Raw genomic sequence first — 61,589 nt, 5'->3', positions numbered from 1 at the left:
TCCGGTCCTCCGGCCCCTCCCCCACCCTCTCCGCGCCCCTCCGGGTACCTCGCTCCATGCTGCCCAGCCCGGCCTGGCTACCTTACTTTCCCTCCGCTCCTCTCCTCCCCGCTCCTCTCGCGCGCCCCCAGGGCTAGCATCCCTCTGGGCTCTCGGCGTTCTTCCCTCCGTCTCCCCACGGCTTCCTTCCATAACCTCCCCAGGCGCGGTCCCTCTCCATCATCTCTCCATCAGCCTCTCTCTCTCCCCCGTCGCTCTCCCCTCCTCTCCAGTCCCTCACCCGCCACCTCCAGGCCATCCGCCTCACTCTGCCTTCTTCTGCGCCCCCGCGCCCCTGTCTCCATTTGTGGAGCAGCCCTCTTCTAAGAATCCTCAGCAGCCTCAGTCCCCAGTCTTTCTCTGCACGCACCCCCCACCCCCGCCTCCATCTGGCTTGGGTGTTTTGCCCCCATCTCTTTCCCTCGCTGTTGCCTTTTTCTGTCATTCGTGCCTCCCACGGTTTGCTTTGTTCACGTGCATTTTCCCTCTGGGGCGGGGGCGGGATGCGCCTCGGGGAGGGACTGGGTTCCACGCCTGGAGGGAATGGGGACGGGTCGGCTCTTGAAGGTTGGGGTGTTAGAGCCGGTGGACGCGGGGAGGAGGTGGAGGTCTAAAGGGATCGCGAGGGGTCAGGAGCCAGCTCCCAGCTGGGTGGAGCCGGCCCTGGGAGGATCCCCGGGACTGGACAGCACCTGTCAGCTGGGGGTGGGTGGGGGGCGGGACCGGCGCTTTATTTACCTTTGACCGGGGGAGGCGCCTCCTAATTTGTTTACCCCCGTCAACCTTTGCCTTGCTACCACCCCCTGGTCCCCCACCCCCTGCACACTCCACTTACCTCTCCCTAACCCTCCAATTTTTCACATTTCAACTCCCCATTTCTCCCGCCTACACGCCCCGGTGACCTCAGGCTGAGAGAATAATTTGTATTATTATTACAAACAAACTCACCCTCAGAAAGCCTGATTTCTCTGAGACCTGGTTTATTTCCATGGATACCCTCCTCCTCCTCTGCCTTCACCTCTTCTCCGGGTTCTCTCCCTCCCCCTCCCTGCCCCCCACGCTCTGACTCAGCTCTCCCTCTTTTACAAAGGCCACCTCTCCCCTCCCCTCTCTCCCACTTTTCCTGCCCTATCTCCCTCCTCGGCGATTGTTTTCTGTCTGCCCCATTCCAGCTCTCTCCACTCAGAAGTCCATCTTTCCTCTTCCCCCCAAGCCATAGCCTCTGGTCTGACCCATCTCACCACTCCCCTGCAGCCCCAGGGAATAGCGGCACACTTTGGAGGGGTCCTACCTCCCTTGGAACCCTTAACCAGGAGCCTTGCCTTTTGCATCGGCTATGTTGTTGCATGCTGAATGCCTCCTCAGCCCCAAGACCCCATACAATTTACCCCTTCTCAAGAGCGGACCCCTAACCTGAAATTCAGAATCACAAAACTTCATGTATAGCAAGGATCTATAAGGTCAGATGGTTTACAGCCATCCGACTTTAGTCCACAACTATCCAAGTGTTCTTCCCCAAGCCTTCCAGGAGGCACCTCAATCTCAATCTCCCTTCACTATGAGCTCTGGCCTCATTTTAGCAATTACCATTCTTCTCCCCCCCAAACCCTCAAACCCTTCCCAGCATCTTTTGTCTTCTCTTTGACTTGAATTCGTGTTCTTTTAGTTCCTATTTTTAAAAGTCCCCTTCGCTCCTCTGGTGGTCCCCTCCACTCCTCTTGAATCCATCACTTATCTCCCAACAGTCAGGTAGCATTATTCCATCCCAGGCTTTGCTTTCCTTGCTCTCCCTGTTTCTGGGTGAACACACCCAACTCCCTCCTCTCCCCTCCAAATCCTTCCTGTGGGACAAGTTCACCAACTCCTACAGAGGGTCCCTTACATTCCTAACACTTCCCAAATAATAAAGCCCGCACATAGAGACGCTAACCCCTAGAAAAGCCCCACCCTTATTTGTAGAAACATAATAGGTGAAAAGCGCACCTCCCAGTGTACTCCTGCATAGAAACCCTCCACGATCCCTCAGGACAGGATGGACACCAGTTTTCCTGCTAAAACCCAACCACTGACCCTTCCATTTAAACAACAACAATAAGCGAGGCCATACACCAGTTTTTCTGAGTTTGCTATTCTTCGTTGAGGTTAAACTGAATATTTTGGCTCAGTATTATGATTTCTTTTACCAAAAATGTGGGCAGAGTAGGGATGTAAAAGGGTTGGGCAATGGGAAGAAGGAGTGGTAGCTAAGGGTCTGGAAGGGTCTGGAGAGGCAGCCTCAATGTGTGGCTTCGGCATCTGAGACCAGGAGGGACTTTTGGGTTGGGCGCAGGGGAGTGAGGTGGAGCAACTAACCCTCTGGCCACTTCAGGGAATGAGGTGATTGCAGTGGATTGGAAGGGACTGAAGGATGTGGACCAAATCAACATGGACAGCACCAGCTCACTGCACGGAAGCAGCCTCCACCGGCCATCCACGGAGGTGAGGCCTGTGCCCAGCTGCCCCTCACCAAAGCACCTCTAAAAGACCCCGGAACCGTCCCTAACAAAGCCTCCCAGTTGCCTGACCCTTGAAATCCACTCTAAAGTCCAAGTGAACATCCCAAACACTCCTTTAAACTGACACTTGGGAAGAACATTTCTACAAAGTCCTCAAAAGACAAGCCAAATGTTCCACACCAACACCCTAATTTCCTATGCTAATCTCAGGAAAGCCCTCCCTTCTTCACATACTTCTGGAAGTCCCTCGGAGGAAAGGGGTGGGGTTCCTTGCATTCATGGAAGTGCTTGGGATACCCACTCCCTTTTCTCTCTCCTCACAGCAAACCCGAACTGATTTCTCCTGGGATGGCATCAATGTGAGTGCAGCTTCCCCCAGCCTCCCCCAGCCCCACCTAACTGGTCTTCCTTCTATTCTCCTATAACACAGTGCTCCCTCACTCCAGCAAGCCCTCCCATGCTCTGCCTACACCCCAACTTTTCAAGGGTGGTTGAAAGATATGCCTCCTTGGGACTCCTGGGTCTCATGGTTTTCCCAATCATCTGCCCTAGCTCAAATCCTTCATCCAGGAACTTTTCCCTGCATATAGAGCACCCCCAGGCCCTCTCATTCCTCCTCCCCTCCTCCCACATTCCCCATTCCAGCTCTCCATGGAGGACACCACTTCCATTCTTCCGAAGCTTAAGCGAAACTCTAACGCCTATGGCATTGGGGCCCTGGCCAAGTCATCATTCTCAGGTGAGATTCCCTACCTAGGGATGCATTCAGACAGGAGATACTCACAGGCTCCTGGTGTCAGTCTCCCTGCTCCTTCTGGCCTGACCGGCACCCTCATCTTCCTATCTCTGACCTATTTGTCCTTTCTGTCAAACCTCTCCTATCCTCTAGGCTGCCCTCATATATGGGGATCTAGGGGAGCCTGTCCCCCATGGGATGGAGCCCCCTGAGACTGGGGTGAGGATAATGGGGAGGCCCTGTTATGGGTATTGTGTGATATTCTGGAGGATGGGGGGAATGTCTGGCCCCTTAGGGATTTCAAGAAGCATGAAGGACCATGTGACGAAGCCCACAGCCATGGGGCAAGGCCGGGTGGCCCACATGATTGAGTGGCAGGGCTGGGGGAAGGCACCAGTCATTCAGCCACAACACAGCCACGAGGCAGTGCGCAGGGATGCCGATGCCTACTCCGACCTCAGCGATGGCGAGAAGGAGGCACGTTTCCTTGCAGGTACTTGTTCCCCCAAACCCTCAAGAGGCACATCTTGTGATGGCCAGAGACTGACCCTTCAACCCCACCCCCTGTGACAAGATTGATTCTATCCATAGGATGACCATCAGACTTAATTTCAAGTACTTTGAGTTGTTAACTCTGATAAGTGCCCTCAAACTTATTTTTATTATCATCTCAGAAGTTGAGGAGAATTAACGTGGGACTGTGGGTTCTGATGCCATCTCTCCTTCAGGGTGGACTATCCAACCCCTGGACTTCCTCAGTACCAGGGGGAAAAGGCAGGGGCTGTTGGCTTCAAAAAACTCTGTTCTCCTGTTTCTTGAAAAAGAAAGGAAAGTTGGAGATCTTTACTAGCCTTAGCCCATCAGCACATTGCAGTCATGGAGTCACATATGTGGCTCATTACTTGTGACAACCACTAGAAGGTCAAGGGACCTGGGTGAGGAGAGAGTGGTTTACAGAAGAAGTTTCCTTCCAGGAAAGTAGTGTAGGTATGAGACAAGCCTGTAGTGCACCTACAATGGTGGCTGAGCCCTAGTGGCAGGTCTCAGTAAGATCCCTAGGGAGAATGATAGATCTGGAAGAGAAGGGAGGTATCTTTGTATTGGTGTGGGTGTGGTGGAAGAAATATCAGTGAGGGGGGAGGCAAACATGTAAGGGACAGGGCATGGTGTAGAGCAGCTAGCAATGTAGGCTTCAACTTACTCATGGAAGTTGACTAGAATAGGGACCCCCAAGTCTATCCATCTTCACTGTTCTATCCTCCCTCCCTTCTCCTTCCAATTCCTTGAACTATCAACTTGGTGGCCCTATAATCCCATGGTGCTCTCTTGGAGATTCTCTGTTAATCTTGAGGCACCACCCCACCCCACCCCCAACCTGAATATCTAGATTCCTCTGTCCTTGACTGCCTAATACCAGCTACCACTCCTAAAAACGTCCAAAAAATAAACTTCTGGAAATCCCAAATTTCAATCCCTTAGGATATCTCACCAGAAGACCCCCAACTCTTTCCCTTAGGAATCCTAAATCTGACCTTTTGGGAAGTCCCCCATGATTTTGCTTTGTTTCAGGGCATGTACAAAGGCTGTGCTGTCCAATATAGTAGCCACTGGCCACATGTAGCTATTGAGAACTTGAAATGTGGCTAGTCCGAGTGGAAAATGCTGAAAGTGTAAAATATCAACTAGATTTCAAAGACTTTCTATGAATAAAAGAATGTAAAATATCTCACTAATTTTTATATGGATTAGATGTTGAAATGATCATCTTTCATACATATTAGGTTACCTAACATATAGTAGTAAAATTAATTTCATCTGTTTCTTTTACTTTAATAGGGCTACTAGAAAATTTCAAATCATGCGAAGGGTTTGCATTGTATTTCTATTGAACAGTGCTGCTCTAATGTCCCCTTCCCCATGCATGTGTCTAAGGGTTCTCAGAAATATCTCGTGCTAACCACATTTCTTCTCCCAGGCGTCATGGAACAGTTTGCCATTTCTGAGGCCACACTCATGGCCTGGTCTTCCATGGATGGTGAGGACATGAGTGTCAACTCTGCCCAGGAGCCATTGGGCTGCAACTACAGTGACAACTACCAGGAGCTGATGGAGAGTCAAGGTGAGGGATGGTTTCAGAATCCAACCCCTGAGGCTTAAGGGGCCTCCCCAACTATCTATGCTACTTCTGTACATCTCTGTGCTTCTAAGACTTTCTGTTCATCCTAGCTTTCTATTCCCCTCCTTCTCACCCTCAATTGTCTCACCCTCAATTATCTGTGCTGTTGTTACTGCCTTTGATAGTCTATGCCCCCACCGACCTTCATGATTCTCTTTACAGATGCCCTCACTCAAGCCCCCATGGATGGATGGCCTCACTCCTATGTGTCCCAGGGCATGTACTGTCTGGGATCATCGGATGCCTGGGAAGCAAGCGACCAGTCCCTCATTGCCTCTCCAGCCACAGGATCTTATCTTGGCCCTGCATTTGATGACTCACAGCCAAGCTTACATGAAATGGGGCCTTCCCAACCTGCTTCCGGATACTCTGCTCAGGAGCCTCCACCTTTGCTGGGGGGAGAAACTGACTGGGCTCCAGGTATGGGTGGGGTGGACCTGGCAAGGGGCCCTGCAGAGGAGGAGAAGAGGCCCTTGGCCCCCGAGGAGGAAGAAGATGCGGGATGTAGGGACCTGGAATCACTTTCCCCACGAGAAGACCCCGAGATGGCCACTGCTCTCAGCCGAAAGGTATCTGACGTCACATCCTCAGGTGTGCAGTCCTTTGATGAGGAGGAGGGTGAGGCCAACAACTAGCTTCTTCCCACTCTACACACTATCTTCCACTCCCACCTGAGGGGCCTGGCTGCAACAATACCCTCCCTTCCCCCAGCAGTACAGCTGAAACCCGGGCAGAAGACCAGGAGGAACCCAGGAGCTGCCAGTTCTCGCCAGGAAAATGGAGGGCCGGGATAGGATTCCATCCAGGCTTGTGCTGTAGAAACCACAGGTCTGGGGACTGAGGCCCAGGCAACTAGATGGCTGTGAACTGGGTTTGGCTGCGGGCTTCTGGGTCTGTGATGATGAAGCTCCAGTTTGTATCCTGGAGACAGGAGCCATCAACTAGATCTCTGTTTTTCACTCCCTGACTTCGTCATTCAGAAGCCTTGAGAGTGGCTGTCTGAATGCCTCCTTTCTCATGTCACTTTTGCTTTTTCCGACTCTGTGTTTTCTCTGGCTGTGGTCCCAGCTTGACCCTACTATGAAGAACAGACCTGCTGGACGTGACTCAATGAGTGTAGGGGAAGCCACGTCTCCTTAGAGAATGGAGAAGCTGCCTTCAGTGGGTAGCTTGGCTTCTGAGACCAGGAGTCACAGAGGAAGCGGACATGGCAGCTGGGGTGCACAGGGCACAAACAGGATTCTTTATATAAGGCCCACCCAGAGACCAGAGAGTCATTGATGGGACCAACAACAAACATGGCCACCTATTCTGGGATCTTGAATATCCCGTGACTGAAAGGTGGGTCCTAAGGGTCTAGGAAAGGACCCAGTGAGCTGGCTGCTCCAGCTCTTGCTTCCTTTGTCTGCCTTCTTCCATCCCCTGCTCCAGGAGCCCTGCCCAGAGGGGGTGACAGAATGCAGGTGTCCTGCCAGGTGGGGAAGCATGAGGGCTGTGCCTCCCTCCCTCCACCCCCAAATTCTCTGGAGCTGTTTACACTTTTCTCTTTGCCTTTTCTACATTTTTATAACTTCTTGGGGACTCAGGTTGAGTGGGGTGGAGGGAGGAGTCTGGTGCTGTCAGGCCCCCGCCCAGTGTGTTGTCGGCTGAGAATCAGTGTGGGCACTCGGCTCCTTTTTTTCCTTCTTCAGTTCCTCCCAGGCAGCCTCCCTTCCCAGGCCTCCTGCGGAGAGTGGAATCAGAGTCTTCTTCCTTTTAGGACGGGTTTATAGTGAGGCAGAAGCCCCTGAACCGGCTAGTCCTTCCACACCCAGTTCCCATTCTGGTGGGGACTTCTGTCCACAGCACACAAAGCCCCACACTTCTGTATGCGATCCTGATAGCAGGGCCAGGCTGGAGCTAAGGCATGGCAGCTGAGGAGCACACCATGGGACCCCATTCCCTAGCCCCTGGCAGAGGGAAAAGTTAAGATGGCCATTGCCTACCTTTTGTCTCCTCTTCTAAGACTCCAGCTCCGAGGCCTTTGTCCTACTTTGTCAGAGGTCCTATTCTGTCCTCTACTAGGAAGGGGGCTCGGTCACTCTCACAGACCCTGGGCACAAACGAGCCCACCCCCCATCCCCAGATGTCTATTTCTTTGGAATGAGGAGGTTAAGAGTTTGTGTCCATCTATGACCCCACCCCTCATCAAGTTCACACTTTCATAGGCATAATGGTCCTGCAATGCAACCAAGGCTGGGGTCCCATGTCTTCAGGGGAGGGGAGGTCAATTCTTGGAGGAAACATAAGTAGGCCTGGTGAACACAGATGGGTGAAGAGTTATTTACCTCATCTAAAGCTGTGGCTTGTGTCTGATCATGTGACCTAACTCCGGAGGCACCAGGACCTCCTGTCCGGGAGCTTTGGGCAGTAATATTGTGGCCTCACCCTGCACTCCTGTCACAGGTCTTGGGGTTTGCATGCTTGAGGTTCCCTCCTTTCAGGGGGCCCTTGATACCTCACCTTGTGCAACCTGCTCTCTGGATGAATCATCTTTTTCTCTTAGTTTCATCCTCTTCTTGCCCCCTGTTCTGTCCCCAGACTGCAGTGGGCATCCACTCCAGTGAGTGGGTGCATTCATTACAGTTCCTTTTTGCTCAGGGCCCTGGGAGTTAGGGAAGGTAGAGGAAAGCATCCCTCTTTCCTCCCTCCCTACCTTAGGAAGCCTTCTTTTGGTCCCTGCTGAAAGATGACTGAATGGTCGAGGAATCTAGCTTATTTGACTCCAGCAGGGCTCCACATCCCCGGTGCTGGCAGCTGGCACATGCGCAGGCAGACCAGGGGTCAGCCGGGAGTCTGCATTTGCAAGAAGCTTCCCTACCACTTTGAAGGAGAAGACCCAGGGAGCTGGCCTTGGACCCTCTTAGGACTCTTCTGGAAGGAGGAACTGCCTCTTTGGTGCTGGGGGCAGGGTGCATGGGGTTTGCTTATAGCCTATTTGGGGGGAGGGGAGGGGCATGTGCTGGAAGAGGCTATTGGGGGTGAGGGAGGGTTGCTTTTCCTCCGGGGTTCAAGGCTGTGCAGCACGATTTCCAACAGTCCTGGAACAGGGCTGTTTTTATATTATTGTGAATGAAACTGCTCTTGCTAAATGATTTTCTTTTGGTGGGGGTGCACTTTTATTTTCAGTTTCTGGGAAACCCAAATCTTCCATTCCTCCCCTTCTACCTCCCCCCTCCTCCCCTTCCTTCTTATCCTTGTGTTAAGGAGGGGATCTTGGTGAATGTGTTTATGACCTTTTCCCTGCCCACCTATACAGCCCATGCTCGTCTTCCAGGTCTGGGGAGTATCCATTTTTGTGGTCAGTCTTAGCATGTTTTCTTAATGTGACACCCCTCCCCCCCAGGCCTAAGAGAGATTCTATGACATATATTACAGAGAGAATTATATATAAATATATATGAATATTATAGATTATATACACATGGGCATTGGGCTCCAGTGCCCACTGCCAGCCCCCTCCCCAGGCTACACTACAGCCTCTCTCTTGGCCTGGGGAGGGGGAAGGGATGTAACGCTGGAGAGGGCTCCAGGCTGTGTTCAATGGCACTAAACAGAATGTGGTGGCATCCTCTGGCTATGAGTGTCTTATTTGGGGGATGAAGGAGACTGGGCCAGGGGAGGTGAAGGAGGAGAATGTCACATTGGAAAGGGGACACAACTCAAGGGCATCAAGGGGGGAGGGGAAAAGCTTGGAGTGTGGGTGCAAGGGTTTTTGGATGCTCAGAGCCCCTGGGACCACTGGCAGAAAAGGCAGGCTCTTGGCAAGCTCCCTGTTGCTGATTTGGGGAGGATATGGTTCTGATCCTCCAAGTGTGGAAGCACTGAAGAGGTCGGCCATCTTGACATTGAAACCCCAGCTCTCCACCCCAAGAAGAACACAGAGAACTCGTCTAAGGGCTGGTGTCTGAGTGACCAACTGAAGGGTTCTTGGCAGGAGAGGTCCCAGCCAGAGCAGTTTGAGGGCAGAGCTAACCCTTGGGAAGGACAGATCAATGACCACAGTGGGAAGAAAGGGGATGGATTTTTCTAGGAAGCGACCTGGAAATGGGGTAAGGAAGCTGTGATGTGAGATAGGGAGGATTTCTGATGGAGGGTGTTTGATGGGGCAGCATGACCATTTGGCTGAAGGTGCCTGCCCCTTCCACATAGAGCCTTTTGTGACGTTTTCTCTTCCAGGCTTCTCCCCCTGATAGTCTCTTTATCCACATTTCACTGTGTAAATCCGGTACAAAGAAGGGGGGGATGGGATTGGCCTTTCACTGTCCCAGTACTGGCCTTGCGTGGGGACAGAGAGTGGCAGTCAGATGGAGTCTGGAGGCAAATCTCAGGGAGTGGGGAGACCATGGGGTGGGGAACTTGAAAGAAGGAGCTGTGGATGGTCTGAATGCTAGTCACTGTCCAAATTCTGACCCCTCCTCTAGACTATCATTGTCACATTTTAAAATTCCCAGGAGGGTCAGGATATTGGCCTGATCTCCCCAACTTAAGGACATACGGTCTCCCCCACAAATCCACCCTCAGGCCTGGGCCTCCTGACAGACAGACTGATGAGGCAGCCCTGGGGTGTGGTCAAAGGATCAGTTCATCCTCATCCTCCTCATCGGTGGATCGCAGGCTGGGGCCCTGCAAGATGTCAGCCAGATCCTCTTCCAGCCCAGGACTGTCCACCAGCTCCAGCTCCTCCAGCTCACCTTCCGCCTTGGCTGGAGCCAGGGAAAGTGGGGGCTCTGGGGAGGGAGGCAGCTCAGGGGTGTCTGGGGAGGTAGGGATCACATCCTTTGGCTCAGTGGCCCCAGTTCCATCCTCAGGCAGATTCCAGGCCTCCGAGGGAAGGAGCTGGCTCCCAGGAGTCATTCGAGTTGAAGTTGTGCTCCGGAAGCTGGCCAGGGGAGGGCGGAGATGCACCCCCGACTTGGTGTGCCCCTCAATGGCCTTCTGCAGCTGGGAACAGAGGGAAAGGGAAAGAGGGTACAGAATTGGGAAGAGAAAGAAGATGGGGCAGTGTGAGTGGAACAGACACAACAGAAGAATAGATATGATAAAAGGAAGAAGGAATGGGAAAGCGGTAGAGTGGCAAGAAAGATAGACCACATGGAAAGATCAAAGAAGACAGAAAAAAGGAAGAGAAAGGGGTATGGCCAGCAGAGCCCCTGCAGAGCAGTGAATCTGAAGCCCCTAACCAAGATGTCCTTTGGCTCCTTCCTAGTGACCTTCAGGCCCCCTTCAACTACATCCTATCTCTTCCTTCTTTCCATGGCCCTCCCCATAGAGCACCCCTATGAAACCATGTCTTGTGCCCTGAACCCCAATCCCAAACCCATGCCAGCTATGAAAGATCACAAGGGCTATATCTGGGGTCAACAACTATGTCTCCTTCAGATCTTTATAGTCCTCTCTACCTGTACCCCTTGATTGCTGAAACCTCTCTCCCTCCTCCAATCTCTGCATGAGAAATAGAGAGGGAAATGGGGGAGGGGGTTAAAATCATCCCTCCCCCACCCCCACATCCTGCACCCAGCCATTCCTCCTGCTGCTCAAATAGGACGCATTGCTGTTACCTCTTCCAATGCCAGCACACCCCGGAGCTTCCCCATACTGGTCACATAGGCAAGGTGGAGGCCAAGAAGCGAGAACAGTGTGTGAATCTGCATAGAAAAAGCAGCAGGTCAGCGCACAGTGAGCCCCACACCTCCCCTGCCCTCCCAGCAGCCCTGAGTGGTGGGCAAGGACTAGCCTTGTGCAGGGACGTCTGTTCCACCAGCTGGAAAGGGGACTGGTCAATACAGCAGCAATCAAAGCAGACAGGCTGGCTCAACTGCTCCTGTTCCCAGGCCTCAATCTGTGGAGCAGAGCAGAGTAGTCAATACCTCAGGTACAAGGCTTAGACCCCAAGCAGCCCTACCAGCTGGGAATCCTGAAATATGCAACTGAAATATGCAATGAACTAGCACAGACTTTCCAGACCACTAAACCCCTCCCTTCTTCCCAGGGTAGAACACCAGGCTCCAAATCAACCTTCAGCCTCAGGCACTAGCACCCCACACTCTTCTTCACCACCACCACTCAAGTGCCCCAAACACCTACTATTTTCAAGCTATCTTTTCCGTCTTTCCCCTCCGCCCGTGAAACCTGACTGCTTGCCATTCCTCACACAGGTCTTCTGGCTTCTGCGCTGGTCGAGCTGCATTTCCCTTATCTGCCCACCCTGCACCCACTCTGTACTCTTGCCACTCCCAGGCCAATGTGTTTTGCCCCTTTTTCAATTCCTGCAGCACTCTGCTGTTCTCTCCTTTTCAGAAAAGGCATGGACCGTGCTCACTCTTGTATTGGCATTTGTCTCACCTCTGCCCACTGGACACGAACTCCTGGAGAGTGTTACTGGTATGGATGGGTGCCTGTTGTGAAGACACTGGCACATTTTCCTTTTACACAGTTAGTGTGCCAGATATTTGTTGGGTTTGAAGAGCTGTGCTGGGTCACATGGTGCTTAGTGGACTTGAGCAAAGCCATCTTTTTTGTTTGTTTTGTTTATGACAGAAGCATTAAAACAGGAAGGACAACCCTCTTGATTTAGACACGATGCTCCAGTCCTCAAGCTTCTAAAGAATCCAGGAAGGCTCTGGCTTTCATAAACGAATCTAAAATTTTCTGAAACTCTCCTCTTCTCTTACTGAAGGTTCACATGGGGACTGACCGGCTCTCACAGCACAGGATGGAGACCACTTAGCAGGTATGTCATGGAGCCGATTTATTCATGACAGGCAGCCACCTTGCCAACCCTGGACCTTTCCATGATCGTTTCTGGCCTCCCTTAGTTCCATTTCTGCCTTCCCTTAAGGAACAACAATAACAGGACCTGTATCAAGCACTTTCTCTGTGCTGGACATTACTCCAACTGCACAGAGGTGAGCTGGGCTTCTGACCTTGACTGCTGGTAGTGTTCCAGGTACCCCCAGCTCTTGTCCGAGGGGAGGAGTATGTCTGTTCTTGAGTCTGAACTTGAAAAAGCTAAGCCTCAGTTACAAACAGGAGCTCTAACTGTGTGTACTAACAATGTAGCAGAATTAAGTCATAGCAGGGGCTTCTGGAGACCTATAATTGAATTCTTTCAATATTCCCGCGGGTATCATCTTGATATTGCCAAGGGTGTCACCTTGATCTAGTCTGAATACCATGTTCAAAATCATCTGAAGTCTGACTCCAATTGGATCTTATTCCTCCAAAATGTCAGCGAGTCACATGGGAGCTGGGAGCTGCGTAAAGTCTCCTTTGGGAAAGATATAAACTAAAAAGGTAGACCTGTCATCTTTTTGTCCCTGGCAGCACTTTATTTTCAGCGGTTATTAAGTAGCCTCATTGATCAACTAGCTGGCGTTCTCTCTTTGGTGTGTTAACAGCAACAAAAAGCATTATTACTGGGTTTAGCACCCTACTTCTTAATTGCAGATATGACACATCTGATTCCTGCTTATGGACCGAGGAATGATTTTTCTTTTTCCTTTGTGATCATCTGTTTGACTCTTCCGTAAGTCATTTATCAGAAGTGTCTGTGTTGTGAGGGGTGGCAAGGGGAGAAGGAAGTTTCCTTTCTCTCTTGTCACTCCCCACCCCTTCCTCCAACCCTGGAGTACTTTTACTTTTCAGCACTTATTTATTCCGGACATCCAGTAAGGTATTTATTCTAAAATAATATGCATTATGGTTTTGTCAGCTACAAAGCATGAGTCTGCATTCTTATTTACTAAATGGAATGGCCACTGATGGACACTGTTGTGTCTGCACACCCTCTAGGGTGTGTCCCCATTAGTACTGCTCCCAATCACCACTCTACATTCTTTTACTGCTCAGAGGTTGGAAAGGAGGCATAACCATGGAGACAGGTCAAGGCCATTCAGTGTGCTTGACGTTCTTGCTCATGGACTTGATAACTAGCTTTCTTGGGAAATAGGCATTTGTCCCAAGAGGCAGCACTGTGAATACTTGTCCTCAGGTTGTGGTTCTTCTCAGTCCTGCTTCCTGGCATTCCCTAGCTGTCCACTGTCTCAGGGCCATGGTGGATCAGCAGAGTAACCTCTACCAGGTGCTGATTTCACCTTTACAGCCTCAGTGCTGTTTCTCCACATTGGGATGTGTAAGTGCTGGTGCCCGGTGCTCAGCCTTCTTGCATAGCCTCTGCCTGTCCAGAATGTCCCTAATGCCTACAAGATCTGAGGTTCATCTTAGCAGCATGGGCCCATCGATGCACGGAGACTCAAAACATCCCTCTTTTCAAATGACGGTGGTCCTTCTGAGAATACTATCAGGGCTCCCCACCTTTGCGCAATGTGCCCATCCCCATCGCCATAGTCATGCCTCCTTCCAGCCTCTCAAATGCTTTCCTGCCTAGACTCACATTTTATTCTTACAACAACACGAAGACAGAAAAAGATGAGCAATATCTTCATTTGACAGAACAGTCCACCCCAGGTTGCTGTTTCCCTTACTTACCTCTTCAGGTGACATGTTATCCACTAAATCCGTTGAATCCTAGAGAAGAAAGATATAGGTCCAAGTTCTTTCCTAATGGAATTATAGTCATGACTCTCTGGCCAGGGTCACAGATGCCTGCTTTCAATTCATCATCCCTTCCATTCGATGAAGGTTGTCCTTGGTGGGACCCCTTCCCTCCTGATCTAAGGACCAGGCAAGTTCCCTTTCCCCTGTCATGCTCCCACTCACCCCCACCTCCATCCATCTCTCACCTGTCTTGTTTCCTTCTTTGTGGGGCGAGTTTTGCCCAGCAAGCAGCACAGCAGTGACTGAAAGATGGAGCGCCTTTGACCTGAGGAGTGGGGAGCACATGGAAATGGAAACAAAGCAATTCCTACCCTTCCTGGGAGGAAATAGCCAGGGGCTCCCAAGTGGTCCCCTGACACTATGCCACCACCATAGACACCCTCTCTTGTATCCTCCTAAATAAGCCCTGGCCCCTCTCCTTGGGGCAGCAATATGGAGGTTCAATGAACAGGAACCTTCTCCCACCACCCTAGCCTCCCCCTCCTCAGAGTAGCAGCCCTTCAGCTGAGTGAACGTGCACGATGAGAGAATCTTCACCTGCAGGCTCCGGTGCTTCTGGCTGCTGTTTGAGGCCTGGCAGGGGCCCATTGGGCTCTTCCGGAGGCAGTGGAACAGTAGGAATGGTGTGAGGAGGAGGAAGTGGAGGCAGCTGTAAGGAGCAGTAAAAATTCTCAGTCCCGGAGAATTCTCAGTGCCTAGTGCTTTCCTGCCTTTACCGGCGGGTGTCCTGGGAAATCCATCTAATTCCATTCTTCCTCCCCATTTCAGAATTCCTGTATCCCTCTGAATTCTTATCGGTACCATCATCCACAACTTTACCTCCTTCAGTCCTTCGGACCGAGGGGCACTGCTCTCTTGGACTTTCTAAATGACCAGCATCTCCATTCCTTCTTCCTACTTTCCCTTTGTCTCAATCTCTCCTGCTCCCCCGGCCCTTCCCAGCCTGGTCACCTCGGATTTCCCAGAGAGATCTTCATCTTCATCCTCATCCACAAAGGCGAAGGACTCCGGTCGGCCCCGGGGCGAGGAGCCCTGTTGCCCCTCCCCAGCCTGCCGCGCCTTCCCGTCAAAAGGCAGCTCTGACAGCTTCCTGGCCAGGTCCCGGGCTTCCCGCAGCCTCCGCTCAGGACACAGGTGGCGCTGCAGGAGGGCCTGTAGCTCTGACCGCTCCACGGAGCCCAGCAGGATCATTGACTCTGGGGACGATCCAAGCTTAGCCCGAGGGCCTGCTCATTACCAGCCCCCTAGCCCCCACCTCCACCCCGCTCAGCAGGGACAGAAAACCAGCGCCCATGCTTACATTTTTTTTTTTTTTACCTTTTCTTCCTAAAAACTCATTTCACAAATCTTGCATGGTTGACCTGACTCAATCCTTTTTATTTCATCACCTAGTACTTACAGAGACCCAATTGATAGTACACTAATTGGTGCTAATTTGTGCTTATTTCGATATAGTCTGTTTGCAAATAGGTGAACTTGGTATTAAAATAGGCTAATCAACCCTGTCTCCAAACAAGAAATATTAAAGGGCATTCATGTAGGCTGAGATGTGAATATACTTTGAAATAAGTCTACAAGGTTATTTAATTCTTTAGCGTCTGAGTCCTTCTAGGATATAAACAACACGCCTACTTTTTCTGGGAAGGTCAACATTCTGCGACTGTAATTAACATTTTCGTTAAGTTTTAAGGCCATACAATTGCAGCGATGTTATTGGAGATAAATCTTACCATTAAGTCTTAGTCATTATCATGGTGGCTGTACCACTGCTCCAATGAAGAGCCCCTAGTGTACAAGCCACTTAGAGGTATCGGGGATTTGGAAAAAATTAAAACTGACCTAACTTGAGCAATTTGAATACTCTGATTATCTGAAATCAGAACTAACTATTTTAATGCTCCGGCCTGCCACAGTTCTTCTCAGTTACAGTAATTCAAACATCAGGCAAGTATTTATTTACTATTTAGTAAAAGTCTACAAGGAGGCAGTCTGACGGAGATGGAAGTTATAGTCTCCACCCTCAAGGAATACCCAGTCTAGTGAGGAAGATCAGATATAGAGATATAAACCACAGTAAGAAATAACACAGAGCAAGATTAAGTGCCAACGGTGGGCGGAAAGGATGGTGAATGAAGGAAGGGAAGTCTGAAGACCCAGCTTACTAAAACCATTCACTCCTTCATATGAAAGTTTTATCTGCTCTTCCAGTTGGACATTAAAGAACAGTGATTATTTAGCTAAGTAGCAAAGAGAACCACATAAGGGCCTGTAAGACTTACAACTGGGCCTCATTATTCATGGATTCCCTATTTGTGAATTCACCCATTTGTAACCCAAAATCAATACTCATGATGCTTCCTGTCATTCACAGATGTGCACAGAGCAGCAAAAAAATATGGGTTGCCCCATGCACATATTCTTGAGCTGAGGTTGAACAAAGTGATGCTATACCTTTTTCCTTCCCAGCTTTTATATTGCAAACAAGTGTTCTTTTTGTGGTCCATTTACTGCCACGTTTTTCACATATTTTGTGTTTTGTGTTTTTCTTTTGCTGTTTCAAATTGCCCCCAAGCATAAAGGCTGTGATGTGCCTTATGGAGAAAATAAGTGAGTTATGTAAGCTTTGTCGAGGCACGAGCTATCGTTCTGCTGGCTGTAAATTCAATCTGAGTGAATCAACAATATATACTCAATAAGGTGTCTTTAAAGAGGAACATTCACAAAACAAATTTATGAATCGATTAGTGGAAGAGAATGGTGTGACCAGGGGCTTGCAGGAACCTAACCCTGTATGTCTTCTAGGAGCAATGGCTCAGTGTAGTATCCCTAATTCAGTGTTTGTGGTGACTTTATAGAACATAACTACAATGAATAAGAGAATGGACTGTATTTCTTTAGTTGGTTTTTAACTGTGTTGTGCCTGTGCTACGGGTGTATTTTACCTTTCTCAGGATGATCTTCCCTAAGGAGCACAGGCTGGGTCTCCTATAGCAGACTGAATGGCCCCTCCAGACAAACCCCACACCACAATGCCTCCTCTCTGACCTCTATGGAACCCAAGTTCAGGTCACTAATTCAAGGGTTGTCTTCCTTCCTTCCCACTGACCTTTTGAATCAACCAGTGGTAAAGTCTTGACTGTGGTGGTCTGAAGCAGGGTTTGCAACTCCCCATATGTGCAAGAAGCTGAAACAAACTTCACGTCACGTACCATGATGTCTTCAACAAAGATGGTAAATTTGCTATAGAAGGAGAAAGCATAGGGGGTTAGCCCCCCACCATATGCCCATCCCTTTGCTGGCCTTTCCGCTCCTTCTGTGAGGTTTGCCATTTCGTCATTCACAATATTTATTAAGTACATGGGGATATAAAAATAAGTCAAAAGCAGTGCTTGCAAACATTGACCCTATCTGCAATCTCAACCTCAGCATCTCCCACCCCCACCGCATCAAGGCTGAACTAATTCCAGCTGGTGCCCCTGACCTGAGCTGGTTCCAACCAAGGTCAGGCAAGTAGGGTAGCTTCTTGACCTGGATGATGCTGTCATAGAGGGAGGGCTGCAGGCTCTGAGCCACCATATTGGCCAAGATAACAGCCACCATCATGGGAAGGATGTGGGCAATCTGACCCGTTAATTCGAAGCAAATCACAGCTGTGGAGACTGTGTGGGACACTGCACCCGTCAGTGCGGCTGCTCCTAGAATGAGACACAGGAATGTACTGGTGGATTAGAGCTGCAGTTCTTGGCATGCAGGACACATGGGGATGTGACGAGAGTGACAGAGTGGGTCAGTGCCAACACTCCAAGATAACCATTTGTCAATAGTAGGAGCTTCACAAAGGTAGAAATTTTGTCTAATCGCTTCTCTGATATGTTTGCTAGTGCCTAGAACACTGTTTGACACGTTGCTACTTACTTAACAAATAAGTGTGGGAGTGGGGGGAAGTAGGGGCTAGAATGCTGGACTATAAGAAAATCATCATTTTGATCTCATTCCATGACCTTTGACAAGTTATGAAATCATTGTGTGTGCCCACATTGTCATTTCTAAAACAAAGATAGTGATGTCTTATCCATTCCTGGTTTTTGAAAATTTGTATCATTCTTTTCAATATATTTTTAAATTATTAATTTCAGAGAGAGGAAGGGAGAGGGGGAGAGAGACAGAAACATCAATGATGAGAAAGAATCATTGATTGTCTGCCTCCTGCATGTTCCCCACCAGCCCACAACCCGGGCATGTGCCCTGACCAGGACTTGAACCATGATTTCCTGGTTCATGGGTCAATGCTCAACCACTAGCCAAACCGGCCAGGCAAAAGTTTGTATCAGTCTCAACTGACCATTTTAAAACCCAGTTATGGCATTCTACTTTGGACCTCAGGTTTTGAGCCAACAATTTATGGGAGAGTAAAGTCACCATATGGCAATAAAACTGGTTAGTGCTCCTCTATCTAGGGGAGCATGGCCTTATTTGTTATGGGATTTCGGTACAAAGAAAAAGGAGGGAGGAGGTGTAGCAATTCTGGGGATTTGTATTGGTCACTGTGTTAGACATAGGTTTTGGTTGGATGGGCTAATAGATTTAATGAAAAAACATCCGAGATTCATAGAGTTTTATGGCTGTAAAATATCTCAGAAGTCACTTCTGAAGAAACTAAGGCTCAGAAAGGCAGCTAACTTGTCCTTGACCATCCAGGTGACACGGGCCAGGTATGGGTCCAGAGCCCATGTTCCTTAGTTCTTAGTCATGTGCTTTTAAGTCCCATCAATACTGGCCTATCTGCAAGGTGAAAGTAGTTGAGCCAGTCACATGCATTGTTGTTTCCATGATTCTTTGGAAGAAAAAAAAAGCCCTTACCAAATATTCAGACACAATCCTAGGTACTTTTATCCCTATTGTCTTATTTAATCCCCATAATTCCTCTTTTACATGAAGAAACTAAGTCTCATAGACAGACATTCAATAAATGTTAATGAGAGTCAGAATCAAGGGTTGATTATTTGAATACAAGTTGAATTAAATAGCATTAAATTAAAACCATATTGTATAGCCTGGAATGAAGATGTCATGGGAGAGTTGGAGTGTGGGTATTTGAGGGACTCAAATATTTGGTTTCAAGAGGGTGAAATGTGTCTCACCAATTACTGCGTAGCCCCCAGGTAGGATCTTGTAGATGATGCCATCAAATAAGATACCATCAGGAAATATCATGGCCATGATCTCTCCTACCAGCCTTCCAAATGCAGCTCCTAGACCGAGACAAAAGGAAAAGTGCTGAGAGATCCAAGTTGTTTATCCTCTGTATTCCCTCCTCGGGCACTAAGACCAAATACAGGCCCCCAGAATTCCAGGCCTTTCCTTATTTTCCCAGTACCCTAGATTGTAGCTATCAGTACAATCCCAGGCTCCCCATCAGAACTCACCTAGCACAAACACAGGCATGAAGCCTCCGCAGGGTATGGGCATAGTGGTGGCCACGATGGACATCCAGAACTGGGGTAAAAAGAGGCATCAGGATACCCTCTCAACTCTGCCCAACACACACACACACACACACACACACACACACACACACTCAACCCCTTTCCCGCTATCCTCCTCCTGCCTGCTTTAAGAGCCACAGAAATGCTGGAATGGCTCATCCTTCCTCCAGAATCAAGAAACATGGAGTTCTCAGGTTAAGAGATCACAACACTATAAGAAAGTTCCTCCAGATGGTTAACCCCAAACCCTCCTACTTGGAGTGACTATGTTTGCCTTTATGCAATCTAGGACAAGGAGTGGGACCTCAGAGGTTCTCTGTCACTGCCCCCAAAGGGCCCTAGCCCACTGCAGCCTCTTTGATTTGAACAGTCACCTCAATAGAAGAGCTTGAAACTCTTGAAGCTGAAAGACATCTTTTCTGAGTCAGATTGTTTCTGAAAAAGATCCCCAGTTGGAAGTGGCAGACACCTTAAAGTCTTAGTGACTTACTGTGTGACTAATTGAGCTTTAATGTAGTTATTTACAAAGCCATTTATATGGTGAACCTCACAGGGGAAATTGGAGCAACTGTCCTGTCTGAGCCATTTCCTATGACATCAAATGACTTTAAACAAAGGATTAAAAAATCCGACCCCACCCTAGCCATACAGGAAGGGCACCTTGAGAAAGCCAGGTGAGTCAGCCAGTGTAATAGAAAGGATCTTCAAGGCCCACCTTGTCAGGTAGTATGCCAATTGAAACTGGGATAATTTTAGAAAAAGCAATATGTGCATTTTGTGGCAAAGAATACAAAGAATTGAGAAATAGAGTGGAAAAAGGAGAAGTGCTTGAACTTTAATGAGACATAGTATATCAATTAATTAATAGATTTACATATCACTTCAAAATAAGCAAGCCAATCTTGGAAAAAGGATCTCAGACTAAGATCAGAACAAATTGCCAGGATCAAAATATTTACAATGAAAAAACTGCACCAATTGCATTGAATACTAATGAGAAGTAAATTTCTCAATTTCCTGAACCTTAGAAAGAATTCCCTTGAGCCAGGACTGACCTCAAGAGGACATGACAAAGGCTCTGAGAAGGTTTCATTCCAGAAACTCTGGAATGAGGCAAAACACATTGTTCTTCACGTCAGAATATCTGTTTTTAAACAGTTGAAACGGAAAAGTTGAATACACAAAGAGAATATAGACTGAGCAGTCCTTGAGTGTATCGTTATCTTTGCTTTCTCTCTGTACTTGCATAGTGCTCAGGAAATGTAGGTAGGATGTAGATAGGTAGGTGAGTAGGTGAGTAGAAGGAAGGAAAGAATGAAAGAAACAAGAGAGCTTGGTCAAATAGTATTCATGCAAAACAGAAAACACTTCTGACAGCTAATATTTGCTAAAATACCCAACAGTATTATTCACGGGGAATGGAGGTTAAACTGCAGGTGATCAGATATAACTGGAGGCCACCATTTCCGACTTTCTAGAGACAGAGTTCTAGGCAACTTGCAGTTTAAGCTTCTTAAGTGCCTTTGACCTATGCTAGTTTGAGACCCCTTGAACTATTCTGTACCATATCTTTGGAATAAGTACATAAGGGATTTTGCAAAGCCATAAGGATTTGTAGGCTCAGGGCAATCTGAAAGCTTCAGTATTACAGATAACAGGTGGCCGGCAGGTCTGATTTCAGAGGATGAACTTTAGATTAGCCTCCAAGATATGAGGAAGAACATAGAGGACATAGGAACATCAACTCCTATAGCACGAAGAATAGCACATGAGACTAGCCAAAATTTTGAGCTATTAGCACATGAAAGGGAAGGTCAGGATGCAATGCAAGTGATTGGAACACAATTAACTCCCAAGATTTTAAATTAGGGAGATGGAAAACTAGAGAGCCAAGATCACAGATTCTACTTTATTTAGACCCTTCACAAGAAGGAGTGATCTGAAGATTAGGCAAAAATGAATTCTCCGGAGCCTCAGGCTATGCTGAGAACTTCGTGACACTGGGTAATCATGTTAGACTTATTGAAAGGGAAACTGAGAAGTTGTAAGTATATTTCACATGCATTGTGAAACCTCCTGACTTACAACATAATGACACTTTCCATGTCTTAAGATTGAGGAAGTTGGAGGTTCCCTTCCTCAACATTATAAAAGATCTGAACAGAGACTTTTATCAGCCTGCACTTATGCAGCCAGAAGACCACATGAATTTTAAATCAGACTGTGGGGAAACAGTTCTAGTCACTGTTATATTTTGATTCAGCTATGTAGCCGATGGCCCATACTCTGGAAAAAATAAAGGTGTGTTTATGTGTCCAATGATAGGACAGTGGAAAATAGTGACAACTAAGTAATATGGATTTATAGCCATGATGATTTTATGTTTATAAATATTATAGAAAATAATAGGCCTAATGCAAACTGTTGGGCTTGAAATATAGCCCAGAAAGTGTGTGAATTCCTTTTCCTGATGTACTAATGATATAAACATTTTCAAGGATATAATTCAGTGAAAAATTAATAGTAGTGACATACAGTTGAGTTTTTCTATGTCATCCAGTAAATTTCTCAGAATAAATTTTAATCGGTGAAGTGGTATGTATCCAGATATATACATGGGAATCCTGGGAGGTGAGGTTAGGTGTAGGGGAAATGCTGAAAAATATACATTATTTTGTTTCTCTAAAATATTTCAAAAGCTTGACACTTTAAAAGTACACATGTCCCCAACTTTACCATATAGCTCAGTCTAGAGGAATACCAGAAATCACAATTATTATCATTGAATAATAAATTCTGAAATGCCATCAAAACGTGGACTTGGTTACAGCTGATGGGTTTGTATACTCAACAACAATTACAGGAAGTTGAGATTTATAAATTAGAGAAGATGAAGTCTATAAAGAAAGCCCTTCCCAACCCTCCACCCCCCAAAAAAATCCTTAACAAGATACTTTGAACTGCTTTATGATAAAAATATCAAATATTTTGAAGGAAGAAACAAAAATTTAATAAAGCAGGTATGCAAAATGTGGAAGCTATAGATCCAGTTAACCCATGTGGAGTGAAATAGGGAAAAACATACACAATTACAGCTTCTAGAAACCCACAGCAAATCCTGGGAATGTAAGTTACAAAGTTGGAACCTGGTGTGTCAAAGTGCCTGATGTCTCTAAATCATCGACAAGTGCATTAAATGAGCAGCAACAAACAAAGAAAAAAACTAAAAAAAATTTTTTTCAAGCATAAGATTTGCCAAAGATCAGCAATCAAGTACTTGGCACATAGAAGGTATATAACATTTATTGAATAAATGAGTAAGTGAACCCACTATAGCTATTACAATATAAAAGTTATTTAGTGACTCATATTCTGGTGAAATACAGATTCATAAAAAGTATCATGAATAAGTTAATAGCAGAATATTCAAAAGCATGGAACTTCAGTGTGGACAGACTTTTAAATGAGAGCCCTAATATACAGAGGAAAATGTTGGATTATTCAGGCAAGACATACTATTAGTAATAAGGCAATCATCAAAAAAGAAAACAAATGCAATCGGCAATAGTAACAGATGTCGCAACCAGGGGTGGAAATTAAAATATCTTTGTATAAGGTAATAATTGAGAAGTCTATAAATACATCATACTTGACATGCAGCTATGAAAAAGAATTGATGTAAAAAGAGATCAGCTTTTGTTTCCTAACTGGAGTTAGAAGAAAGTGGTTTGAGAATGGCAAAACCCTTCATGGCCTCACTACCTAACAGGGAATAATAACATTTATAAAAATTTTTATAGTCACTAATAAAATTGATTGAAATATTTTATCTCTTTTGCAAGTCTAGAAAACAGATTACCCACTAGACTGGGGGGAAATGGATATGTAAATCAGCTAGAAATGGAGAATCGGATACAAGGAGAATGAAGTGCCTAATTATCTAATATGTGGGGGGCTTTGGTTCATTTACATGAGCTTTTTACACAGTTATCTATTTTGCTGAACTCTATCTTGCCCTTGTTTATTTGGCTGCTGTGATGTCTTAATAATTTAGTGAGTGGAACATTTGGAAAGGTTATAATAATTATGGTAACATCACTAAGTTGACATGAATGGAACAATTAACCTAGATCATTGTTCTAGGTTCACCTACAAAAATGAGCAACTTGTGCTATGGTTTCCAAGCTAATTCTTTTTAAGTTGGATGAACACCAGATGCAGTTTCACCCTTTCTTACCCTATGCCAACCCTGGATTCCTAGGTTGAAACAAACAGAAGCTTAGGGAGTCAGGAGTGTAGGGAGAGGTACCTTCATGATAAAGAAGAGGAAAACAATGATGACAACGTTGACCTGTGGGTGGATCCACACAGCTGACCGGCCCAGGCTTTCAGGGTCACCCAGGTGTTTTACCCACGTGTTGTTGTCAAACAGGGTACTGATTGCTTCACGAGGCATCAACTGTAAAAGGGGAAGCAAAAGGGGGTAGTTCTCCAGGGATGCTCGGTCCTTCCTCTTTTTAGAGAACTGACTTCCAGCCTTACTTTTCAAGGGTCCCTTCTGCTCTTCTCTCATGGATAGATTTTATCCTTGGCCAAAAGCCTGAGGGACATCTGTGTTGTTTCCCTTTTTCCATGTGGCCCAGTCCTGGCTTAGTCCCTATCATAAGCTCAGTGACCTGACTCCACCCTCAGACTCCCTTGCGGCTGACCTCTCCAGCCATGAATTGACCCATTCCTGGTGGAAATGTGCACGAGGCGATGACAAAGGTGACAATTCCAGGGTACAGCAGGCGGCTGAAAAAGAAATAGAATGAATGGTCCCCCGAATTTAGTCAACCCATAGTGGATGCCACACTGAATTCTGGGAAGCTGAAGTTTTCTGTGGTCTCCTGTAGTCTCAGTTCTTTAAACAGAGTATCTTTCCACCAAAATACCATTTTTAAAGGGGAAACCACACCACTCACCTCCTTTATATAGTATCAGGGCTTCTGCATTTTATCACAAGGCACCGAAAGGCATTTAACACCTTCCACATAGATTTAAAAAGAGGAACTCATGGAGAAACCAGAAAGTAAGTGGGAAGGACTGAGTAAGGGCAGTGACTCACTGCTTAGCAAGAAACTGGCTGAGGGCCTTGTGCTTTCGGACACCGAGCATGACTTGGCGATGCAAATACACAAATACAGCTCCCAGGAACCCACAGCAAATCCTGAGGGTGTAAATTATACAGAAATGAAGTCCCCATCCCTAAGACCTACCCATGGGGAACAAATACCAGGCATCTGCCTTCCCTTTCTACCCACCTCTCCCCAACAATTTATGCTTCTCCTATGTGTGCCCCACCTTCTTCCCAGCTTGGGTCCCTTCTAATCCTAAGATACACCCACCCCCATCTCACCACTCCCTGAGGAGGTGACCCCACTGACCCAATGACGGCAAAAGCTGGCAGCTCCTGCAGGTCAAAGGGGAAATCCATTCGGAATTTGGTTCTGAAGAGTGCAGTGATGGTATCTAAAGGATGGAAAGGCCAAGGATTATGGTAGGAGTGTCACAAAAACCCACTGAGAGGGAACCAGAAGTCATCAGCTTTAAGGATCAACTCCTTCTTCCTCCAAGCCCAACATCTACTCTTCTATTTAATTTCTTTTTTCTATGCACAACCAGTACACCATTATTCCTTGTCCTATATCCTTGGGTCTTGGTCCCACTTCCCAAATAAAGCCATTCATTCCTTTCCTGCACTGCCTCATGGAGCTTCCTTCCATGCCCCATTACAAGCCTCCCTGTTCAGGTGCCTCCACCCCAGGGCCCCATTACCAGCATCCTTGTTCCACACGGCCAGCACACGGAAAACAAAGGCACTGAACGTGGCTGCAAAGAACCCTCGCCAGTAGTTGTGCACAGCAAAGTAGGTAGAAGTGACCTCAATGCTGAACAACACTCCTGTAGGGGCACGAATGTAGGGTCAGGTGCAGGCAAGTGTGAAAGGCTCTTTCCCACACTCCCACCCTGTGGACCTGTTGGAGTCTGTGCTTTATCATTTTCTCTTGGAGTCCATGCTCTAAACCATATACCTAGTCATGGTAGCAGCATTGTGTAGGCCAGGGATGTGGTTCAACAAGATACAGAGAGGACAACAGATGAGGATCAGGTGGTCATGCTCTCTCCATCCCTTAGAATGTAGGGTTGGGTGAGATTCACGAAGTCAGATATCCACAAGGATTTAAAGGTCACTAAAAATTTTCTGCAGAAAAGTCATGAGAGAGAAGGAAGGAAGAAAGAGAACAGAAGAGAATAGGATGGGTGGAATTTCAGAAAACCGAGTGAGGGAATGGGGAATCTGGGGCAGACAGAGCTTTGCCAACCACCCTTCTGCCCCTGCTCCTCAAATCACACCAGGTTAAGGCAGCTGCCTTCTTTCCCTAAAAGGAGGATTCGATACAGTAGAGAATCAGGTGGAGAAAGTCTCTCTTCTTTACCAGTAACAGAACCACAGTCAGCTTTGATTTGCCTGGGTATAAACTATCCAACTTATGAATATTTTACAACCATTTATTGAAATCCTAGGCTAGATTTTCTTTCCCACGATGAGGTTCTGGGACACTTCCTCTAACCGTCTGTCACTTTATACTCAGGAATGAGAACTAATTTTAATATTAGCCTGAGCCAAACAGAAAATGTGCTAGGAAACAAGGCAGTAAAAACACAAACAGCCTCTGGAAGTGCTCTGATCTCTTAAGTTCTGTAACATCGCTCTCTTCTCCCCCCCTGGATGCTCTTCTTGTTTCTCCTCTGCCTCCCTTGCCTCTGTCCCACCCAAGGCCTTGGCCTTGGTCTCCTATTCTTGTTACTCAGAGATGCACTTTGTCTCTCAAGTTCATTTATGCCCATAGATTCAACCAGTACCTATAAGCTACTGATTAACAAAACTATGGTTTTAGCTCAGTTCGTGAACTTCAGACTTACCAACCCAGCTGCCCATTTGATATCACTTGGATATGCCACAGGAACTTTAAATTCCACATATGCAAAGTGAAAATTATCAACTCCCCACACCTGTTTACTTCATATATTCCCTAGCTTGGTTACTACCACTAACCACCCAAATATCCTTACTATAAATGTGAGAGTTAGCCTAGATTCCTCCTTCTGTCTTATCCTGCATATCCTCACATAAAATCAATCACCAGGTTGCATCAATTTTACTTTCTATTGCCCATATATATCATCCTCATCTCTGTCTCTTCTGCCTCTGCCCAGTTCAGTCTCTTGTCATCTGGCATCATGACAATGGCAGTAGTCTTCTTGTTCATCTTGGATTAAACCTGTTAATCCACAAGCCAATTCTATCCTGCACACACTTGTCAATGGGATTGGATCACCCTGTAAAGCTGTCCATGGCACTTCCTTGTTCAAAATTCTTCAAGGGCTCCCCTTCACTGTGACAGCATTTCCCAAAGTCAGGTCCATGAGATGCTATGAGGCCCTTGAGAAGGTCCTTGCGCAATGGATTTTGTGGGGTTGCCAGGTGGGAGTTGGGGGGGCAAGTAAAAATAAAGTCATATGTTATTTTATTCAATAAGAGTGTACTGCCCAGCTGGTGTGGCTCAGTGGTTGAGTGTCAACCTATGAACCAGGAGGTCACAGTTCGATTCCCGGTCAGGGCACTTGCCTGAGTTGTGGGCTTAATCCCCAGTGGGGGAGTGCAGGAGACAGCTGATCAATGATTCTCTCCCATCACTGATGTTTCTATCTCTCTCTCCCTCTCTGAAATCAATAAAAAAATATTAAAAAATAAATAAATAAGTTTTTAAAAAGTAAATTAAAAAAAAGGATTCTGTGGGAAATGCTGAACTTGAGCCACATTTTGTATATTTACACTACACGTCAGCATATCAAACATTCTGGTAACTTTTCCAGTTTAAAAAACACAGGATTTTCCAACTTATTTGACCTCAGAATCCCTTTTACACATTCCATCTACTAACACCATGAATACTGTGCTCTGTAAAAACATATTTGGGCAAATTCTAGCCTAGAGAATAAATAAAATCTACTTTCTTGTGCAATGCTTACGAGGACCTTCATGAGTTAGCCCCCATTTACCTGCCCAGATTCATTTTGTTATTCCTCCCCTGTATCTTCTAGCAATACTCTTTGACTGTCATTATAGCCTCCAGAGTTTTAATGTTGTTTCTTCTGCCCAGAATACCCTGTTCTGGCTGTCTTCCCTAAGTGTCAGATCAAACATCATCACTTGTAAAGCTCAATTGACAAGCCCCCACCCCTCACCCAGGCAGCTTAGCAGAAGGTTCCCATTGCACTTGCCCAGGCTGCCATGGAGACACTTCTGTGAGTGATGGTCTCCTTGCCTGCCTGTCTACCCTTTCAAGGTGAGCTCCTTGAGAGCACAGGGTCCAGCACAGAGCCCAGAGGGCAGCACAGCGCACACATAACAGAAGCAAAAAGATGTTTGTCATTTTGGTAGAACGTTGAAGTCTATTTCTTTCATCAGTGTAAGCCTGCAAGGAATTAACAGTTGACTAAATAGTGAATAAATGATCTTAATAGTAATTTTTTTCTTTCAGAGTTAGTCTATGTTCATAAAATGAAGCCAGTCAAGTAATGTTACCTGCAAGTCCATGTAATATTTGCCACTTAGTACAAACATTCTAAAAATGACATCTTCATGGTGCTGGGAAAACTGTAAAGCCACTTGCAAATGAATGAAACTGGGTTACAGTTTGTCCCCATGTACAAAAAATAATTCAAAATGGATCAAAGACCTAAATATAAGAGCCGAAACAATAAATTACATAGAAGAAAATATAGGTACCAAACTTATGGACCTTGGTCATAGAGAATATTTTATGAACTTGACCCCAAAGGCAAGGAAAGTAAAGGCAAAAATAAATGCATCGGACTATATAAAACTAAAAAGCTCTGCACAGCAAAAGAAACCGACAACAAAACAAAAAGGCAGCCAACCAGATGGGAGATATTTGCAAACAGTAGCTCCAACAAAGGTTTAATTTCCAAAATATATAAATAACTCATAAAACTCAATACCAAACAAACAAACAAACAACCCAATCAAAAAGTGGGCCAAGAACCTGAAAATACACCTCTTCCAAGAAGACATATGAACAGCTAATAGATATATGAAAAGATGTTCAACCTCACTGGCAATTAGGGAAATGCAAATCAAAACTACAATGAGATACCACCTCATACCTGTTAGAGTGGCCATTTTCAACAAAACAAGAAATAACAAGTGTTGGAGAGATCGTGGAAAAAAGGGAACCCTCACCCACTGCTGGTGGGAATGTAGACTGGTACAACCACTATGAAAAGCAGTCTGGCGATTCCTCAAAAAATTGAGAATAGAGCTATCATTCGACCCAGCAATTCCTCTCCTGGGTATATATCCGAAACCTCAAAATAATCTGTACTTATAATAGGGTGATACGCAAATTGGTCCGTCACGCCGTCACAGAATGACCGAACAGCAGGAGGGCAGGGCAGTGAGCTACAAGCAGCGGAGAGCTACAGGAGGGTGGGCAGCAAGCTATGTGCAGCAGAGAGAGCTATGAGCAGCGGTGGGAGGGGCGGCCAGCTGAGGCAAGCAGCAGCGAGCTACTCGCGCATGGCCACTAGTGTATTCATAAAGATATATGCACCCCGATGTTCATTGCAGCATTATTTATAGTGGCCAAGACATGGAAACAACCAAAGTGTCCCACAATAGAGGACTGGATAAAGATGATGTGGTACATATACACAATGGAATTCTACTCAGCCATAAGAAAGGATGAAATATTGCCATTTGCAACAACATGTATAGATCTTAAGAAGATTATGCTAAGCGAAATAAATCAGTCTGAAAAAGCTAAGAACCATATGATTTCACTCATATGTGGGATATAAAACTGAAACTCATTAACACACACAGCAGTGGGGTGGTTTGCCAGAGGGAAGGGGTAGAGGGTGAAGGAGGTCTCAATATGTGGTGACAGAAGAAGATTTGACTTTGGGTGGTGGGCAGACAGTGCAATATATACAGATCTTGTAACATAGAAACCCACACCTGAAACCTATATGTTCATGTTGACCAATGTCACCCCAATCAATTTAACTAAAAAAAAAAAAAAAAGCGGCATCTTCACTTTTCAATGCTTAACATTTTCTTGTGCCAAGAGCCACATTTTGTTTGTTTCTGCGGGCTTCAGAGCCATGTTTTATCTGTAACTTTCCTATGGTCTTTCCCATACTCTACACAAGGCCAAGACAAACCTTCCTCCTTCATCCCAGAAATTCCAATTTTATACAGAAAATTCAGGTTCTTTTCACTTTAAAAGAATCTAATTTAAAAAATGGTTTTACCTGTCTAAAAAGGTTCCTTAGATCTTTTGGATTTGTGAGGTGAAAGAGTAAATAAAAGTGAAAGTGGATATAAACATTAAGTGTGAAATTCAACGTGTGTAGAAATTCCAGCACACTACCCTTCATGGATGGGGACCAGTGACTCTAATGTCAAGAGCTGACAACAGAAGGGCAAGCGGGTTGCCAGCTGCAGCATTTGCTGACCTCACCTCCTTACGCGGCACGGCGCACACTGGCACAGTGTCAGGACAAGGAAACATGATACATTTTCATTAACTCTGAGCGCTTACCCATATATCATCCCCAGGCCAAGTACTTTAGCTACCTCCTCCACAAAAGGACTGATCACATTCTCATAATTGAAAAGATACCTCTAACAGCTGGTGCATTTAGGGAGCATATGCTATTCCTGTAATTTTGTTTCTCCAATTGTCAACTTGGTGTCCTTTCTGTCATTTGATGAGTCCAATGACTGGTTGAAATAATCCCTGTTCTGTGGGTCTGGTTACAACGAACATGGATGAGTAAATAAACACATGCAACTGCTTTCTCTGACCATGTCTGCTTGTTAGTCATCCAGGACAAGGAAAGTAACCTGTTCTCTCCTCTCTAATCTCAGTCGCGTGCAGCTTTTGGCAGGAATACATGTAAAGTGCTTAGAATGTTGCCTGCAAGCAGTAAATGCTCACTGAAAGTTAGCTGCTTTTGTTATACCCTGGTTTTAACTGGCAATACTCATACTTGGGGATGCTGACAGCCACTTGGGGGGCAAGGTCAGGCAAGTGGACTGGTGTAGGAGGGGTAAATCACTTGCCTCCAAGTGGGGTCCCAAAGCAACAGCCGACTCCCACAGCACAGCCCACCGTCAGCATATCAGTATAATAGTATGGCTGCTACTAGGGAGAGACAGACCAAGAGAGAAAAGGGAGGGGTGAGGGAGAGGGGCAGAGAGAGGAAAGGAGAACAAACAAGGGTGAGGAATAAGGAAAAAGGAAAGGCTTGAGTCACAGGGAATCATAGTGGTCCCATTGCCCCTGCAATTCCCAAGCCAAGACAGGAAGTGACCTCCCAGTGCAAGGCCAAACATAGAAAATGAAATAAAAGTTAGCTCAATGTATGGTGGGTAGGCAAGCCGATAAATGATCACCAGAGTGAGGCAGGAGGTGGGGACAATCAGGGAAAGGAGTGTCAGTAGCAAGAGAGAAGGGGAAAGGACTTCAGACAAACAGCACTACCAATCCAGCCTGAAGGAAACAGCCGTCGGCCTCAAAAGAACATGCAGTTCTTTGGTAGAAAAGTGTGGGTGTCTGAAGACCAGGGGCTGAAGGCCCACCCACCAGTCCTTTCAGTGAGCACCCCCTTCCACCCCAAAGCTGTGGCAGCCACCCAGACCCCCCTTCCAAGTCATGCTCAGGAAATGGGTGGGAGGAAGTGGGACTTGCCTCCGACAGGGGCTGCAAAGCAGCATCCCACGCCCACTGCGCAGGCCGACACCACCAGGTCAAGCTGCCCAGGCACGGTCTGCAACAGAGAAGCACGCGGGACAAGGAGGGCAGAGGGCTGAGGTAAGGGGGCAGTGTAAGGGAGATGGGGTGGGGAACCAGGAATGAGGAAGGGACAGGGTAGCACAGGAGGGATTCAGGGAGGGGAACCGACATGGGGCAGGGGTGTGGACTGGCAGGTTAACAGAGGAGCGAGCCCTGTGCAGGCTCCAATGCAGGAGTGCAGAGCAAGAAGGAGGGGACATTACTGGACAGACACAGGCTGAACAGAGGCGTCGGGTGGCGAGGACAGGCGGCATATGTGTGTGTGGAGAACAGGGGAGCATGGATTAGCGCCATGCCCTGTTTTAGCATCCAGGCCAGCCCGGAGCAAAGGCAGCCCTCCTGACACCCTGAACACACACAGCCCCACTTCATTTGACTTTCTCCACCTTACCTCATACACCCCAGAGAACACAGACATAAACTTGCTGAGGACAGCGGCACAGATGCTGGCAATGTGAACAAAAGGGCCCTGGGAGAGAGACGAGGGGAGGGGTCAGGAGCAGGGATCCAGATGGGAGGCTCTGTGTCATTCCACACACTAACATTTATTGCTCCAGGCACCGAACTATATGCTGGAAACGGACGTGAGTAACACAGAAGTTCTGCCCTCAAGGAGCTTCATCCCAGAGAGGAAGGGAGATGATACACCAGCATTTTATTAAAGCAGAAACTTCTAAGGCAGTGGTTCTCAACCTTCTGGCCCTTTAAATACAGTTCCTCATGTTGTGACCCAACCATAAAATTATTTCCGTTGCTACTTCATAACTGTAATGTTGCTACTGATATGAATCGTAATGTAAATATCTGATATGCAGGATGGTCTTAGGCGACCCCTGTGAAAGGGTCTTTCGACCACCAAAGGGGTCGCGACCCACAGGTTGAGAACCGCTGTTCTAAGATCTAGGAAGAAATCGAGGGAGGGCAAGGGGACAGAGATAGACGGGACAGATGAGGTGGGATGGAGGGGTGTCTAGAGAAGGTGCTCAGGGGTGGTCACCAATGAGTAGTGCCTTATTGAAATGAGGGTGTGCATCACGTGGGCGCCAGAAGGAAGAGTGTTCCAGGCCGAGGGCACAGCAAGCACAGGAGCCCTGAGAGGGGAACAAGCTTACAAGGTTGAAGGACAGGAAGACGGCATTGTTACCCAAAACAGTACGTGAGGAGCAGCCTGGGAGGACCGAAGAGGGACAGCAAGGAGCCGGGACACCATGGGCCTTCGAGGCCCAGTGAGAACTTTGGGTTTTATTTTAAGAATGGAAAGGCACTAGAAGTTCTTGAGCAGAGGTCAGACATTCCTGATTCCACTTTGAAAATACGACTCTGGCTGTGATGTAGGTTATGGACTCTAGCAGGACAAGAATGCCCAGGAGCATAACCTTGAAGAAAGCACAGCTTCTCTCTAGGTCTCAGTTTTCGCATATTAAAACAAGGGCATTGGTCTGGAGTGTCTCTAAGGCAGAGGTCTGCAACTGGGGAAGACCCCCTCCACCCCCCCAAGGGAACATTTGACAATGTCTGGAGACATTCTGGTTGTCACAACTGGGGGTGCTATTGGCACCGAGGGAGTAGAGGCCATGGATGCTGCTAAACATCCTATCATGCCTAGGACGACCCCCCAGAACCAATATTATCCAGCCCCAAATGTCAACAGAGCCCAGGTTGGGAGACTGCTCTGAGGCCCTTCCAGCTCTGACGCTTCTGTTATTCTGCCTCAGGAGGGGGGTCTTTCCATGAGTCCCTCCTCTTCCCCCCCGCTCCCCTTGTTCCTTTGGCTCTGACTCTTGTCCTCGTGCCCATGCCCATGTCTGTTCCCAGAGCCACCATCTGCCCAGCTCACACCTCAGGGACTGCCACCTACCTCCTTCCCCACAGGAATGCCACTGCCCAGCCCTGCAGTCAGGGCCACAACCTTGGCCACGAAGGCCTTGAGGGTGAGATATTCCTTCAGGATAACCCCACGAAGTATTGTCTTCATCTCAGGGATCCCAGAGCCTAAAAGGGTTGCAAAATGATTGTGTGCAGGTTCAAGCTGGAGGTTCAAAGGGAGATAAACATCCAGACAGTGGACATGGAGATGGGGGTGGGGAAGGGAGAGGGCTATGCTGGGGAGGACAGTGACAAAACAGGGGCAAGGGCTGTCAATAGGGCCGGGTGAGGGAGGGAGAGGGGTGGAAGGGTCAACAGGAAGGACAATGCGATTATACTGATGACCTGACCTGGGAGGGTGCAAGGGGAAGTGCTCACCAACAGCCTGGGGCGAGATGAGGTGGCAGAAGTGGGCGCTGAAGAGGATGAGGATAAGTGGGAAGGACACCCACACCAGGAACTGCAGAGGAAGGCTGGGCTTCACCTGGGAGTAGGTCCACTTGTAGACTGTGGAGACACACGCTGGGCTCAGTCCCGAGTGGATGGGAGGACACTGCCCCCCCCCCCAGCCCCCTGCCACACAGGTCAGCATGCTAGGAGCATCATCTCACCGAGACTATCCCACAGAATCTCGCAAGATGGTACTATTCTCATTGGACGTGTGAGTGGGAGACCTGAGTTGCTGGAGATGCCCTGTTCCTTCCAGTTCCCACCACTAGTAGGAGGTGGAGCCCTTGCTGCAAACCACACTGGCACTGGGCCTGCAGCCCAGCCACCCCGGTTTGCCAGGAATTGAGACGCTCCTGAATCCTAGGATGTTTGGTGCTCAAACCAGAGAAAGTCCTGGGAAAACTGGGGTGAGTATTAGAGGGACATCCATAGCTTGGCTGGTGGCAGGTGGCAGGGACAGGAGACATAGATCTAGGTCTTGGTCTGGGCCTGATCTCCTCTGTGCAGTGTCCCCCTCCCAAAACACACCCAGCTTATCCTCAGTAGAAACTCTAGACACAGTCAGGTTATGGGGAGAGGCCGAGGGGACAGGGCCAGGTGAAACCTACCCTGGAGGGTTTTGGCACTAACATAATCCATGCTCCAGCTGACCAGAGCCATAAGCAGCCCCAGAAGCACCAGAAAGATCCAGTCTTCCCCTAACTTCCTTCTCACCACACGTCCCAGGCGGTAGGTACAATCTATAAGAGAAAGGGGTAGAGAAGAGCGGTAACCAGTCACTGCTCAGGCCGATGACTGAGGGCTGGAGGGGATGTCTCGTCTCACGTCTCATTCTTCATTTCTCTGCCAGGTGCTGCCTGGCCCCTTCCAAAGGCACTAAAGTTCAGTTCCCTACTGGATTCTTGAATTTCTTTCTAAAACTCATTTCTCGGGGCTGAGCAGGAGGGAAAGTGGGGAACAAGGCAAGTGAGAAAGAAGTGGGGAGAGCTGCCTCTCCTTAACACTGGGAGGAGGGCTTTGTGGTGTCTGTGGGGAGTGGGAGGGTGGGATATAAGTAATAGGATGTCCAAGTTATTCTCCTAAGCCCTGCCCCTCCTCTATCCCAGATCACTTTATTCTGCAGTCCCCATCACCTTGGCATTTGGAATAGTGGTCCTCATCTGTGCTGTCCATGGTGGCACTGGAGCCCATCTTCCTGGGCATGCCCATGCCCTGCTCCTTGTCTGAGAATTGCTCCTTGTGATGGCCATAAATCTGGACAGAGGGAGAATGGGAATGCCTGTCTTGCAGAAAAGTCAAAAGGAATAGACAGAGGGAAGCACATAGACCCACAGAAATACACAAACAGACAATCTTTTAAAATCCTGGGTGTTGAGGGCCTCAGGCAGCACCACTTTATGGTCCTCCTGCCCTCAGCTCCCCACTCTCCATTCATACATGTCCCTCTCTCCATCTGTACTCATCTTGGTCCATGGCAACCTTCATCAAGGAGGCCAATTTCTACTCTAAGTAGAGTTAGAACTGTGCATCTGTGTCAATTAAAAGTTTTCTGTGTCACTCTGCTTAGTGTATCTCAGCCTGTCTCTCTAATATCTCCAGACCCCTCCTACCCCGACTTCTCTCCTGGAATCCTGACATGATGGGATGAGGACAGACCAGCAGGTGACTCTTGGCTGCACTGTGCCTTGGTGTGTCTAGCCGTACTGGAGGCCTCTGAGATGCCCGGCCAAGCTTAGAGAAAGCCCATCCCTCACTCCCTGGACTTGTGAGCACCAACAGGAACGAGTCCTGAGAAGGCAAGTCAATTCACTTCCTGTCAGAGCAGGGTAATTAGATGCTCCCCCAAAATGTGAAGAGGACAGAGGAGCGCCCCTCAGATCTGGTAGCCCTCCACTCTCATCCCCAGGTAGCCTGGCCTGCCCCACTGCACTAACTCCCTCCTCTGGGGCCAGGGTCAGGCCAGGCCATGTTGCTGGTTCTGGGAGAGCCTGAGTGGAAGAGATCTGATTTCACAATATGAGCAGTAGAGTGGGAGCTGGAGTAGTGGGCAGGTACAGGCTCATGGCTGTTCCGTCTTCTGGAATGAGGTTAGTGATGAGGGAGGTAGTGTTTCTGTCCACGCCCCACCCAGGACACAGCAAGAAGACACTACCTACCAATGGTGCTCAGTACAGGCCCTTCCACAGGCTGTCTCATTCCCTTGGGTCCCAGGCTGGTGGAGATGAGGAAGAGGGGTGCTCTAGACCAGAACTGGGGAACACTGAAGGAGCCAGGTCAGTGCTGGCTGGTTCAGGGCTAAGTACTATAGCAGAACAGGGCTGGGGAGGGAAGGGAGGCATCCAATCTGAAAGGGGGGTGGCATCTAGGCTTGGTTAGCAGTGTGTGTGTGTGTGTGTTTGGGGGGGCGGGGGAGGATACTGCATGTGGGTGAGGGTATGAGGGAGCTCACACACGCAGTGGCATGGACTCCTCAGCCAGTCACTCGTGTAGCTTATGTAAGCATGATCTCCTCATGTATGTGTGGCTTTGCCGTCCCATAGGATTCATGAGATTGCTGGGAAAGGTCATATAAAAGGACTTGTGTCTACTGAGCTAGGTCCAGCCCTCGGCAGGATTGTCATATTTTGAATACACTGCCATGTACTTTTTAAGTTAAAAAAAATAACACTGCTCTTTCTTTTCACCCAATCCCTAATTTCCCTCAGTCCATCACACCGCCAGCTCCTCCAACCCACCACCCCTCCCCTCAGGGCTTTACCTGTGTGGGGTGGGCGTTGGGACGGGAGCCTGCATCCCTCCGGGGCCTGTGCTGGAGGCCCCCATTCTCCGAGGGCAGCCCGTAGCTGGTGCAGTGTTCGAAGGGCATATACTGGTACTGGGGGGCACTACCCCACCAGCTTTGTTCGCGCCCACGCCGCGGGGACTCAGATGGCTTCATGCTCCCTCCCCCCCGCCAGGCCTTGGCCTGCTTGCCCCCGTCCAACCCCCAGTACAGCTCCTTAAGCCTGTCCTCTTGCCTGTCCCCAAGGCGTCTGGGGCAGCATGCCCACCCCCAGCTATATATAGCCATCTCTCCATCACATGACCCCCCCACTGCCACATCTGATCTGCTTGGGGTCGAAGCAGGTGTGAGAGCAGTGTGGGGGAGGGGCTGGGGTGAGAACCTGAGGGACAGCCCCGCAGGGAATTCCCTCAGCAGGGCAGCAGCACTGTCCCCCTCCTTAGTCACCAGGAGGCTGCCAGCCCCAAGCCACTGGTCCCTCTATAAATATCGCCCAGACCAGGATGGAAAACTGCTCAGCATGCTCTCCAACCTGTGTGCGTCCAGAGCGTGTTAAACCTACACCATCCAGTGCTGCCCCTCTGTTCCCCAGCGTGTGGAAGACCAGGCTGCGGTGCTGGACATGGACAGAGTGATCTCAAGGTCTGGAAACACTGGAGAGTAACTCACCTGGGGGAGTAACTGATGCTTCTCTCCCATCTTTCCCTGCTGAGTTGTTCCCTGTTCTGTGTCTTCCCAAGGTTTAGTCCTCATCTGTCAGACCACCTCTCCCAACCCATCAGTGTTCAGTTTTCTCCTCCTGGTTTGCCTTTCTGACTGCCAGGGGCTGCTAATAATGCTTTGGTGCCATCCCTTGACCCTACCTTATCTGTCACCCACTGGGTGTGGGGCGCTGTGGGAAGCAGAGTGATAGCCTTGGCTTCTGGCATTTCTACCACTTCCCAGACTGAGAAGTGTCAGTGCACAAGCATCATGAATTTATGGGGAGGGACTCAGCTTCCGTGTGGACTAGGGGTGCCCGCCTGTCTATCCAGTGGGTTAGATAACAGGGGGAAGTGGGCCAGGGGCAGGGGGATGCAGAGGAGGGAAGGGAGTATTTCTCATGAGAACCCACAAATATGAATGATGATGGGGAAGTACTCTGCTATTCTTCCCTTTTTCAGGTCAATAAATCATTTTTGGCCAAGGACAAACTATTCTATCTGGCATCACTCTTTTCTCTCTCTCTCTCTCTCTCTCTCTCTCTCTCTCTCTCTCTCTCTCTTTACCAATTTTCCTAGGACATTCTTTCTTCTGTGAACTCCTTACTATAGAAGAAAAGTTGTAAACATGAGTCAATGTGTAGTTTAGGATCCATCACCAAGTGAGGCCTGTGCCAGGACAGTCCAAGTTCAGGCATGATAGGGAGGGACACTAAACATCTGGTCTACAAGTAAATTTGGATCTAGGCTAAATGGATCTGTCCAAGCCACGTGGGATGATGGATACCGTCAAATGTACCTTTTCTAACAAATTCTCGAAGCTCGAAGGCGAATAATCTACCCACCCACAAAGGTAAACATGTGCCCATTTGAGGGACTGAAGGGTCTGTGATACCCACCATCTCCGCATCAGAAAATAAGGAAGGAGTTCTAAGGGGTTGGTGTGAGATAAAAGGAATACTGTCTTTTTTTAAAAATATATTTTATTGATTTTTTACAGAGAGGAAGGGAGAGAGATAAAGAGTTAGAAACATCGATGAGAGAGAAACATCGATCAGCTGCCTCCTGCACATCTCCTACTGGGGATGTGCCCGCAACCCAGGTACATGCCCTTGACCGGAATCGAACCTGGGACCCCTCAGTCCGCAGGCCGACGCTCTATCCACTGAGCCAAACCGGTTTCGGCAGGAATACTGTCTTAAAGAAAATACAGTGCCCAAGTAAAAAAAAACTGTGGAGTATGGCTCTCCTGAAGGTAGCCAGTTTCTGTAGGATCTTGATAATCCCAAGAAACAAATACCTAAGACAATTCCTATTTCTTCACTATTCCGGAGAAAGTCAAGGTCTGGTTATGGACTCTGAGATGTGGAGGCAGAGATTGGTGGGACTGGGGAAGCCCTCACACCTGACCAAGCCAAGCAGAAGCACCTGCTGCAATTTTGAAACCCAGATTCTGAAATGAGGAGGGCCAAGGAAATCTACAGCTGCCAGTGCAGAATGTGAGAGGAATTCCTTGAGTTTGAGGTTATAAATAGTTAAGGTCTCATGGGTTATCACCTGCAAGAGAATAAAATGTAGACTATGCCCATCCCCTACCCGACCTCCTCATGGCTACAGTGCTTAGGTTCTTATTTGGACAGCCAGAGATGGACTTCTAGAGAGTTCTGTGAAAAGCTCTTAATTTGGAAACAAATTCATAAGCATGCATGTGTTCTCTAGTATATGTATACTGGCCCAGCTGGTATTGCTCAGTGGTTGAGCATCAACCCATCACTAGGAGGTCCCTGGTTTGATTCCTGGTCAGGGCACATGCCCGGTTTGAGGCTCCATCCCCAGCAGGGCGTGCAGGGGCATGTTGATGTTTCTCTCTCATCAGTGTTCCTATCTCTCTCTCCCTCTCCCTTCTTCTCTCTCTAAAATCAATAAAAACATTTTAAAATTTTATTTAAAAAAGGTATGTATACTGTGTAAGATATATATTCTTCTGAGGTTTTAAATAGATTTTCTTAAGGTCCGTGATACTAAAAGATTAAAACCTATAGGTTTAAGGAATTGCTATTTGAAGGAAGGTTGTCAGAAGTGACCAAATGGCAGTAATTTCTCCTGTACTCATTGGACCTTGCCTCCCAGACCCTTTAAAAATCCTTGGTTCCTTCCCTTGCACTCCACGAGGCCCTCCAGATAGCACTGGACAGATCTCTTCCTCCCTCTTCTGGTTTTTCAAGTATGATACACTTTCCCCCTGTTCTCTACCTAACTAGGGCTGAGATGGAACGATAACGTCATCATTAGTCTCAGGTGGGAAAAAAATCTAGAGCGCCCCACAGTGAAGAAATCTCATGCTAGGAAAACAGTCACAGATGCAATATTGTTAGTTAAGGTGCACACACAAGGTGACAATATTTCACATGCTAGCTTTAGTGTCCTCAGAAAGGCAGTGACTTAGAGGGAGATAAAAGAATGCATGCAAAAGTTACCATTGTGGCCCTGCTACGGTGGCTCAGTTGGTTGGAGCATCATCCCATGCACCAAAAGGTTGGGGGTTCAATTCCTGGTCAGGGCACATACCTATGCTCCAGGTTTGGTCCCTGGTCAGGGTGCCTATGGGAGGCAACCAATTGATGTTTCTCTCTCACATCAATGTTTCTCTCTCTCTCTCTCAAATCAATTAAAACATATCCATGGGTGAGGATTTAAAAAAAAAAAAAGTTACCATAGTGTTTGCTCCCTAGTAAGCACTGAATGTGAACTCTCATTAAACTGAAGCTTTATTTTGTGAGAGTTAATGCATTATCACCATGCGATTTTCCCTACATCATCACATTTAATCCTCAAAGAGACCTTTGAAGGTAGAAATAATTTTTCTCATTTTTAGATATGGGAGACTGACGTTCTGTGAGATTAGGTACCTTAGCCAAGGTCTCTAGTATCTTAAAAGACTGAGCCAGCATTCAAATCTACTTGATTCCAAGCCCATGCCCTTCAGGTTCCATTACTTGTTTTGTATAATTGAAGTCTCTGAGCCTCATTTCCTCTTCTGTAAAATGGGAAAGTGACTACCTCATGGGACTGTGGGAGGATGGGAAGGCTCCAAGCAGTGCCTGCGACATACTGTCAGTTGTAGCGATTATTAATGACTTCCCCAGATGAAAGGCCTTCCCCCATGTTTCATTTCTTCCTGTTCTCTTCCCATTGGAGGAAACAGGCTGGAGGGCAGCCCCAGCTCAGGGAGATAATTTTAGAAGAGAATCCCCTGGCAGAGGTTAGCATGGGGAAGGGAATAGACTGAACTTCAACCTGATACCCTTATTCAAGGGCGGGGGTGGGGAGGACTGGGGCTGAGACAGACGCTCCTCTGTAATCCCAATGTGTCACTCCTCCTAAAAGTCTTCCTATCCAGAAAACGGGGACTAATGTTAGTCCCACTATTCCAGTACTTTCTTTTTTAAAAAAATATATTTTATTGATTTTTGACAGAGAGAGAGATGGATAGAGAGTTAGAAACATCGATCAGCTGCCTCCTGCACACCCCCTACTGGGGATGTACCCACAACCAAGGTACATGCCCTTGACCGGAATCGAACCTGGAACCCTTCAGTCCGCAGGCCGACGCTCTATCCATTGAGCCAAATCGGTTAGGGCTCCAGTACTTTCTTAACCTCTCCTAGACGTTGTATCTTTCCCTCCCTTGAGGATATCCCACTGTTGTGTCTTATAGTACAGCCAACCAGCTTCAGTTCACTCCCCGTGCCCTTTGCCCCAGTGGTCTTCTCCAGCCATATCCTCTCCCTCCACCTGATATGCTTCCACTCCACTTAGTCCCTTTCTGCTCTTCCTCCTCTACATTCAGCCCCCAGCTGCTTCCCACCACATGCTCCTGCAGAATGTCCCCTCTTGCTGAGCCTCCATAGCCTGCTTGCACTGGCGCACTTGCCTCTCCAGGTCTGCCCTTCATACACATTGCACCCCGAAAATCCCCCAATTACACACAGCCCACTGCTTAGATCTTACCCTGGCTGCCCCGGAATTCTCTTACAACTATGCTCACCCTAGGAAACCCGAAATCCAAATTGAACCGTGAGCTAAGGAATTCTACACACCTCATCCTCCAGTTCCAGCCCAGTCTGTTTCTCGTCTTCACCCCATACTTGAAAGAATCCAGAAGCAACACTGCTTGCTAATGACTCTTCCATCTCTTCTGTGAGAAATGCCAGTGCTGGCCATATTTTGGGCAGCTGCTGATGGTCAAGACAACTAAGATGGGCTTATCTCAAGTGTGAACCTGTACATCTAAAAAAAAAAAATCTGGCAGGGCCCGGCCAGTGTGGCTCAGTGGTTGAGCATTGACCTAAGAACCAGGAGGTCAGTTTGATTCCTGATCAGGGCACATGCCTGGGTTGCGGGCTTGATTCCCAGTAGGGGGGGATGCAGGGGCAGCTGAGCAATGATTCTCTCATCGTTGATGTTTCTATTTCTCACTCCCTCTCGCTTCCCCTCTGAAATAAAAATATGTATTTTTTTAAAAATTGGCAGAGCCCTGTCAGTGTGGCTCAGTGGTTGAGCATTGAGCCATGAATCAGGAGATCCCCAATCAGGGCACATGCCTGGGTTTCGGGCTGAATCTCCATAAGGAAGGATATAAGGGGCAGCCGAGCAATGATTCTCATTAATGTTTCTATCTCTCTCTTTCTTCTCCTTTCCTCTCTGAAATCAATTTAAAAAATATATTGAAAAAATTAAAAATTTTAAAAAATTGGCAGCAAAATAAGAAGGGGTATGCCTTGAGAGGTGGTGAAGGATGCTGTAACGGGCTAAGAAAAATATGCAGGCATCGTAAGATTGTCTGCAAACACAGAGACATAAGACACATATCAGTAATAAATATAAGCATTTATTTGGCACCTGATGGCAATGCAACATCCTGGCAGTGGGAAGTGAAAAGGTTTATCACCCAAATATTTCCATACAATACTGATCCAGGGGTAGGGAGGACTTGGCCACAAGTCTCCGAACCACCTGGCTCACAGAACGAGCATTTATTGAGCACCTGAACTATGATACAGGCCAAGCACTGTGCCAGGCTCCATGAGAGATGTAGAGGAAGTTGTCTCAATGTGACATGTCTTCAGGGGATAATACCAGTGAATAAAACAAAACACCAAACTGTGTATATTGTCAAAAAGTAGGATTCTGGCTAGGGTTGCTTCCTTCAACATTTACTGAAGCCCTAACATATGCCAGGCACTGGGTACATACTGATGAACAAAAAAGTTTTTGCCCTCATGGAGCTTCTAGTAGAGGAGAGAGAATGAACAAGGGAAGCAAGTAAATATTATCATAGGTTATGAAAAGTGCAATGAAGGAATTAAACAGGACACAGGAATAAACATAGATCATTTAGAGACAGAATGGCCTGAGAAGGCCTCCACAAGACAGTGGAATTTAAGCTGACACTTGAAGAATAAACCACCCAATCAAGAGTGATGAGGAATGGCACTCAGTAGACCCCGAGAGAGTGTCTGTGACGGTTCATGACAGGAAAGAGCTCAGAATGTTTGAAACTGAGGAAGCCAATGGGGTTGCTGCTTAGAGAAAAAGCAGCACTTAATAAGGTTCCAGGAGAAGGTGGGGCCTGTGGGCCAAGGTAAGGAGCTTGGATTTTATTTGAGGTGTAATAAAAAACCAAAGGGTTCCAAGCAGGGGAGTGACATGATCAAGATTTATACTTAAAACCAAGTCTGTTATATAGATATTAGATTGTAGTACGAAGAATGGAAGTCAGAGAGGCCTTCAGGAACTAGAAAGTCTCCTGTGAGCACAGATAAGGACGGCTCCTAGGGTAAACAAACATGGACAGCCATCTAGCAAAGGCCTCCCTGAAACAGACAGACATAGGGGCCAAGGAAATAGGCCGTATAATATCCAAGGGGATTTAACACTGGAACAGAAAGCAGGAACAAGGAACTACATCACATCCTTGAGCAGCCAATTAAGTAGTATTTTAGACCAATTTGGAGGCAGCAGTAACCAGGATCTCATGAATGAGGGGAGAAGCAGGAAGCAGGGAGAGAACAACTACAAGATAAGGTGACAGGTTGCAGCGGTTCTCAACCTGTGGGTCGCGACCCCTTTGGCGGTCGAACGACCCTTTCACAGGGGTCGCCTAAGACCATCCTGCATATCAGATATTTTCATTACGATTCATAACAGTTATGAAGTAGCAACGAAAATAATTTTATGGTTGGGTCACAACATGAGGAACTGTATTTAAAGGGCCAGAAGGTAGGTTGAGAACCACTGGGTTAGAGGATGAGGAAGCATCCCACCCTCACCTGCCCCTGCTGGCACTGCCAGGCTCATTCCAGTAAAAGTTCGGAGAAAAGACCTTTGGGACGTCCCTGCATAAAGATCAGTGAGTTCCAGATACAAGGCATCCGATCCCTAGCCTCTGCTGAAAGCTCGGATTCCTTGAGTCCAGAGGAGCCACAGGTGGCACTGTCCTTCCTGCGGTGGCCTTGCTGCACAGGAGGAATGCACAGGCTGTTCCACACACAGCAGCAGAGTGTGTCTCTGGTCTTGTTTGTCCTTCCAAAGCCACGTGGGAAATGCCTACATTAAACGAGGACTCTCACTCTGGGACAAGTGGGGCTGGGATATGAAAGATGGGAGATGACCTCCAAGACATCTTAACTAACGTAACAAAAGCAACCACCACAATGCTACCTACAAAAGCCCGGGGCAGGAAGTGAGCACACAGGTCGAGGAGACCTGCATGCCTCTCCCCACAAAGCCCCCGTGCTCACACACCTTTCACCAGGCTCCTCTACGGCAGCCAAACGTTGCTGGCAACCCGTCCAGCCAGGGCCAGCCCAGGGAGAGAGCCTCACACAGGGGGAGCCAGCCTGTGGGCCAGGATTCAACGTCGAGGATGGCAGGCTGTGAAACCAGCCCGAAACTCCCAATCCCTGAGAGGGAAGGACAGAAACCGCGATCCTGCAGAAGCTCCAGCACACCACATGTGGCCCCGGGGCCGAGCGGAGGCGTCACGTGGGAGGGTGTCCGGGGAACAGATAGAGGTGCCGGCACAGGGTGCTACAGTACTCCGACATCTCCTTGCACCGGTGGAACTCTGTGCCGGGGGCATAGCCTTCGCGCTCCTTGATAAGTCCATTCACCTGGAAAGGCAAAAACCAAGAGTCCAAAGTCTGAGAATCTGGTGTTTTCACAGGAAGGGTGGAGAGACTGGGCGGTGACTGGGCAAGGGAGGAGGAAGGGACAACACCCTGGAGGTTCACAGAGCCAGACTGAGCGACTTACTTTGACAAGCATGTCGGCCACGTGCATGTCACAAGCCCTCTCAGAGAAGATTTGAGTGAGGGCCTCGATATACCAGGAACCCCGTTTGGTGTTACGCATGGCGGCAGTCCCTACAACCAGGACAAAAGTCACCACAGTGTGAAGGTCATGGGATACCCTTGCATAGCTGGACATCCCAAAGTAGCTGTCCACGGCACTTTCTACCCGCCCCCATCAGAGCTGTACATGATAAAATGCAAGTCTATAAGAGAGTGTAATCATTTGGACTGTTCTAGAATTCACAATACCTCTGAGGCAGGCATAGCCACATATCATGTCCGAGCGAGTGGGCAGTCGCATCTTCAGCAATTCCTGTCTACCAGCATCACCCTCCTCGCACTCAGGGGACAGGGAGTGGCCCTTTCCATCCTGCTGGTCAACCCCACGATCCGTTTCATCTGTAGGAAGGCAGAGTGGACAAGGATGTTATTTCCTCTCATCTCTCTTGGGCCCGTCACAGACAAGCCCAAGTTCCCTACAACCTTGACTGGGAAGAGCCATTTCCAGCTGCTGCCTCCAACCTAGAGCTGATGAGTTAAAATGCAAAAAAACCCCATTGTTCCCATTCCTCTCCCGACATGCATTCATTACCCCGGGGGGGTGCCCAAACACATGGTCTGAGCTGTCTATTCTGTGCAAGACGGGGAAAGTGCTGAGTCACATACCCTGGTAAACAGAACTAAAAACTGCCTCTGTCCATGATTCACTTGCTCACTGAACAATGCACCTGAAAGTCATGGTGCTTTTTATTGCAAAACACAATTGATATATTTAACTAATTGTAAAAGAAAAAACAAGTTAATAAACCAAAAGTATGATTACATGTATGCCATATAAAAGTCACAACTTGAAGTCTATGTAACAATAAAAAGATTACAAAACTAAGCATGACCAGCTGTTTCCAAAGCATTTTTGGTATTTTTAAATCACTTATTACTTGTTTATTAATTCCATAAGCCATATTATATCAGGTATCCAAGATTTAAGAGCAATTTAAAAGAGGAAAAACTTAAAAGAACACTATATATTCAAAAGTTTTAGCAGTAGTTTCTCAACCTACCCTGAGCACATGCCCTGCCTCTTGAATGAGGCCTTACCTATTCCCAGACATATTCTTATTTGATGTTGCTTCATTTTGGGGATGGGAGGGGGTGCATCGGTCGGAAAGAGAGACAGAGAAGACACACAACTCATAACACAAAAGATAAAAGTATGCTTTTTCACAACACTGCCTGCTCCACGCACTATTCAAGAGAGCCTAGAAGGAAAGAGAAGCTTGAAGAACTGGGGGTGGGGAACAACCAAGATTCATTGATCCAATAAAGATTTATTGAGCAACTGCCATGTGCCAGTCACTGTTTTTGTTTTAAGCTCTAGAGAGACAGTTAAGAAAAAGTCTCTGCCCTCATAGACTATGGAGAAGGTGGTATTTTTTAAAAAAAAAAAACATATATTTTTATTGATTTCAGCGAGGAAGGGAGGGGGAGAGATAGAAACATCAACGATGAGAGAGAATCATTGATCAGCTGCCTCCTGCACACCCCCTACTGGAGATCGAGCCCGCAATCAAGGCATGTGCCCTACCCAGGAATCGAACCCTGACCTCTAGGTTGATATGCTCAACCACTGAGCCACACTGGCCAGGCGATGGTGATATTTTTTATAGACATCGACCATATTAACTAAATACAGAAGACAGGTGAGCTCAAGTTTAAGTATTTAATTTTAAAGATTCGGAGCCATTTCTCACTATCCAGATCTACAGTGTGTGTATCTCTGAATATAGGAGAAAATGATCATGAATGTCTTTCATTTTATTTTGCTGGTGACACCTCCTGAAGGAACTAAGCCAAGCTGAATGTGTCCCTCAAGAGAAAGGAAATTTCTTTCCTACCTTCAGGCCTCAGATCTGTTAATAAATGTTACTAGTTCCTTCTTTCCAATATCCCCATATTTGTTTTCCACATTATCGCTAGAGTCTCCATCCATTCATTCACTATTTATTAAGTGCTACCATGTATCTATCAGGCAATGCTCTGGGCCTAGGAAAACAGCAGGTGAGTAAAAACCTAAGTTCCTGCCTCACATACTCTTTTCTTAGTGCAGCTTCCTGCCATGGTGATCGTCCTGGGAAAAAATCATCACATAATTTCTTACTTAAGCTCCCAAAGCTCTGTACTATTATCTGCTGAAGCCCCAAATCTCAGCTGGGACTAAAGGTTTATAACCAGCTGGCTCTACCCCATGTGGCCACATCTCACTATATACTTACAGACACTCGGTTTTTAAATTACATCCGGGTATACTTCTGACTTAGCACATCATTTTCTTTTTTTGGGGCGGGGGGGGGCGTCCTTTTAATCTTGCTGTGCTTGTCATATTATCGCCAACCCCTCTTTCTCCTGAAAGGCTCTCTCTGCTACTCTACATCTATGGAAAGCTTATCATTCTGGGTCCAAAATAAGCCTCACCATATCCCCCAAATGTCTTCAAACTAAGCTGACCTAAAATGACCAATTCCTTACAACTTGCGCTTCATATGTATGGTATCTCACTAATTTCACCCTTGCTTATTTCAGGCCTTTAACTACTCAGAACTACGTCAGGTATATTTGCTATATTTTCCAAGTAATTAGTAGGCACTTTGGAGAGACCACATTTTCCTTTGCTTTTGTGACACTACCTAGTGTAGTCCTAGTCATGTTGTAGGACCTTAATAAATGATATTCTTTGGTGATATTAGGAGAATAAAAACATTATTAATCATTTACATGTGCTGAACATACAACAGAGAAAAGTAATTATTTGAATATTTGGACAAAATGACCTTTAAACCAACCTATAAGCCCTTCGAAAGCACTGATCATGTTTTGGTGGATTTACTAGGAGCCAGGCACTGGGCTAAGCAGGCCCTTCCTATGCACTGTTTCATTGAATCCTCACAACAGCTCTATGAAATAGGCCTGATGATTATCCACATTTTATATCAAGGAAACGAAGACAGAGGGACATCAGGTAACTTCTCTGACTTGACATAACTAGTCAGTGGGAGGTAGAATTTGATTGCAGTTAGTTTTTTGTTATTACTGGTTTCCTCCCAGTAAGCAAGCCCGCGTGTCTGCTGAGCCCAGCCAGAGTCCTGGGGTAGAACTGCATGCGAGAAAGAAGAGGGAGGGAAGCAGCTCAGGAGAAGGAAGCCAGGGCGGACCTGGTACCTGCTGTCCTGCATGGCACAGGGATGATGAAGCAGGGAGGCAAGGATGGTAGGTGAAAAGTCGAGAAAAAAGGAGAAAGTGGAAAAGGGGACAAGAGACGGAGGAAGAAAAAAAGGAAGGGATAAAGTGAGAGGGACAGGAAGGAGACAGGAAATCCTTAACTGGAAGAAGTAACAGAAAAAGCACATCAGGTTACTGGTAAGCACAGAAAAAAGTCAGAGTCCTCAGAAAAGAGTCTTGAGAACAGGCATGGCGGTGCAGAGAGCTGAGCGACCTGAGAGCCATGGGCTGCCCAGGTCCCAGCACACCCCATGCATCGGGGACACTTACAGAGCAAGAGAGGCGGTGGCAGCAGTGAACAGAAGGAGGTGCCCAAGGGATCCATTAGCACCTGAGAGGAGCAAATAGGAAAGTGAGAGCTGGGGGGAGGCTGCCCGGGAGCCGCCACCCCGGTGCTCGTCCTGCAGGGCACTCACCTCCACGGCAGGCCTGGATGAAGAACATTTTCGGCTTGTTCTGTAAGCTCGGGCAGTTGGCATTGTCAAAGAGCCGAAACACCTCTTGTAGCTGGTGGAAAGGAATAAGGGAGGGGGGAGGGTAAGTGGTCAGTAGGACCTTCTGAGTCTTATACACACAGCAGCAGCCAGCACAGGCTGAAGGTGACAGACGTGATCCAGCACCATCCACAAGACTGTACACACCTGAAGCACCTTGCCGTCCACACCATAGACGCCGCCCTCCACGCCGTGAGAGAGGAGGGCCACAATGCAGGAGTCAGTGACTCGGTGAGCAGGCAACTGGGCAAAATTCTGGAGTTTCTCTTGCATTTCCTAAAAGAAACACACCTTTTAGTGTTGTTCACTATAGTCAGCACCAATATGAGCTTTTCTGTGGCGTCTGAAACCTTAAGTTATTAGAAGGTAAAGTGATTTCTGTGGTCAATGATAAGTAAAGTTAGAGGCTAGAAAAAGCATGGACTCATCAGAAAATGCATGACTTCAGACACAGAATTCTGAATATAATTGCACAAAATTCACAGACTGAGATATGCTAAGAACTCCTGGATTAAAGCACATAACTAATGAAGCTAATCAAGAGCTAGTTAACTTTATCCATCCCCCTATCACCAACCAGATTTCTTTTGAGCAAATACTGTTGTACATTAGTGGCACAGGGGGGCCACCTGCTGAGCGGTGAATGAGTATCACCTATGGGGCCACAAGGAAATAAACTGCTCCATGACAAAGGGCTAACAGGACCATGATCTAGAGAACAGCAGACCTTCTACGCTGTTTTCTGTCTGAGATCTGAAGTGCCCAGGGACAGTGATGATGTCTGTATAAAACACCTTGTTCAGGAAGGAGCACACTGTCTGGAAAATTCTGTCAGGGCCATGACTAAATGCATAGGCCACGGGATCAGACAGACAGACTGAAGTTTGACCCCTGGGTCAAATCTGGTACAAGTTATTAAGCCCCTCAAGGTTCTAATCCCCATTCTGTATAGCTATGTCTGGCATATCCTGCAAAGACCTGCCATTATTATTATGTGTATGTCTAATTAAGGGTAACAATATTATCTCCCCCCCACCCCACCCCCCAAAAAACCCCTATTACTTGTCAACCTTGTAGTCCAATTTAAGAATCTTGCTTTATTGCCTGGCCACTGTGGCTCAGTGGTTGAATGTTGACCTATGAACCAGGAGGTCATGGTTCTATTCCTAGTCAGGGCACATGCCCAGGCTGTGGGCTTGATCCCCAGTAGGGGGTGTGCAGGAGGCAGCTGATCAATGATTCTCTCTCATCACTGATGTTTCTATCTCTCTCTCCTTCTCCCTTCCTCTCTGAAAGCAATGTCAAAAAAATTTCTTTTTAAAGAATTTTGTTTATCTAGCACTATGTTGCCATACATGAGTACCTCTCTACTTTAGGCATTTGGCCCATCAATGGAAAGTTATACCATAATACAAAACCTGATACTAATTGTTAAACCTATGTCTCCCCTCTACAACTCAAGATGCCTGGACTGTCTCTCCTATCTGAGATCAGCAGAGAGATAAGTTATTTTATTATGAATTTGAATGAACTGTAATGAAGACGAGTATGCTATCCAGGCAGAAAAGTCACCAGATACAGCCCCGGACAAAAAGCACACACTTGTGTATTAAGTTGCAGTGGTTCTCAAAGTGTGGTCGCTAAAGCAGCAACATCAGCACCACCTGGGAATTTGTGAGAAGTGCAAAGTCTTGGGCCCCAGCAACTGTGTTTTAACAAGCCTTTGGGTGATCTGACATGAAAAGTTTGAGAACTACTGATCTATTTGTTTGCAATACAGTTGACCCTTGAACAATGCAGTGGGTAGGGGCGCTTTGACACCCACAAAGTCAAAAATCCGTATATACTTCTGACTCCCCCAAAAGGTAATTAGTTGTCCTTCAATATCTGTGGGGGACTGCTTCCAGGACTCCCCACAGATAACAAAATCTCAGATGCTAAATTCCCTTATATAAAATGGCGTAGAACAGGGCATACAGTCAGCCCTCCACATCTTTAGATTTCCAACAGTGCGTCGAAAATACTGTTTTCCATCTGAGGTTGGTTGAATCTGTGAATGAGAAACCTGGGGACATATAGTCTGCATGTAAGTGGACCTGTGCAGTTTAAACCTGTGTTGTTCAAGGGCCAACTGTACTTCTGTTGCACATAATTGAAACTTCATTATACAAGACTTGTAAGTCTGCAACATAACTGGAAATGGAGAAATTGGCTCTGTTGAAAAAGTATGTATATTTTCTGGACAAGTAGAAGCCAACTGTAATATTGGGAATCTTAAGGTAATAAAAGATATCCAAAATTGACTTATTTCAAGAATATATAACCCCAAGAGAATACGTAAGTATGAATGCTCCTCTGGAGATGACCGTAACAATTTAGCAAGTAGTAGTTGAAGTTTCTTTGTGGAAGGGAATAAAAAGATGAGCATTTTATTAGGTCAGTAAACAGATGACAAGAAAGTCCAAACAAAGAACACATACTTTGTAACTGAATTGATATGACTAAACCTTTCAATAAATGGAGATTAGTTATTTGGGGAAATTTTTCCAAGGTAGCATAGCTTAAAATAGGATCTGCAGCTTTAGTTCAGATAAAATTATAGTACTTCTCTAAAGAGCAGTCTTGCCTTTATTTTTGGCTGGGGGTGGGGGGTACAGGAGAAGAGAATAACCTGCAAATCATCTGAAATTATATGCAAGATTTTGTGGATAGCTTCATTTTCCTGGAATGACCCACTGCTTGTCCCTACATTCTCAAAGCAGTCTGCGACCCAAATGCAAGTTAAAGACCAATACCATACAGCAAAAGAAAATTTGCCACTTAAAACGTGTTATTTTTTTATATATGATGAATTGTAATTCTAGAACTAGCAGCCTCATGAGGGATATGCGATGAGAATAGACTTAGATGCCAAAGAGAAGAAATGAAAACCAACACAAGCAGTGAAAGACCAGTGACCGCCCCCGCACTGTCAAGAAAAGAGGATACCCTAAGACTACACACTATTTCCAATTTTTAAACGGAAAGTAAAAATGTTGTAATAGAAGGCAAAAAGAGGGAATCTTATTTTTTTGGATTCTGTTTCTTTGCTCGTCAAATAATTACATAAGAGTTGAGTTTCTTGCGAGGTCCTTCCAGGAAGAAAGTATTCAGTGCAGATGTGCAGTGCACCAAATTCTCACCCCGACTGTGCCTACCTGATTGTACTGCATCTGAGCGTTTGGCCACTGCCAGAAACCGGTTCTGCAATGTCCTCCTCTCGTCTCTGAATCTCTCGAGCCGAGGATTAGGCTACATGGAGGGCTATCTCCTAGGGTTCAGCCTTAAGCCTTTTGCTCTTGTTACTCTTTTTCAAAGATCTCAAACTCTCATTAAGTATTTTTCCTACACAAGTAATTCCCAAATTTACATCTTTGGTCTCGACTTCCTCTGAGGCCCTCAATCCCTCACTTAATTTTTCCATCTTCCTTTATATGCAGTCATTCAATCACCAAGCAATGAACGTACAGCCATGCCATTATACTGTTTTCACATATATTCTTTCCCTTTTGGTCCACTAGGCCAGCAGTGGTCCATGAGGTCAGAAAGGTTGGTGACCGCTGCACTGGACTGTCCAGGCCCTCACCATCTCGTACCGGCATTATGATTTTAACTCCAAAGTGGGTTTCCTGCCATTAGTCTCTACTCCATTCTTTACAATGGTGTCATATTAATCTTTTCGAATCATCACGTGAATAATGCATCACTTTCTGCTCAAGAATTACTAATGATGTTCTAATGTCAAAACAAGAACGTCTAATTCCTTTGGGAAGATATCCAAGGCCCTGTGCATTCTGGTCCCTTTATCTTCAATCTTATTTTCAGCACTCTTTTGCCGTAGGCCAGTGGTCAGCAAACTCAGTCAACAGAGCCAAATATCAACAGTACAATTGAAATTTCTTTTGAGAGCCAAATTTTTTAAACTTAAACTATATAGGTAGGTACATTGTTATTAACTTAATTAGGGTACTCCTAAGCTGGCCTTTCCTAAAAATGTCCTCAATCTTATTGAGGTACATTTGCTGAGGTCGACCCCTTCCAACTCTCCCATTCACACTCGTCTTGTATACTTGTTTCAGATAGACGAGTGTGGATGGGAGAGTTGGAAGGGGTCGACCTCAGCGAACGTACCTCAAAACAATGTACCTCCCCCGTGCTGCATATCCCGCGGCCTGCCTGCACCACATCTCCTGTCGCCCGACCAACACCCCCCACTTCTAACGCCACTTCTTCAAAATAGACTCGCCCAGGCTGAAAACCGACTTCTGTGCATGGGCCACGAAGTTTCAATCGCACTGTACGTGCGCGCCCGCACATGGTATTTTGTGGAAGAGCCACACTCAAGGGGCCAAAGAGCCGCATGTGGCTCGTGAGCCGTGGTTTGCCGACCACTGCCCTAGGCATTTGGATCAACCACTAGGTCCCTAACATCACACATACATTTCCTGTCCACACGCTGTTCACCCTGCCTAGGATCCCTTCACCACTTCTCTCTCCTTAGTAACTTCTATCCTTCAAGGCCAGTTCAAGTCTCCACTTATCCTTCAGACGATATCTACCCAGGCAATTGTTTCTTCCTCTTAACTATTGTAGAAGAAACTGTCTCTAATTTTGCTTGGTCCTTGGGAATATACGAGACAGGCTTCCTTTTTTGCTGCTGTCAAGACTTTCTCATCTAACTGAGGTCCCCAGAACTCAAGGTCCACATTTTTAAATCTCTGGTGCCTAACAGTCTGCCCATCCTAAGGTCCTCAAAATTTGATGTTACCGCAATTGCAGTTACAGAACAATGTAACCAGAGAGGAGAATCCAGTAGGTCCTTGAGTCTGCATCAGATTTAACATAAACAGGAATGGTGTTTATGAAATGGGCTCATAGAGCCACACATTGTTCTGACTGTCTCTGAAAACAACAGTACACAGCTGACTTGGTGACTCACGGTTGTATCTTTCACTACCAATGCATGTAAGATTCCCGCTGACTACACACAATATGGAAAACCAGGACATCATAAATTCCTAGTAAAAGAAACAACCGGAGCAGAACCTGTAAGGAAGCACAGAAAGCACTCCTTTTGTTAAGACTTTCTAGCAGGATTCCCTCGGTAGGACTCATGGCTGATTCCCAACAGACCTCTCAGGAAAGCAGATGACCTACTTGAATGCTCGATGACTAAAGCAGCTGCTCAGCCATGGCTTGGGAGCAAGGGTGGCCTTACTTCTCTGCAATAGCTGTTACTGGAAAGCTGGCAAGGACAGCAGGCAAAGGAGAATACCTGAGAACCTACTGGTGAAACTGGCCTTACCAAAGTATAGCAAATACATCTTTTTCCTCACAGAAGCAAGACAGCTGAGAGACAGAAACAGAGACTGCAGACAATGTCGAAGACAAAACAGAGACCCCTACCTCAAAAGATCAAAGTGAATCTCCCAGAAACTTTAATTTTACCACTGACATTCCGAAAGGCAAGTTCAGGAAAGTACTACTATTCTGGAATCAAAATGAGGAATATTAATTCATCAACTGGCTATTACAATTTCAAAATAGAAATAGCCAAAGGTAATAAAGTTGGAAGTGTAGCTGGTTAACTGAGGTTAATGAAGAATAACCTATAATGATGCTTATGATCTGCAGGCATCTAGTCCAGAAGTAATTCACCCTAAGATCTGCCTTGTGGCCACACAACTCTTAAAAACAAGGAATTTTCCCATATGTTAATTCATTAAACTGCCACAAAACAGTATTTACAAGGGCAATTCCAGCGAATTCTCATTTGCAACAATTTTATCTGTCAAAGTAATCTTTACAACAATAACTAGACTCCTGTTATGATTAACCAAGAATAAATGCCCTGTGTAGCCTTGGCTTAGAAATATCCTTCTGAGCTGGTTGGGTGAATCTCAGCGTCTCCGCACTCCCCGAGTGATGGGGAATTAATTTGCTGAGCATGAAGAAATGAGAATCCAACCGTGGACTTTTATGACTCAGGAGGGAGAGCACAGCCTTCTGAGAAATCAACACTGGAGTAGCTGGCTGGCCCTAGTTCTTTTTCAAAAAACAACAACAACACCTAGATTGCAAGGTGAGAGGCAGAAAAAAGTGAGCAAAAAGGTAAGGAGTAAAGTAACTAGTAAGACACAGCCCAGCAGGCAGAGAAGCAGCAGGGGTTTCTGGCCCCAAATGCTGCATCGGGTACCTGTGCAGTCTGGTCAAGTAGAACATGGACATTATAGCCCAAGAGCTTGAAGAGGGTGACTAGATTGCTGTGGTCCACGTCCCCTCCGGAGCGGAAGTCCAGGTCCTTCTCTCCAGTGAAGTGCACGTTGCTCAGGACCAGTGCCAGGCCACGCGGCCGAGACTGCAACCTATAGGCCTGGGGAGGGGACGCCAATTAGACCCAGAGCTTCTTGAGGACAGAAACTACGCCCCCCCAATTAGGTGAGACATTTCAAGAAAACACAGACGTCATACTCTTCTGAACCCCACCAGGTCAAGACAGAAATATGCCCATAGGAGACATCCACTAGCAAAGACTTTCTGACTAACAGACAGGGAGAGAATGTGTACACAAACTAAGTTCACATGCCCAGAAAGGACATCTCATCTCCCAATTCTTTCCTCGTGCCGTTTTGCCAGACTCACCAGCTGGTGGTGTGTTCGATAGAACTCAGGAGTACAAGGCTTCACCTGAAGGCAGGGTGGGCCATCTCTGTTGTCTAGAGAGTGTTCCACAGTATCTGTGGCACAGAAAGCCAAAAGCTAGCACACAATCTATGCATCAATCCTAGTGCTTCATAACTTCAGGCACCCTTTGAACTGGAGATTTAATAATTACTGGTCTTGCCCATTCCCCTCAATTTGTTAAGATCCATGAGGTCAGAGACCTATTTACTTAGCCTAAATATAATTAGGTACTCAAGTCACCAAATAACTGAATTGGATATATGATAAAAGCCTTGTTCTAATCACAAAGCATCTCAATCAGAAGGCTAGTGGCTGATGATGTCCTTCCTCATTCTACAATAACTCAGCTTCATAGAGACAGGAATATGCAGGAATTTCCTACCTATACAAGTTGCTCCAAGGGCCAATTACCATAAAAACATCATCTGTGATGGAAGGGAAAAAGGACTAACCAATATCCCATCTAAACTGCCCTGCTAGTCCTGAACAAATTCACGGAGGAAATTGTCCCCAATATGAATGAAAAGTCAGATACCAGTTAAGAAAAGGGAAGTCAATCTGTGGGACCCCTTTTATCCCATCAATTCTCACCTGCAGACAGGCGCAGCTGCTTGTGAGGAGGACAGGACTCACACACCGGGAAAGACAGACTCAAGTTGTGGTCACAGCTCAACTGTAAGAAATCGGGAGCCCAGTGCAATATCTTAGGGAGATGGTCCAGTCCCAATAAAACAAAAATCTAGTCTCCCCACCCTGTCTCATAAATTCCTTACCCACCAAACTAACCCTTCTCAACACACCACGTGTCTAGGGCTCCATACCGGTGAGAGTACATGCTGAAAACCAGAGAGGGTTGAGAGTAACAGATCCTCCAGGTGACCCTGCTTGGTTTCCCTCAGGGCCACACAGAAGGCATCAAAAGCATGGGGACCCCTCTTGGGAAGCAAGCTGAGGAGTTCCACATTCTGGCTGAAACTGCCCACTTTGGCCTACAATACAAGAATAAAACATGAAATCATATTTACATATCTAGCTATAATTCCATTTCTCCAGATGAGGTTCCTAAAAATGTCATCATCCACCTCAAGAGTTCTTTTCACAGGAAAAACAATATGGGTGAAACCCTTCCCATTATTCCGGAATTATATACCTTCTCTGTTCAATGCTCTAGGGTAGAAGGGCATTTTCAATTCCTTAATAAGGCACCACACCCTTTTTACACTTTATCATGCTCTGTTCCTACTTCTACAACCAATTTACTTGGCTTTTCTCTTTTGCCTCCAGATACCTGAATGTGCTCCCTCATTTCGAAGGTGATGATATCTTGTTCCAGGAGATGTTCTAACAGTTCACTCAGCAACAGCTGTTTGGCCAGCAGCACTCGGTTCTTTTTCAGAGCTTCCTGATGGGCAGGATGCATGCCACACACTCCCAATACCCTACAGATAAAAGGCAGAGAGAAAGGCTGTCAATACAGAAGATATGGCCCAGAAGAGTGGAGTGGAAGAGGTGTGGGCAGGAAGAACAAAAGGAACAGAACTTACAATAATAACCAAGGTTGATTTTATCGAATCTCATTAAAATCAAAGAAGTATTGAGCAGTAACATGTTGAGCATAAGGAAATGATGTAATTCTTTATTGAGTATGTTCAACTGAGAGCATTGTCTGAGATAAATGGTCTCTTTAGGGAAGGGAAATAGCTATCTTATCAAAAATACACACAAGCACACATGTATTCATGAGAAGGAATATTCCTCAGACAGACCAATTTCAATTAAAAGAATTATTCCAAAAAACACTTCACATTATTTATCTAGGCTGCTGAAAGTGATGTAAGTTTTAAATGATTCTGTGTGAAGAATAAAATAATTTGATACAATGGCAAAAACTCAAACCAACGGCCAGCTCTAATGGAAAATAAATGAGACAACACACAAACACACTCTATCTAGTCTACTTATACAAATTATAACTATGGCTTTTCAAACTTTAAGTTCCTGTGACAAAATGTGACTAGAAAATATTAGAATACTGTAAGAACTGGATAAGTAGAAAGTATGACAGGAAGTAACAGTAGATAAATACCAATGATGGACACAACCACCATAATTTGAAATCACTTAAAGAGTTAAAGCACATAAAAGCTAAATTATTTTGGTAATTTAGTTTACTAGGGATATCTTTATTTCAAGGATTTCTTAGTTTTGTTATTGGTTTGGAAAGAGATCAGTTTCTGTTTATGAACTAAAAGAATCCCATTTAAATGTATAGTATCTATGTGCCTAGTTTATGTAAATCTAGAGCTCGCCAGCCTGCTTAGTCAGTTTCCAAATATATGATAGTAGTAAGAGCCTGATGGCAGTGAGAAAGGATATGGTAATAGCTTCAGTTTATAACTTAAAACCCTATTTAAAGATCCATCTTGATCTCAAAGATGCTACAATGTGCTTCTTAGAATCAGGGAAATACCATGCACTTGTAGAATGTACTTGGCTTAACTCTAGGTGAGAGATTTGCAGTTACAGAAGAGAAAAGCATGGTCTTGGAAGAGCTGAGAGAGACCCAAGAAGATAGCATGTGGGATCCCAAGGCAGAGGAAGTGGTCAGGAACACATTCCCAGGGTTGGAAGCAGCCAACCTAGGTTACAATTTGGGTTTAGAACAGTAGTGATGTTTTCAATTCCACTTAAACTTCCTGTTTCTTGAAAGACTCCTGTTACCCCAAACTTTCAGTAAAAACCTGCTATAATACAATCTACAGAAATAAAAAACTATTTAATAATCACTTTAGAACACACCAAAGCAATAACAATGATAAAGCTCAGGTAAAAATAAGTGTAATGAGGTCAACCTCAAAGTAAAGCCATCTGTAAAAGGCTTTGCCATACTCATTTTAATATGTGCCCGTTGCTGTTAACTTTTGATGAACAGAAAACTAAAGCAGCCCTGGCTGGTGTGGCTCAGTTGGCTGGGCGTTGTCCCAGGCACTGAAAGGGTGCTGGTTCGATTCCCTGTCAGGGCACATGCCTGGATTTTGGGCTCATCCTCGGTGGGAGACATGCAGGAGGCAGCCTATTGAAGTTTCCCTCTCACATCGATGTTTTCTCTATTGATGTCTCCTTCTCGTGCCAATGTTTCTCTCTCTCTCTCTCTCAAAATAATAATAATAATAAAAAAACTAAACAAAATAAGTTTTTCCTCCCTTGGATCCCATGACACCATTCTTTCCAGGTCCTCTCTATGCCCACCATATTCCTCCAGAGGACCTTTGGCCTGCCCTTAAATGTTGATATTAAGAACCCCTGAAAGAAGCTGTCCCTAGTCTGTCTCATCCATACTCATAATTCAACAACTGACTCCCAGTTCTTAAACCTTGCAAGTCTCATACCTGAATTTTCAAACAAAAACTTCCTTGGGTTTGATCTGAAGCATCATCTGTTTTCTTTTCTTTTCTTTAACCCTCACCCGAGGATATTTTCCCATTGATTTTTAGAGAGAGTGGAAAGGTGGGGTAGAGAGAAAGAGAGAGAGAGAAACATGGATGTGAGAGACACACGTCATTGGTAGCCTCCCACACGTGCCCCGGGTGGGGGCCGGGATCCCGCTAGCAACCAAGCAAGGTATGTGCCCTTGACCAGAAACAACACACCCTTTAGTCTGAGGACCGATGCTCTCACCACTGAGAAACCGGCCAGGGCAGCATCGTCTGTTTTGCACACACCTGCTCCTTTCTGTATTCCATATTGGGCCGTGAATCTCAAAGGTGGACTTTCCAAAAGTAACCACCATCCTAGAACTTTAGGACACATCTGGAAGGGGAGGAAGGGGTAGACAAAAGGACACAGAGTTCTTCAGTCCTGATCCAGTGTCCTCCATCAAGTTTCAGTTCCGAAGTCTTCAATTAATCTTCTGGGTCTGGACCAGGAGGCTCTTAAATGTTATCCTGTGTGCTGTCTGCCATTAAATGCTATAACTGGGGCAGAGATAGAGACACACGGGGGGCCTCGGGAACCTCCTTGGCCTTTCAAAGTGATCTCACCCTTTCAAAGCCTGTGCTGACTGCTTCGAAAACCTGGTCATTATACCCAAAGCAATACGGGTCATGATATATTCAATCCAAATCAAATGCACATTAGGCAGTATCAGGAGGTCTGCAGGTCTCATGCAGAAGGGAAGCAGGGGAGAGACTCTCTGAAAGATTTAAAGATGGAGAATCTTTAAGAGAGGCCGAGATTTGGCAGGGATGAAAAGGGCTCCCTTGTTCAAAGCCCCCCTGGGTCGGACGAATCCAGGCCGGGCAGGGAGGGACGTGGCCGAGAAGAGGCCCGCGCGCTCCTGGGGGCGCAGCCCGGCTTCCCACTCCTGGCAGGAAGCTCGGACAAGGCTCCTTAGGGGTCCAAGGTGGGGAGAGGCGCCAGGGCCACACGCCTGAGCCGCGCGATCGCCTTCCCTGGGCCCCACTAAGGACCCCTGGGATCTTCCCTCACTCACCTGCGTCCCCTGTCAGCGGCCATTTGCCCGTTTAGGGGGAGGGCGGGCCGGGAGCCCGCGATCGGCGTCGCCATTTCTCGCTTTTCCCGGGCTATGCACGCACCGCCCACGATCCAAACAAACCGAAAGCCTGCGAGTCCTCTGCATCCCTCTCCCGACTGGCGGCCCACAACGCGCCTGCGCCCTACCTCTCTTGGCCCCGCCCCTGGGAGAGGCCGCCCCTGGGTTCCCGCGGAAATCATGGCTCCTTCCCCCGCACCGCCCACTCCGCCCGCCTGGCCTATTGCAAGAATTTCAGAGAGGCGGGCGTGGCCGGACTCTGTACTTTATTGAAACGTTGGGGCGCGGGGAAGGAAGCGAACACTAGGAGGCGCCAGACGGCTACCCGCTCAGGGACTGGAGGCCTGTGTGGGAGCGCCCCGAAGCGGAGTGTAGGTCAGCGGTGGTTGAGCAACTCCCAGCGGCTCAAACCTACACCACAGCCCAGTACATGATTCCAGTCTCACACGGGCCAAGTAAACGAGGCATGCGGGCCGCGAGTTTGACATGCTTGTGCCAGACATGTGAGGAAGCAGGGCCGGGCTGATGTGAAACCCTAGCAGTGAGAGTGCAGGGGTGAGGCTGAAGCGATGAGAGTCAGTGCGATTGATTCCAGCCTTCACATTGGATGACGCAAGAGTATCTGTAGATACTCCGCCACCTCTGCCGAGAAGCTCACGCTTTATCCTTGCTGATCCACCTCTCCACCCGTCCTTGAGACCGGAAGACCCTAACCATGGGGCAGTTTTACTCCCCTGCTTCCCGTAGGATGGGGACCCTTCGTGGGGTACTGCTCTCCAGCCCTTGGGCCAGAACCGCTTCCCTGGTGGAGCAGGGGTTAGCACAGCTTTGACAAGCCTTGTGCCTCCGGGAGGCTGGGCACAAGCCTGATCACTCTCAGCCCACCCTGTCTGCAGACACAACTGGTCCCCCCTCTGTCTACCATCCCTCACCAGCAGTTGTCTGAGACAGACCGAGAGATGTGCGGATGGCCTGGCTACCTTGTTTTGAGAACATCATGGGCTTTCGGATCAGAAGAGCAGAGTTCAAGTTATTTTTATCCTGTTTACTAGCCCTGTGCTCCTGTGCAAATAATCAAGCTTCTCTGACCCTTGGAACCCTCATTTTCCAAATGAGGGTGATTTTACCCTATGAGGCTGGGAAGTCTAAGTGATCTAATAGAAGCAAAGCACCCAGAGCAGAGGCAACATAACTTCACTCAGATGTTGTTTCTTTTCTTTCTTCTCCGGCTTCTCTGCATCATTGCCTCATCTCACCCTCACTCTAACTCTGAAAATAACAATTATGGGTTAGGTTTCTGAATGTCACCTGAAAAATTCAAATTGTACCACCTGCATCTCAACTGAGAAGGGCTTACCTTAGCCTAACTCCCCTCTGGGTTAAAATCCCCATTGGTGATGTCCAGTTCCTGACGCATAGCAGGCACTGGGAAAAGTGGTCAAATGAATGAGTGGGTCTGGTGCAGAGAGATGATATATCCTGGGAAAGTCTGTTAGGGGGGTGTCCAGTTGTCTTCATAAAAAACATTCTCATCATCAGGGTAACTGAAGCTGACATCATAGTCAGGCGGCGGAGTAAGAGGCTCCAATCTGGGGAGCAACTCCAATTTGGGGAGCATGCCCAAGCTCTGCAGATCAGGAGCAGTGGACGCAACTCGTGGTCCCCGAAGCCGAAGGCTGATTGGAGCTCTCCCAGCACTTCCTGGGGCCATAGACCCCTCTGAGCCCACTCGCCTTTCCACTCTGGCTCTCCTGGGCCCCTCTGGATGGTCAGGCTGTCCCTCCACAAGTCCTGGGGAGATGACCACACTGCTGTAGGGAGGTGGTTGATCCAACTCTTGGGGGCGGCACTGTGATTCCAGCACCACGGCCTCTTCATAGGGTGGCACCTCAAAGGCTTCATTGTCCCTGGCGAAGGAGAAATAAGGTCA

At 47.0% G+C, this 61,589-nt stretch overlaps 4 protein-coding genes across 12 annotated transcripts in view; 1 reads left to right on the top strand and 3 right to left on the bottom strand.

The window, feature by feature from the left end:
* The first annotated feature begins 2,407 nt into the window (after positions 1–2,407).
* Positions 2,408–9,061, top strand: FAM131B (family with sequence similarity 131, member B). The gene is made up of 6 exons (XM_005862802.2): positions 2,408–2,517; positions 2,858–2,893; positions 3,180–3,273; positions 3,566–3,763; positions 5,246–5,389; positions 5,609–9,061. Exons 1-6 carry the CDS (start codon positions 2,464–2,466, stop codon positions 6,079–6,081), a joined length of 999 nt encoding a protein of 332 aa, XP_005862864.1. The 5' UTR covers positions 2,408–2,463; the 3' UTR covers positions 6,082–9,061.
* Positions 8,581–36,785, bottom strand: CLCN1 (chloride channel, voltage-sensitive 1). Its single transcript, XM_005862801.2, has 23 exons — positions 36,535–36,785; positions 34,910–35,030; positions 34,385–34,516; positions 33,705–33,833; positions 33,319–33,452; positions 31,852–31,929; positions 30,728–30,806; positions 25,348–25,473; positions 24,957–25,041; positions 24,638–24,739; positions 24,240–24,324; positions 23,840–23,989; positions 19,471–19,540; positions 19,186–19,296; positions 17,526–17,739; positions 17,151–17,284; positions 14,996–15,240; positions 14,582–14,693; positions 14,230–14,309; positions 13,976–14,014; positions 11,223–11,327; positions 11,047–11,133; positions 8,581–10,429 (listed from the first exon to the last, which is right to left on the bottom strand). Exons 1-23 carry the CDS (start codon positions 36,712–36,714, stop codon positions 10,058–10,060), a joined length of 2,970 nt encoding a protein of 989 aa, XP_005862863.1. The 5' UTR covers positions 36,715–36,785; the 3' UTR covers positions 8,581–10,057.
* Positions 36,786–43,521: 6,736 nt separating this feature from the next.
* CASP2 (caspase 2, apoptosis-related cysteine peptidase) lies at positions 43,522–61,073 on the bottom strand. 6 transcript variants are annotated; one of them, XM_005862796.2, is made up of 12 exons: positions 59,600–59,666; positions 58,830–58,917; positions 56,396–56,546; positions 55,929–56,096; positions 55,699–55,780; positions 55,066–55,160; positions 54,620–54,796; positions 48,532–48,660; positions 48,307–48,397; positions 44,864–45,013; positions 44,577–44,686; positions 43,522–44,434 (listed from the first exon to the last, which is right to left on the bottom strand). In XM_005862796.2, the coding sequence occupies exons 2-12, from the start codon at positions 58,895–58,897 to the stop codon at positions 44,303–44,305; spliced, it is 1,353 nt and encodes a 450-aa protein (XP_005862858.1). In that variant the 5' UTR covers positions 58,898–58,917; positions 59,600–59,666; the 3' UTR covers positions 43,522–44,302. The 6 variants fall into 6 exon arrangements, with proteins under 6 accessions (XP_005862858.1, XP_014392352.1, XP_005862857.1 ...); XM_014536866.1 differs by lacking the exons at positions 58,830–58,917; positions 59,600–59,666 and adding an exon at positions 61,017–61,073; XM_005862795.2 differs by lacking the exon at positions 58,830–58,917 and having other exon boundaries at positions 59,600–59,763.
* Positions 59,909–61,589, bottom strand: part of TMEM139 (transmembrane protein 139) — a 3,900-nt gene continuing 2,219 nt past the window's right edge. For all 4 annotated transcript variants that reach the window (XM_005862797.2, XM_014536871.1, XM_014536872.1 and 1 more), the window contains one exon: positions 59,909–61,566. In XM_005862797.2, coding sequence (XP_005862859.2) covers positions 61,152–61,566 — 415 coding nt within the window. In that variant the 3' untranslated portion in view covers positions 59,909–61,151. The remainder of the gene's footprint in view (positions 61,567–61,589) is intronic.

The sequence above is a fragment of the Myotis brandtii genome, unplaced genomic scaffold, assembly GCF_000412655.1.
Source record: "Myotis brandtii unplaced genomic scaffold, ASM41265v1 scaffold168, whole genome shotgun sequence".
Taxonomy (NCBI): domain Eukaryota; kingdom Metazoa; phylum Chordata; class Mammalia; order Chiroptera; family Vespertilionidae; genus Myotis; species Myotis brandtii.
The sequence above is the reverse complement of the archived record's forward strand: the minus strand, read 5'-3'. Positions and strand labels throughout refer to the sequence as shown.

Excerpts from the sequence above, each read along its gene's own strand:
- CASP2 (XM_005862795.2), bottom strand. The coding sequence starts at position 59,673 with ATGGCGACGCCGATCGCGGGCTCCCGGCCCGCCCTCCCCCTAAACGGG. Across the intron at positions 56,097-56,395 it reads AAATGAGGGAGCACATTCAG|GCCAAAGTGGGCAGTTTCAG; the intron begins GTATCTGGAGGC and ends CTTGTATTGTAG. Across the intron at positions 44,435-44,576 it reads TGGCCGACATGCTTGTCAAA|GTGAATGGACTTATCAAGGA; the intron begins GTAAGTCGCTCA and ends TTGCCTTTCCAG.
- CLCN1 (XM_005862801.2), bottom strand. The coding sequence starts at position 36,714 with ATGAAGCCATCTGAGTCCCCGCGGCGTGGGCGCGAACAAAGCTGGTGG. Across the intron at positions 24,740-24,956 it reads CCAGCTTTTGCCGTCATTGG|GATTTGCTGTGGGTTCCTGG; the intron begins GTCAGTGGGGTC and ends TTACACCCTCAG. Across the intron at positions 14,694-14,995 it reads ATCTCTCTGGGAAATCCGAG|CTGCCTCCACTTCCTCCTCC; the intron begins GTGACCAGGCTG and ends TGCTCCTTACAG.
- FAM131B (XM_005862802.2), top strand. The coding sequence starts at position 2,464 with ATGGACAGCACCAGCTCACTGCACGGAAGCAGCCTCCACCGGCCATCC. Across the intron at positions 2,518-2,857 it reads TCCACCGGCCATCCACGGAG|CAAACCCGAACTGATTTCTC; the intron begins GTGAGGCCTGTG and ends CTCTCCTCACAG. Across the intron at positions 3,274-3,565 it reads GGCCAAGTCATCATTCTCAG|GGATTTCAAGAAGCATGAAG; the intron begins GTGAGATTCCCT and ends CTGGCCCCTTAG.